The sequence below is a fragment of the Schistocerca piceifrons genome, chromosome 4 (genome assembly GCF_021461385.2).
Source record: "Schistocerca piceifrons isolate TAMUIC-IGC-003096 chromosome 4, iqSchPice1.1, whole genome shotgun sequence".
NCBI classification, from domain to species: Eukaryota; Metazoa; Arthropoda; class Insecta; order Orthoptera; family Acrididae; genus Schistocerca; species Schistocerca piceifrons.
In genome coordinates, this window is record NC_060141.1 from 745,599,417 (window position 1) to 745,671,505 (window position 72,089).

Consider the following 72,089-nt stretch of genomic DNA (forward strand, 5'->3'; position numbering starts at 1 on the left):
CAGAAACGAAACTTTGAGCAGCGGGCCAAGGGCACAGTCGGCCACGAAGTCACGGCGTTTACTGCAGTCGCTGTCAAACACACGGCTCGGCCGCCCCTGACTTCGAGGGCGCCTCCTGGCCGCGACAGCGCTTAAAGGCTGCCTCCCGACCAGCCCTCTGCAGGCGACAAATCTCTCGAAAAGCTATTGCGGCCTGAGAGGCTAATAACGAGCGGGAACTATCGATATCAAAACTTGGCCGCACTACACAAAGACATTGGAATGAACCATTTTCAAGTGACGTTTTGATTCCTCTAGTTTCAAGGAATCGTTCCTTAGAACGGTTGCGCATTTAAGATACTGTAGTTTTGTTTGTCCAGTACTTTGTGTCGAATAAAATCTGAATTTAGTGTAATTGGTGTCGTATTTTGTTTCTGAAAATAAAACAGAAATGTAATCGGGTACAATCGCAACAAGAAAATCGTGAAAATAACGTATTTTTCAACATAAAATAAATAAATAATATCATAATAATAAATAATTATATTTTTAGTGTCTGTAATTTGAACATTTTAAAGAACATAGTTCTTATATAGGAAAAAAGCGTTCTGTAATTATTATAAATAAACTGGAAGCAGCCTTTATCGCATAACTTTTTTAATGTGGTGACCGGTTAAGATCTTTTATAAGATCATCTTCAGACCTACAATAAACAGGAATTGATATGAACATATAAAGGACGAAATCATATATTCATAAAACAGTAAATAATGCTGATATACCATGGATGTCTGCCGGAGGCAGTGGGGCATGGCAACCCCCTTGCTTGTGCCCTGAGGTGTACTGCAACGCTAATTGAATACATGAAGCGGCTGTTGTTCTCCACGTAGCAGTTCGCCATCAGCCACAAGCAAGGGGGCTGCCATTCCACCTCCGTGTGACTTTTTTGTACCCAATGTTTTCTGTTTCTACGCTACAGCCAAATAGACTAGAAACTGTCTACATTCTAGAAAAACAGAAGCGATTCTTCCTCCCAACACCCCACAGTGTGAAGAATTTGGGGCGCACGCTATGTGCCGCTCTGATTGCGCTGTCTACATATGCACGTGAAAGCTTGAAATTTGGAAATTTATGGTAAGTTCCTATGGGACCAAACTGCTGAGTTCATCGGTCCCTAGGCTTATACGCTACTTGATCTAACTTAAACTAACTTACGCTGAGGACGACACACACATCCATGCCCGAAGGGGGACTCTAACCTCTGACAGGGGTAACGGCGAAACGTGGCAATACGCCTCAGATCGCACGGCTACCCCGCGCGACGTGAAAGCTTGGATACTGGAGAAAACTAATTGGTCTCAGCTGGCGCTAGTCCTTGTAGCGACGGCTGATCGCTAGAAATAGTAATCACGGTTACTTCAGAAGATAAACAAAATGACAGCACACCGAGCATCAGAAAAACAGGTGCTGTAAAACGAAGTACCTCTGGTGAAACGGCATCATCGGTAGCACCTTCAGATATATCGATTGCGGAAAATATCGCCGTAGTCGACGATATTCTCATGGAGCTTTAAAACGTACCGAGGCATAAAAGAACCTTACAGTTATACTAGCAACAGTGAAAAACAAAATGTGGGCGCTCGTCGTCACTCAAGCAAAATTAGAAAGGCAGAACAAGTACTTAAGTAGAGAAAATGAACGTTTCCTTAAGGAATTAGTTAACGCCAATGCACCAGATGCACTGGAACTATTTACTGTCTGGAATCAGACAGAACCTATCTCATATCAGAAAATCAAAGATTAAGAACACAAAGTAAGGCAACTCCACTGCCGTCTGCAGCAGTTGTGGCCGCTGGCTAAGCTTCAGAACCGAAGAGCAAAGTAGAAGAACACATGCAGCAAGCCAAGTCAAAACAGTCAAGTGTTCTTTAAATCGGAAAACAATCAAGACGCCAAGGTCGTGAAGTAATCACTAAAACAATCAATCACAGACAAGATAAAAATAAATGTAATCAGATCCGAAGCAAACACATTCATCTTAGAAACGGAAACACAAACACATAAACGAAAATCATAGAAAAGACAGCCGAACTGAAAGATATTAGATGTGAAGAACACAGGAATTTCCGGCCTCTCCTTGCGCTGCATCAAGTCGCAACTACCCTGCAGAAACGATATGAGACCAATTTAAGTGAACACATGAGGTAGAATGCTACGATGAAGTAAAAATTAAGTTCTATACAAGCCCAAAAAGTAAACGAACAGCTAATAACGACTTGGAAGTTACTCCAAGAGTTCGCTCTCTGCCGTTGTATAGGTGAATATGTTAATTTCGAGTCCTTATACATTAAAAATTTTGTGGCTCTTCAGAAACGATGCAGTTGCTGGGGTCTAGGTCGACCGCCAACACGTTGAGATAAAGAACCGGTATGTGGAAAATGTGCGAAGGCCGGGCAGAAGAAGGTAGAATCCCGACAATATGCCACAGTTGGACGTATACCACGCAAATATAGAAACAGGACATGTGATAAGCAGGGGTACCTGACTGCCCTACCTAGAAGCCGTTGTACGAGAGGCGAATAGAGCGCATCGATTATAACATTACTGACATCGTTCACTAAAGCGGAGTACAACTACAACAGCCAGACAGTAAGGCCCTCCGTAAATACAAGTGTAGATGTGCAAAAACAGTACATGCAAACGCAGAAATAAGTCTCCATCAACTAAAACGTGAGATCGGCGGCGTGGAGTCGTCTGAGGATATAGCACATTTGACAGATCTAGAAACAAAGCCGCACGGGATAGCCGCGCAGTCTTAGGCGCCTTACCACGGTTCGCGCGGATGTTCGAGTCCTCCCTCGGGCATGCGTGTGTGTCTTGTCCTTAGCATAAATTAGTTAGATTAAGTAGCGTGCAAGCCTATGGACCGATGACCTCAGCAGTGTAGTCCCATAGGAGCTTACCACAAATTTCCAGTTTTCTAGAAACTAACAATCTTACATCGCTGCAAACATGTGACATAATTCAACAAAGATATTTTAACATCACTGATTACGTAGATGACTTATATATGACCGGAGCCATTGAGCACTACGTAGGAAGACACGTAAAACACGAAATGTTCCAGAGGGCAATTTTCCACACTGGACTTCTGCTACGACTGGAGGAGCTGGGAGAAGACGTTTACTACCAATGTAGCGGAGAATGTAACAAAATAATCAGAAAACAAACACAACAGGATGCTTAGGGCACTCAAGTGGTAGCAATACTTTCATGTTTTAACACCGAAAAACAAGCAACAGATTGACATATTGACACACAAGTACAAGAAACTCAAAAAGATGCAACACCTGTTAACAGTTCATTAGGTCAAAACACATCATTTAAATTACATTCAGAGTATGACTCTAGCAAACGCAGTCCATACGTAAAGCTCGCATGTTTTACATATGATGGCAGTACACACAGCACAGACACACAGGGAAATAGCCACAAAGAAAACGCTCGGTTGCCAAGTAACCTCGAGATAGGCAAACAGTATTCCAAAAACAGTGATACTAAAAGTCCAATGCTCAATACAAGCAACCTACCCAAAAATACAGTTAAAAATACTTCATCCACACACAATTCCCAGTGTACGCAAACAATAGAGGAAAACATATGTCAGGATATTTCACAGAACTGTTACGGAAAACCCAAACAACAAAATAATAATGTAATTGATTATGATAATTTTGAGAGCATGTTACGCATAAGTAGGTTAGAAAATAGGAAAATTTTCCAGATTGCTCTGCGTATGGTGATACGTCTCAGTCACCTGGAAGAGGAAAAACTTGTTTCCTTACAACAGAGCATACCGACAGAATGATACTTGGCACAGAGAACCTGCCAGCCGACCATCGTAAGCTCTGTAGACTCTTAGGACAAGCATGCGCACAAAGTGTTGATGGTTTAAACTTAGATAAAGTTCATAAGGCTTTCATCAGGGAGCATAGGTGCGTTTATTACACCTTTACTAGATACCCCCACAGTGAAGACCTTACAAGTAAACTGCAGTAGGAGCACTTTGGCTGTAGTGGAACGGGACGGACTTCCGAACGAAGTACAGGCAGATATAATCTGTCACCAGGAGCCATATATGCGTGGTGGGAGACTTCTAGGCCCTCCCAAACATCTCATAACAATTGTCTGGACCCAAAACGCAATGGCCGCAATTGTATTAGCGAACATGAATTACACAATCACAAAAATAACACAAATTTGTTCTGAACATGTAGCCACAACTCAAATTACGCATGGACGAGAATCTTGGATTATGACATCCATGTATGCACAGTATTAATATGGCACTGAGCCTTTTAATGACCTAATAAGAGACACCACACAATTTTGTAGGGACAAAAGATTACTCTTACTTAGTGACATCAATGTACAGTCGACTCTATGGCACGCAGACAGAACAGAAGATAGAGGACAAATCGAAGTCCATAACATACGTCAACAAATGAGAAGTCTATGAAATGACACACACTGTGACCACAACGCCATACTCATCCACGCAAGCACATGTTACACAAGCACTAACACACAAACTTCTTCTAAACAAAGCTAACTGGCAAAACTTAAGCGACATGGTTGAAGAATTTTCCCCCGATGCAGTCGATGGTACCATAGACTATAAAGTTCACATCCTGACGGGCCTACCTCAAAAGCATTAGAATTAGCTCTCCTAAAGACCGACCGTGAACCGAAACAGAAACTCCTCTGGTCCACTAACAAAACTAATGAAAGACGCTAGAGACAAAAGGAAACAACACCAAAAAGCCAAAACAGCACAAGAGAGGGAGGTAGGATTGGAACTATACCGCGATGCAAAGCAAAAATATAAAAACAAATTATACAGGACCAGACAGGGTCACTGGAACAACTTTGTCAAAATTCGGCTACAAAACAATACTTTGGGTGGAACCATTTAAACTTTTAACATATAAAGTAACGACGCCGACAGTACTACCAACTCTTACGGGCACAGACGGCACTACAACAAGCGTTTCAGATAGTCAGGAGAGTACCTGCTGAACACGCTTCTCCCTGATGACTAAAAGGCGAATGATCAGCAACATCACAGATACCTACGAAGAGAGATGGAGGACACCTACACAAATGGACCCCCTACTGTCCCATTTGCCCAAGAAGAATACTGCCAGTCCAGATGGCATACACTCAGAAACACTAAAAAATACTGTTGCACATGCCACCGCTTTTCTTACAGAGTTACTGAATGAAGCACTGCTGCAAGGTAGGGTCCATGACATGTGGAAAATTGCGAACGTAGTAACCATCAAAAAATTCAGAAGATCGGGACCGAACGGCCAATCTGCCTCTTGAACACTTTGGTTAAGTTCCAGGATGGGCTCCCGTGTAATCGACTACAGTCACACAGGAAGCTCTTCGGCCTTAGTCCAAATCAGATAGGTTTTAGACTAAGAAGCTCGGTAGACGTTGCGGTTAACCGCGCCCTGGAAATAATACAGGACACACAAGAAAAACACGCGGGAGCAATAGCAATAGATATAGCAGATGTCTTCGACAGCCTCTGATGGTCTGCCTTGTTCGTTAAGACTGCGAGAGATGCAGACACCAATAGTCTTATGCAATAGCCTACTCGATTAGTGCAAAGATAGGGTGGCAGGAACAATTAAGATTATCATGGAACTAACAAAAGAATGCAGAAAAGGCTCAATTTGTGGGCCAATTTTCTGGGATATTGCCGTAGAACCGCTCCTAAAAAATCTGTACGGAGATTGTAGGGTGAAGGGTAGAGTAGCTTATGCTGACGACTTGCTGACTTGTCGAGTTACAGTTATTACTCAGCAAGTTGTCAGCCTAAGCTACACAACTTATTATAAAAATTAGTGACTGGTGCAGCCATCACAGGCTCACAACTTCGGCAAACAAGACAGCAGATTTACTGATCAAAGTGAAACCCCACCATTAACTGAACAACATTAGCATACAGAGGAATATAACAAGGTACCTAGGGATACACCTCCACGAACGACTGAGTTTCAACGAGTGCATAAAACTTACGACTGAAAAAGCGACAAGACTAATGAAAAAACTAGCCACGCTAAGCACGACTCACTACACTACCACTGCAGATACTGCGAATGTATCATACAGCCCCCTTTGAATCTAAAATATGTTTCCTCAAAGTATGTACCTTTCCTCCTGATTCACCGTGTAGAAACTGTTCTCTCTTCTAGCCCTAAGGCTGCAGGTCACTGAATTACCTAAACTGCAAGCTGTTTCAGAAACTGGATAGTCGCACAAAGAAGTTGTAAAACAATAAAATCACTGGGATGCCATGTTATTCTAGTGAATACATTCACAAAATTGGAAATGATGGATCCTATCACACAGTTTAACAACATAATAGTTTAACATGATAGAGTAACAATTCTGTAGGTATCATTATACCATTTATTCCCAAGTATGGAAATGCTATTGGTTAACGAATCTTTAATTTATCTTCTGCTCTCTATTCTCTAACAACATGCTAAGACAGTACGCATTTGTGAAAAACCACGTTCATACCAACCTCCTGAGAAGCCCATTAGGGTTAGATTACAACAGCGCTGGCCCAAATGAGTCTCTGCGGTTCAATTTGTATTTTAAATTCTGCGAGAATTAAAGGCCAAGCCTGTTAATTAAAAACTGTTGCTGGTATCTAGCAGTTTGGTGGCTAAATGAGTCGATAAAATACCAACACCTAACATTATTGCGCATGCAATTTCGATTAAAGTGGGTTGACGCTAATTCCTAGTACGTCTTTTGGATGCAATAATAAAATCGTTAAAATTCTTACGGTTAAGCTGGAACCAAAACATATCAAACAGTCCAAATTACTGTGAAATAAACGCCACTGTGGCATTCAAGGAAGATGTTGTTCATTACCATTACACGGAGTGTCTGATGTAATAGTTACATATTTAGCATGAATATGAAATGGCTAGCTCGACGTAAGATCCGTACTTAAGTAATGGCAAGCAGTGCAGATCACACCATAACACGAGAAAGGGAACAGAAGTAATCTGCTGAATGACAGACCCACGTTACTGGTATCAGTTTGCAGAAGGACCTTGGAACGTATGCTGCTTTATAACATAATGAAGCGAGCTAGTGACAAATAGTCAGAACGTATTAAGAAGTTATCGTTCTTGTGAAACATAACTGGCCATCATTCACACGAAGTTCAAATGGTTCAAATGGCTCTGAGCACTATGGGACTTAACATCTGAGGTCATCAGTCCCCTAGAACTTAGAACTAGAACGAGATTTTCTCTTTGCAGCGGAGAGTGCACTGATATGAAACTACCTGGCAGATTAAAACTGTGTGGCGGGCCGAGTATCGAACTCGGGAGCTTTGCCTTTCGCGAGCAAGTACTCTACCAACTGAGCTACCCAAGCATGACTCACGCCCCGTAGTCACAGCTTTACTTCTGCCAGTACCTTGTCTCCTACCTTCCAAACTTTACAGAAGCTCTCCTGGTTTGCAGGCAAAAGTACCGAGTTCGAGTCTCGGCCCGGCACACAATTTTAATCTGCCAGGAAGTTTCAACTTAGAACTACTTAAACCTAACTTACCTAAACACATCACACACATTCATGCCCGAGGTAGGATTCGAACCTGTGCCCGTAGCGGTCGCGCGGTTCCATACTGAAGCCACACGAAGTGATGAGTGCTATAGACAGAGGATCGCAAATTGTTTCCATATTTCTAAATTTCCAGAAGCGTTGTAAAAGAGGTGCCTTGCCCATTATCAGTCTATCAGTCCAACCTCGACACTGCCCTTGACACATAGTCCTATTCATCCACCTGTCCCTCACCCGATTTCATAGTCTGTTGCTCTATTCATGATCTGCCTTTACCAGTAACATATACTGCGTCCATGTGAATAACGTCCTGGCCCTACGTTTACATTGGAGTGCTACCATCATGGCTTAAACATCAGTTAAAAGTGTTGCCACAGGGTTCCCTGCACACATTTCACCTCCAAACAAGCTAAGCAACTAAAATTGCGAGTCTTCATTGATGACAAAGTTCTCGAACGTTCGAAAATTAGTTGCTTCCGTCACTACAGACACTAGAAACTTGTAATAAGGTTCATAAATTTCAATCTTCAAGTACTTTTTCATGTTGAAAACTAGCTCCAGTTACGTGAAAGTCTGTAGTCGCTAGAGAACAGCAAACCATTGATGACACAGCAGAAACAAAAGGCAGTTATAGTGTTCCTCCTCTACAAAATGTTAGTTCATTAAAGCTTGGCACTCGCCCATGTATAAGTTACACAACTCACCACTGCAAAGCGTCTCCAGGTGCGTAACACGATCTGAGTAGAATTCCTAGTTTTTACATGGGCGGGATACACAACTCATCGTTGCCAAACTTCCATCTGCTTGAAACAGGTTAGAGAAAGTTTAGAAATGACGAGCGATTCTGTCCGAAAAGTTTCATCTTCCCGCAGACAGTAGCATGCAGTGCCGTCAGGATACAACGCAAAGAAAACTACGACTACAATGGCACAAACGAAACATATCAATAAAGCTAACATAATTACAATGATGATGATGTTGGTGATGAGGTCCCATACTCAGAGGGGCGTACGGGACGATGCGGGAGACCCGCACCGCTGACTAGGCAACTTCCTAGCGGAGGTGGTTTGCCATTGCCTTCCTCCGACCGTAATGGGGATGCACGATGATGAAGACGACACAACACCCATTTATCTCGAGGCAGGGAAAATCCCTCACCCCGCCGGGAATCGAAACCGGGAACGCTACCGTAAGACCACGAGCTGCGGACATAATTACAATGGTCACAGAAAAAACAGACTAGGAGCATTGGATACTTTAGCTCTACATTTGCCCAGCTCGCTTGTGTAACTTACAATGAAGTGAGTCCTAATGCCATCACAATGACAGTAAAGAAAAATACGACTCCTATGACAGAAACGAAACATATCACTCACTGTCATAATTACAATGACGACAGAAAAAAAACAGACTAGAAGCTTGCGATACTCTAGCCTTTCATTTGCCCAACTCGCTTGTGCACTTTACAATGAATACAGACTTTACAATGTAACCCTCACAATAAATTATGTACAAAGTAAAATTCTCTACTATACCAATAGGGCGTCTCATCTTTGCATTTGTCACTTCACAGAGGGTCTTAACATCTACCTCCAGCCAAAATTCAGTTCGATAATACTAATCATTATTTAGCACAACTGAGAACGACTGTAACAGGGTTGATAGAAAACGATAACTGGGTTCCCCAACATGAAAAACATCCAGGTGGCATAACACGCAGTATATACTGTCACAACTGCGCAGTGTAATTTACAACCAGTTATTTGTATTCAGATTAAGCTGATAGTGAAGTACTATACTGCCTGGTTCACTTATTGTGCCAACATTTCAGTACCGTCTTACATTTAACATCAAATTACGCACTATATCTATTTGGGCCATCACCTCCAGCTGTTCCTTGGTTGCACACGCCACCGACATTCTTCGCGTCAATACAACATCCGTTAGCTTGATATTATGGGTCCCCCAAGTCCTTAAAGCGGTCAGTCTTACACAAACGTTCACATCTTTCATTTAAGGTTTTAACGCTTCTGAAACATACAAAGCAATCATAATAACAAGAACAAGGAAAGGTGTGCACTAATTTCCGCTGACTAATTAAAATAAAGGTACTGACGAAATAACACTATAGTGACGCTACTTGCTCTACTCATTGGTGTGCATACTTACACACTCTCGTTACCTTTCGTGTCTGGCTTCCTCTCTTCATTCGACAAATGCTACACTTAATTGTCTTCCTTGAAGCGTTCGCTCGGATAGTTACTAATTAATCAATTCCCTCTGAAAAAAAGAAAACAGCACGCCCATAGCGGTGTCAGGCCACAAAATCATACAGAGCACAGTGCGCCCAAACCCACACCTGGCTAATAAATCATGAGGGCAACGCATCCTGCAGTTGGCTTGTAATACCTACATCTCAAGCTTCCTCCTTTTAAGTCATGAGACAACTTTCACCAACTAAAAGGTAATCCACCCTAGAGACTTAGCACAGCAAATCCAATATCGAAATTCCACTCAGAATCAAGCAATTGAACATTTGGCCGGCCGGAGTGGCCGTGCGGTTCTAGGCGCTACAGTCTGGAACCGCGAGACCGCTACGGTCGCAGGTTCGAATTCTGCCTCGGGCATGGATGTGTGTGATGTCCTTAGGTTAGTTAGGTTTAAGTAGTTCTAAGTTGTAGGGGACTGATGACCTCAGCAGTTAAGTCCCATAGTGCTCAGTGCCATTTGAACCATTTTTTGAACATTTCACTTTCCCGCATAATCTCTAAACACTAAACGACTCCTTAAACCAGTGAACACAATTATACTATTTCTGAGCATGCTACTAAACTTCTGTCACTCACCTGATCTCCCTCCATTTACTTTAAACATGGTGCATCCCTCGTGAACGCTTACTACTCAAGGTCTCAATGTCAACTGCATTCGGGTGCAAGATTCTTTGGAATCTGAAGGGCCACAACACACTTTAAAGAATTTCTTGCGCAGGTATTCGTGCTTCTTAAATAGCCCGTGGGATTTTACCAATACTTTCCTCCCCAACGAATAAATTCATTTCTCTAATTGTCCCCTGCATGTCCCGCATTATATCTGGGATCAGGACCTCGAATCTCTACATCGTTCGCCGGTGGTGCGTCAGTTCGCACAGGTTCGTTATGCGCAAAACAGTGTCTCTCATCAAGGAGATTACGAGGGGCCCAGTTATTTCCGCGTGAATCTCGATTCCGACGTGGACCGTTGGGTCTTGACGGCCGCCGCCATGACCAACCGCCCCCGTTCCTGCCATACGGGCGCGCAGGCGGCGGCTGGCTACGTTCCGTCTGCGCACTGCTGCGCACTACACTACTCCTCTCGTACCCTAACTCTTGTAGCAGAAGCTGAAAAGACTTGATGTCGTTCAGACCTCGCCCTGCAATTGCTACGTCCCGCTGTAGTCGCTGAGGGAGCTTCGTTAGCCATATGCGAATCAGTTCGGGCGGGTCATACGCCGCATCTAAGAACTGATTTCGCTGCACTAACTCTTTGAAATAAACCGTCGGATGCTGATGACCAGCATGGACGAAAGGCTTAGTCATGAAAATGCCAAGCTTCGCTCGATCTTGAGTGCTCTTCGACCAAAACTGGTCGAGGAATGCTTCTCTAAACTCTCTGTATGACCGACAATCTCTCATTAAAATCCTCATTCTTGCCGTCGCTTCACTACGAAGAAACCCGCAGACGAAGTTAATTTTGAGAGCAGAGCTCCATGATGAAGAGAACGCATCGATCGATCCACAAGAGGGGGTGAATTTCACCAGATGGGACAGGAAAGACGATGTATTTTTGTACTGTGAGGAAGTGCCGCTTATTTTCGTCTTCCTCGGCCTTGCTAACCCCGTCTTGGTTCTGCGGCCTCTGTGACGCGTTCCTGTCCTGCAGGGCCGGCCGCTGTGGCCGAGCGGTTCTAGGCACTTCAGTCCGGAACCGCGCGACTGCTACGGTCGCAGGTTCGATTCCTGCCTCGGTCATGGAGGTGTGTGATGTCCTTAGGTTAGTTAGGTTTAAGTAGTTCTAAGTTCTAGGGGACTGATGACCTTAGATGTTAAGTCCCATAGTGCTCAGAGCAATTTGAGCCGTTCCGCAGGCAGATCTTGCAAAACGTTTGCACTGTCTCGCCTCTCCTCACATTCATCGTAGTGTTGTCTATTGTCGGCCGACGTTCTACACTCTACTGCGTCGCTACGCCCACTCATCTGGTGCAGTTCTTGTAACGCCCTTCGATTTGCTTTGTTACTTTCTTCTTGATCCTCCCTGAAGCGAAGCAGTGACTGAATTTCTGCGCTGACACCAGTTCCTACTGGCTGCGTCCGGTCGGAGTTGTCACTATTTTTTGTGGACAGGTTGTCTAATGTGGCTGAGATCGATTCTAATCGTTCATTGACCTTACTAATATCTTGTTCACTGCGCGAGACCTGTATTACCTCCTGCACTAATTCAGCTTGTGCCTTGCCTATTTCTACTGTCACTTCTAGAATTTTATAGGGAGCTACATCCGTCACTACTCCTGTACCGCCGCTTACATTACTTTCAATGGCAGTTATACGGCTCTCCAGCCGTAGGTTCACGCTAACTTGCCCATCTATTGCCTCACCAATGTGGCTCACCGCTTCTAAACCTTTCTTTACTTCGTCCAAATCAATTCTCAACTCGAATGTCACCCTTGTGGTCTCTGTTATAAACGAATCTATCTTTTCGAACTTCGAACACACGGCCTATACTTTCTCTCTCGCGGTCTCAATTTGTTCTTTCAGTGCATCCTGACCTTTCTTAATGGTTTTCAATCGTTCCTCTTATTCTTTCCTAGCATTTTCTTGTCCTTCCTGAATGGTTTTTGATCGTTCCTCCTGTTCCTTCATGATTTGCATTATTACCGCCAGCAGAGCCGTTAGGTCGAAAGCAGAGGCTGACGGCTGGTCTAAGGAATAAATACCTTGCCCCGGGTTTCCACGGGTTCAACACACTCTGTTACTACTTGCGAGCACTGTCTTCTAAGCTGTTAGCCGCGCTGGCCTGCGCTGGTGGAGGAGGTGTGACCGGCCACCGCCTCGAAACCTGCCTGCTCCATTCTACATCTCCGTCCATAGTCCGCAAGCCACCTGACGGTGTGTGGCGGAGGGTACTTTGAGTACCTCTATTGGTTCTCCCTTCTATTCCAGTCTCGTACTGTTCGTGGAAAGAAAGATTGTCGGTATGCCTCTGTGTGGGCTCTGATTTTATCCTCGTGGTCTATTCGCGAGATATACATAGGAGGGAGCAATATACTGCTTGACTCCTCGGTGAAGGTATGTTCTCGAAACTTCAACAAAAGCCCGTACCGAGCTACTGAGCGTCTCTCTTGCAGAGTCTTCCACTGGAGTCTATCTATCATCTCCGTAACGCTTTCGCGAATACGAAATGATCCTGTAACGAAGCGCGCTGCTCTCCGTCGGATCTTCTCTATCTCTTCTATCAACCCTATCTGGTGTGGATCCCACACCAATGAGCAGTATTCAAGCAATGGGCGAACAAGTGTACTGTAACCTGCTTCCTTTGTTTTCGGATTGCATTTCCTTAGGATTCTTCCAATGGATCTCAGTCTGGCATCTGTTTTACCGACGATTTTATGTGGTCATTCCATTTCAAATCACTCCTAATGCCTACTCCAAGATAATTTATGAAATTAACTGCTTCCAGTTGCTGATCTGCTATATTCTAGCTAAATGATAAAGGATCTTTCTTTCTATGTATTCGCAGGACATTACACTTGTCTACACTGAGATTCAATTGCCATTCCTAGCACCATGCGTCATTTCGTTGGAGATCCTCCTGAATTTCAGTACAATTTTCCATTGTTACAACCTCTCGATATACTACAACATCATCCGCAAAAAGCCTCAGTGAACATACGATGCTATCCACAAGGTCATTTATGTATATTGTGAATAGCAACGGTCCTACGACACTCCCCTGTGGCACACCTGAAATCACTCTTACTTCGGAGACTTCTCTCCATTGAGAATGACATGCTGCGTTCTGTTATCTAGGAACTCTTCAACCCAATCACACAACTGGTCTGATAGTCCATATGCTCTTACTTTGTTCATGAAACCACTGTGGGGAACTGTATCAAACACCTTGCGGAAGTCAAGAAACACGGCATCTACCTGGGAACCCGTGTCTATGGCCCCCTGGGACGAATAGCGCGAGCTGGATTTCACACTATCGTCTTTTTCGAAACCCATGTTGTTTCCTACAGAGGAGATTTATATTCTCCAGAAAAGTCATTATACTCGACCAAAATACGTGCTCCAAAATTCTACAAGTAATCGACGTTAGAGATATAGGTCTATAGTTCTGCACGTCTGCTTGACGTCCCTTCTTGAAAACAGAGATGACCTGTGCCCTTTTCCAATCCTTTGGAATGCTACGCTCTTCTGGAGACCTACGGTACACCGCTGTTAGAAGCTGGGCAAGTTCCTTCGTGTACTCTGTGTAAAATCGAACTGGAATCCCATCAGGTCCAGCGGCCTTTTCTCTTTTGAGCGATTTTAATTGTTTTTCTATCCCCCTGTCATCTATTTCGATCTCTACTATTTTGTCATCTGTGCGACAATCTAGAGAAGGAACTACAGTGCAGTCTTCCTCTGTGAAACAGCTTTGGAAAAAGACATTTAGTATTTCCGCCTTTAGTCTGTCATCCTCTGTTTCAGCTCCATTTTGGTTACAGAGTGTCTGGACATTTTGTTTTGATCCACCTATCACTTTGACATAAGACCAACATTTCTTAGGATTTCCTACCAAGTCAGTGCATAGAACTTTACTTTCGAATTCATTGAATGCCTCTCTCATAGCCCTCCTCCATTGTGGTGGATAAGGGTACCGTAACTTCCGCCACCCCGGACGTATACACAACGAGCCCGACTGTGGTTGCCAACGAGTCCGCCAAATCCAATAACTTTCTCGTACATGTACGGGTGGTAATACTCATGGTTAATTACCGGGGCCAGCAGTGGCTGTCTAATGACTGAATATCCGCTCGCTCCCACTAATTACAGACAGGCAGAAAAATTCAAGCACGCTCACCTGATCGAAATTTTCTAACAAAAATTAACCTTTCTCCAAAAATACATAGAAAAACATAAAAAAATGAGGGCAATGCTGTACTCAACGCAGCACAACAACACTGAAAGAAAAACAAGGCCAATATCTGTTGAAAAGAATGTTTAAATTAAAATTAATTACATTAAGATTATCGCTACTTATGGAGTATCTGAAGATCCTAGCAGAAGGATCTTGGCACAGGGTCGCCACGTAAAAGACGTACCTTGCCGATTAAACGGGATCGGAAATAGCAGGGCCTCCCCTTTCACCACATAACGTGGATTTTGCTCACAACTGCCCTATCAGTGTGACTTTCCCTTATCTGGAAGGGAGGACCGGTGTTGAATTTCATACACATAACCACATACGAAAGTCGTCGGCGCATCAGACAGAATTAGGACCTGCCGCAATCATTGTCTATCTGAAATGGCTCTGAGCACCATGGGACTAAACTGCTGTGGTCACCAGTCACCTAGAACTCAGAACTACTTAAACCTAACTAACCTAAGGACATCACACACATCCATGCCCGAGGCAGTATTCGAACCTGCGAACGTAGCGGTCGTGCGGTTCCAGACTGTAGCGCCTAGAACCACTCGGCCACCCCGCCGGCTGTCTATCTGATTGCATATAAAATAACCACCACGATCAAACAAAAACTGCTCATTGGCTTTACAGTTAATTTTATCATCTTAACAGGAGCATTTTCAGTAGGGAGCCTTGCAATGCTAGCATTTCCTCGATATCTCTGTAAATGGGGTTAACGCTTTTCATTGAAAGTTTGATTAAAAGCACAACAATTTATTATAAATCGAAATTACACTTGTACAAACGAAGTATATGTATTGACTACACATATTTTGTTACCTATGTACGTTAATACAAGACGGTGGGCCATAGTGGGTTACGGTCTAAATTCAGCAGTCATCCACAATATTGGCGTTCGAAATGGACAAGGAAAGATGGCAGCTGACCATTCAGAAAAGAGTTTACTCTAATAATTAATGAAAGGTAAGAGACGAGATCCAATATCTAATACGTAAATATATTGAAAAGGCAGACGTTGAACACCTTGTGGATGCACGTTATTAAAGCGGCCTCCCGTCTGTAAACTAATAAAATTACTAAAACTCATTCTGCAACACCTTGATTTACGAATGCGAATAAGAAACGCGGGTCATTCAACTTCAGGTTCAATTTAGTTATCGTGTGCAGAACTACTCGCCACGTGTTCACACGTGGGTGACAAAGAGGGGAAACCCAACACACAAAGGTCGTTATGAAATGTTCACTAATATCACGGAGTATTGGAGAAGGAAAGACATTCGCTGAAGGCGAAGTAGTTACGAGGTTGGGTTGAAATATATATTGAACGTGATGAATAAGAGTCCCACAATTACTTTGCATACTGCAACTGACCAAGCTCTGACGTCAAGTCCAAGAACAAAATTGCAGAATGGTCAGAGCGGAAAAAGTAAAGCCAACATGACTAGCTGATGGAGATCGCTAAATACGGAAATAAAATAAAGTACCTTGTTCTAATACTTTCTCCAGTATCATTATGCTGTCATACTGAAAAAAATCAGCAAAGTAGCAGGCATGCTATTGCCGTATTAGTGATGATAATAATATGACTACAATATCGTAAATCGTAAGTAAGTGAAAGAAGTGCAAGGTAGATGCACGTCTTCCACGTGTGACACCGTTCCTCAAAAGCGGCTTGTAATCTGCGTGCCTGTATTGTGTCGTATCACTTGTGATACAGGACTCGGGATTTCCTGTCACGAGGGTCACAGTTCGTTGTAACTGAAGGAAAGTCATCCAGTAAAACAAGAGTGATATTTCGCCATTGGTAAAGGAGCGTTATAGAGTTGCTGCTGTTCATAATTTGTATAAATGACTTAGGAGATATACTAAGCAGCCCTCTTAGATGCTTACATATGATGCTGTCATTTTCCGTGCATTAAAGTCACCGGAAGAACAAAACCAATTGCAAAATGGCTTAGACAAGGTATTTGTATAGTGCGAAAACTGGCAGTTAACTACAAACTAAAAAAAGTATGAGGGCCTACTAAAATCAATCCGCTAAATTTCGGTAACACGGTAAATCACACAAATTTAAAGGTTATCAATTCAAATAAAGACCTACAGATTACAATTACAAGCAGCTGAAGTTGGAAGCACCATCTTCAGGGTGAAGGTTAATAAAACTAACAAACGGTAAAGACGGATTTCCGACCGGAAATGGAGGAGAAAAGGTCCTATGAGCATGTGTCCGGAAATGCGTAGGTGGCACGGTAGGCGGCTCTGACGAATGAAAGCTCCTCTGGCCGCGTGCTTTGCGCTCCTTGTGTGTGTTGCGGGCTGTGTGATTGATGTAGCGCAATTAAGCAGCAAAATGATCCGATACTCATGTTGGGAACAAGCTGAGATTGTGTTTGTGTACGACCAAGCAGATGGAAATGGTTGAGAGGCAGCATGGCTATACCAAAACGAGTACCCTCAGACACCAACCATAACACACATATCAAGCCCTGTTCTAGGGTTTGTGTGATCATGGGTCATTTCAGGAAGTACCTCTTCTAGGGTACTGCTGCGTGGTACGATATCTTTAGTAGATAGGACTAACGGAGCATCGAAAAAGCTCAGATAAGGGGTTGGGTTTGGGTTGTTTGGGGGAAGAGACTAAACAGCGAGGTCATCGGTCTCATCGGATTAGGGAAGGACGGGAAAGGAAGTCAGCCGTGCCCTTTCAAAGGAACCATCCCAGCATTTGCCTGTAGCGAGCTCAGATAAGGGCAGAACGTTTTGTATTACTGCCAAATAGGACAGAGAGTGTCACCGATGTGATACACTACTTTGGGAGGCAGTCATTAAAACAAAGGTGTTTTTCGTAGTGGTGAGATCCTTTCACTACATTTCAATCTCCTGCTTTCTCCTCCGAATGAGAAATTACTTTACTAATGCCCACCTAAAAAGGAAGGAATTACCATAGTGATAAATCAGAGCTCGCATGGCAATGTTTACCTGCTCGTTTCTCTCACGTGCTATTCGAGAATGGACGGTAGGGAAATCTTCTGAAAGTGGTTTGACAAATCTACTGCCAACCACTTGAGAGTGAATTAATCTAGTACCTTCCGCCGCGGAAGTCGAACACGCACCAGAACAAATAGACGTGGTCAGCCCATAGAGGGCTCCACCTCCGCGGCGGCTATTCCGCGCAGCGAGGGCGTCACCGCTACGCCACGTGCAGACAGCGGCCAATAGCAGCTCCCTCCGGTTTCGGTTATAGGGACCCGCTCTGCCCTAATCCAGTCAGTCTGATACTCGCTCTGGATTTCGTTTCTATGTCGGCAGTACTGCGTTCTGGTCGTTGCTCGTTGTTGACATTTGCCTGGCTCTGGTTCTGAGTGGATTTACTGTTGGTGTTTGGTGTTGTGGTTTCCACAAGCCTCCGTTGTTTATCTCTTCCTTGTTGTGTCGGTTATAGTCGGTCGTGGTCGGTTGTTGTCAGTTGTCGTTCGTCTGTCGCCCGACTCGTCCTGTGTTTACCCGGTGGTGCGTGCTCCACCGCCGGTGGCTTCCCCGCCTGGCGGCTCCGATCGGCAACCCAAGGCGTTCCCGCAGTTGGTTTGGCTACTACATTGGCAACGAGGTAAACGGAACATAGGAGTATGGAAGAGAAATTGCTCAATCTCTTAGAGCAACAGCAATGGCTCATGCGACAGCAGCAGCAGCAGTTGGAGGTCTTACAGACGTCACTGCAGTTGCTCTCGGACAGGGTCAATAAGCGGGATTCCCTCCCACCTCTTCTCGCAGGTGCCCCGCTTTCAGACACGTTCCCACGTCCGCCGTCGTTCCCACCGTTCAACGACGCAAAAGAGGATTGGGAAACGTACCTGCATCGTCTGAAGCAACATTTCACGGCCTTTCAGGTGCCGGATGACTCTTTGCAGCAGTCGTTATTCATGTCTTGGGCCTCACCGGACCCATTTTTCTTGTTCCGCAAGTTGGCACCGTTGGCCGACCCCGTGGCTCTCTCCTTTCACGAGATCTGTGTGTTGCTAACTAACTATTATTCCCAGGGATGCCACATGGTTGCGCCTCGCTTGGAATTCCATCAATACCACAAGCAGCCGGGTCAGTCCTACCGTTCCTGGGTGACGAATTTGCAAGGCCTCAGCCGCAAATGCAAGTTCACGTGCACCAATCAGCAGTGCAAGGCGTCATATGTAGATTCCTTAGTTTGGGATGTGGTCGTTCAACTGGCGCCCGATCCAGAGGTCCGCACTGTGGCGTTAAAGTTGGACAACCCCTCGTTGGAAGACACTCTGCGTTTTGCCCATTCCTTCGAAATTGCTCAGGCGGCGAACGAACGTCTCATGGCACGGCCCCAGGTGGCAGCGGTCGAGTCCACTTCCCGATCCACGCCTTCCCGCCGTCGACGGGTCGCAGTCTCCGGAGGGCACCACCGTCGAGATTCCTCGCTGTCTGACGTCTCTATGGCGTCCGAACCGCCGGTCGCCCCACAACGTCGGCCGCGTGGCCCCCTCCCGTCGTGCCCCCAGTGCTTCTCGGCCCACACTCGAGCTGACTGCCCCATCGCTGGAAGACCGCTCTGTGAGAAAGAAGGCCACCTTCGATCAGTCTGTCGTAGCCGCTCGACCCGCCCCCGTCCCGCCCCTGCAGGCCAACAGGAAGCCGTCTGATGTGGACTGACAATGCAGCCAGTCCACAGTGACGAGTAGCCGAAAGAAAGGCACGCGTACACACACGCCGACTGACGTGAAGTCTGAAACAGGATAACTATTGAATGCTAATGAGAAAAGTATGCAGCTCCTCGAATACTTAACTTTATTCTTTGTTGGTTTACAACGTTCTTATTGAGACATTTATACGATAACTATCAAACTATGTAAGGCTAATGGCGCCTTGCTAGGTCGTAGCCATGGACTTAGCAGAAGGCTATTCTAACTGTCTCTCGGCAAATGAGAGGAAGGCTTCGTCCGTATAGTCGCTAGCAATGTCGTCGTACAACTGGGGCGAGTGCTCGTCCGTATCTCGAGACCAGCCTTGTGGTGGCGCTCGGTCTGCGATCACACAGTGGCGACACGCGGGTCCGACATGTACTAAATGGACCGCGGCCGATTTAAGCTACCACCTAGCAAGTGTGGTGTCTGGCGGTGACACCACACCGTCCATGCTTTACACGCAGTTGCCCCTCGGACCGACACATTGGCAAAAGTTATTCCTCACCATACGCATCTTTAACGAGGACGTCCGTTTCCAGGTCGATACGGGGGCCACAGTTTCTTTGGTCAATCTGACGACGTATGCATGTCTCGGGTCTCCAGAATTGTCCCCACCCTCTCGGAGGTTGCTCGCCTACGACGATGGTTCCATCCCTCTCCGTGGGCAGTTTTCTGTTATGGCCGTCTACAAAGACGTTCCCCGGCCCCTTACCCTATTTGTGATGGACCACCCGTCGGCTGCGGACATTTTTGGACTAGATGCGTTTGCACGGTTTGGCTTTTCCATTCAAGATGAAGTGCAGTTCGTTTCAACTACGGTTCCATTTCAGGACCTAGACGATCTGTGCGCGTCCTTTTGCTCCCTGTTTTCGGCAGACCTGGAATGCGCTTCCGATTTCGAGGCACACATCACTTTACTGCCGAACGCACGGCCTCGCTTTTGTCGGGCCGACCTATTCCGGTAGCTTTGCGTGCGGCCGTCAAGCAGGAACTCGATCGGCTCCAGGCTGCGGGGGTTATCGAGCCAGTACAATTGAGTGCCTGGTCAAAGCCCTTGGTGATCATCAAGAAACCCAATGGACAGCTTCATCTTTGTGGGGATTTTGGGGCTACGGTCAACGCTCAGTCTTTGGTCGAAATTTATCCCATTCCTCGACAGGAAGACCCTCTCGCTAAACTGGCAGGTGGCGAGTACTTTTCTAAGATCACCAATTGCCGTTGGATGAGGAATCGCAGGCCATCGTCGTCATCAACACGCCTTTCGGTCTCTATAAATACAAGCGTCTTCCATTTGGCATTTCCTCTGCTCCTGCGATTTTCCAACGGTATCATGGGCAACTTACGCAACCAATACCGGCTTGTGTCAATTACCTCTAAAGTATCTTAGTTAGGGGGCGCACGTGCCAGGAACATCTGGGCAACCTTGATACCTTATTTCACGCCCTGCAGGCTGCGGGTTTGCGTTGTCGGCTGAAGAAGTGCAGTTTTTTGCAACCGGAAGTGGAGTACTTAGGACATTGGCCCAGTAAAGATGGCGTTCGAACTTCGGACCGCAATGTCGCAGCCATCGCTGCCCTTCCAGGTCCACAAAACTTATCCGAACTCCAGGAAAGTCAATTATTACTTAAAGTTCTTACCCCAGGCCACCCATGTCGCGCATCCCCTAAACCATTTGCGTCGCAAAGGGGTACCTTACACGTGGACTTCTGCCTGCGATCAGGCTTTCACCCGCCTGAAGACGATGCTGAAATCTGCCCCTTGCCTTACGCCTTTCTCTCCGGATCGTGGTGGCGGCCGATGCCTCAGCGTACGGGATTGTGGCAGTCCTGGCACACAGGAATGAGGATGGGTAGGAACAACCTGTGGCATATGCATCCAAGACGTTAACCCCTGCGCAAAGGAATTACTCTCAGATGGAAAAGGAGGCTCTTGCCATTATTTTTGCAGTTCAGAAATTTCACATTTACCTGGTTGGGGCGAAGTTCACCCTCCTCACGGATCACAAGCCCTTAGTGTCGCTTTTAGGGCTCCATTCGCAGCCCCCAGAACGGACGGCTCAGCGTCTTCAGCGCTGGACCTTGTTCTTGCGTAATTACACCATCCGCTATAAGCCCACCAGTCAACACACTAACGCAGATGCCTTGTCACGTCTCCCAGCAGGACCCGATCCGGCGTTCGACCAGCAGGAAGTCCTGTGCTTCCACATCGACTCTGCCCGCCGAGAGACTCTCGATGGATTTCCTCTGATGGCTACGCAAATCGCCGCTTCCACGCGCAGGGACCCCATTGTGCGGCAAGTCCCCCGCTATGTGACCCATGGTTGGCCTCCCTACCTTACCCGACGTTTGAAAACTGACTTCAGCCCGTGGCGTCACGTCTCACACAGACTTTCGGTGATGGAGGACGTCCTCCTGTTGTCCACGGACTCCTACGCCCGTCAGGTGGTCATCCCTCCGGACTTAAGCCATTGCGTCCTGCACTTATTACACCGCAGACACTGGGGGATGTCTCGCATGAAGGCATTGGCTCAACGACATGTCTATTGGCCTGGGATCGATGGAGACATTGAGCACCTGGTCCGTGGTTGCACAGTGTGTGCACGTCATCAGGCTAGTCCTCCACAATCTTTCGCGCCCTGGCCAACACCCAGACAACCCTGGGACAGGATCCATCTCCATTTTGCAGGCCCCTTCTTAGGTTCCATGTGGCTCCTCATCATTGATGCCTATTCCAAATACCCATATGTGGTCCGCATGGCGTCCACAACCACTGACGCCACCCTCGCCGCCTTGACCCAGGTATTGGCCATTGAAGGCCTTCCTCAGACGTTTGTCACAGATAATGGGCAACAATTCACGGCTCCGCTAACGGTATCAAACACATTCGCTCTCCCCCCTTCCATCCTTCATCCAATGGCGCCGTTGAACGCCTGGTCCGCACTTTCAAACAGCAGCTGATGAAATCAGTGGAGCCGTCGGCCACCACCTCGGCCCTCACCTTGTTTCTCAGCACCTACCGCACTACGCCGTGGCCAGTCATAGTCCTGCCGAACTCCATCACGGGCGACAACCTCGGACCCTCCTCCACCTGCTGACACCATCCCCTTCTGGGCCCTGCTCTCGCCCTTCCCGGCACTACGCCCCGGGCATGGCCGTGTGGGCCCGCACCTTTGGCAGCACACCTGCGTGGACGCCCGCTACTGTGACGGCGGCTCATGGGAGGCGAGTGACGACCGTACAGACACACAGAGGGCTCGAGCGTCGCCACCATAACCAACTCCACCCTCGGGCCCCTGCCTTGATTCCTCCCCCACCGCCTTCCCTGCTTCCTGGTGCGGACACGTCCCTCGAGGTGGAGCCCTTCCCTTCAACCTCCATCTCCTCGCCGGCTCTGCAGACACCTCTTCCGCCTCGCCGGGATACAGAGACGTCCTCTGACCCCCTGCCCTCTGGTGATGCCTTGATGGATGCCGCAGACAGTCTGCCCTCTCCTCCCCCAGTGGTCCCTCCGGAGGTCTCACAACTCGTGCCCTCGTTCCGTCCGCCTCGGCATCGTCCGGGGCATTTCCGCCCCTATGCACCAATTTCGGGGGAGAGGGATATAGTACCTTCCGCCGCGGAAGTCGAACACGCGCCAGATCAAATGGACGTGGTCAGCCGCGGCGGCTATTCCGCGCAGCGAGGTTTCGTATATAGGGACCCGCTGTGCCCTAATCCAGTCAGTCTGGTACTCGCTCTGGATTTCGTTTTGGTACTCGGCGGTACTGCGTTCTGGTCGTTGCCCGTTGTTGACATTTGCCTGGCTCTGGTTCTGAGTGGATTTACTGTTGGTGTTTGGTGTTGTGGTTTCCACAAGCCTCCGTTGTTTATCTCTTCCTTGTTGTGTCGGTTATAGTCGGTCGTGGTCGGTTTGACTCAATGCCCAGGCGTATCAAGGCCGTTATTACGGCCAGTGGTTGTTGTTCTGCGTACTGATTTCTCAGGATCTATGCACCCAAATTGCGTGAAAATGGAATCATATGTCATTTCTAGTATAATATATTTGTTCAATGAATACCCGTTTATCATCTGCATTTCTTCTTGGTGTAGCAATTTTAATGGCCTTTAGTGTATTTCCAAAGTAAAAAGTCCTGCTATTAGCCACTTTATACATCGATTAAAATTGTGCTATATGTATTTCGTTGCACACTATAGAACTTAAAGTAGTCCACTTCTGTAGAAAGATGTTGCGGTTAGTGAAACTAGACTATCTCATGTCAGTGTGTAATGTTACGTTAGTAATCCTACATAGCACTGAAAAGAACTGAGAGATGTAAGTACCTTGGAGTAATCGTGTTGTTAAGACAGTGCTCCTGCTTACGAAAATTAGGAAGATAACTGCGCCTCTGTCCTCTTTCTGCCCTAGCAAGCCTCCGACAACACGATGTCCATCACGGAGGGACTTCAAAGGCAGTCAGCGGGAATGCTGACAGCGGCTGCCGCAGCGACAGCCGGACAGGAAAGGGACGAGTAGGAGCGAGCGTGGGAGGGATGGAGGGAGGGGGTGAGGCGAAGCAAACAAAGCGACCGACGAGCAGCGCGCGGCGTGTGCCTGCGCTCCCCAGCGCCTGTCACCGCCAGTGCGGCGCTGCGGAAGCGGCCCCTGCTCCGCGGCGTGACGCTACCCGCCACACAGGTCCAGCTCTCAACAACCCATCCGCAGACATATCGCGTTTCCTGGTAGCTCTCGCGTCCCTAAACGAATGATGACAGTCCAGTTGCTGCTGTGGTGGCGCCGTAATGTAGTTTGTAAACAAACACGTTATGTTTCTTTCAAACTCGATTTTCAGTTTTCGGAGGAGATAATTACGAATGTCAGAATATTTTCTGATTTTTTTCTTGCGTTGCATTTTACGTAAATTTCCCCAGTAGTCACTATTAGGTGGCAATAAGTTAGGCTTTCGAAGGTAAGGGCACCAGAGAGGGTGATCTAGTGTTGTGATTTATTTATTTATTTATGCATTTATTTTACCAGGCAAGATTAGTGTCTTCAGGCCCTCTCTTACACCTAACCAGGCATACTCAGATTGAACGAATTTCAGTTTGTACAGAACGTTAAGGACATGTAACGTGTTATACAGTATTAATGTTAAAGAAATAAAAGAGAGATTATAACAGTAGTACAATGATAATTATAACAATCAAAAAATAATTATAACAATCAATAATAATAATAGTAATGACTATGTATATGAGAGGAAACATATTTTTCTTTTATGAATGTCAGTTCTATTGCTAGTTGGGAATTTTCTCGTTATGTTCTTCTAAAACCGATAATACATCGTCATGACAGGTGACGGATTACCTCAAAACTCATAACACCCATGATAAATATCAGTCAGGCTTTCGAAAGCACCATAGCACAGCAACTTCATTAATCGAACAGAGACATAAGACGATAGAATGGGGTGAAAGAGATAGAGAAGAGGTAGCTAGGTTAGAGGAAGACAAATAGAATGGTAAAATTCGAAGCTATGATGGAGAGGAGAAAGAAAGAGATGAGAGGGGCACAACAATGGTGGCTATACCGTCACTAATATGTAAGTTTTGAGTTCCCTCTGGAATGTTGTGTGGGTTGGATAAGACGCAGATCACAGGGGAACGTGTTCCATAGTCTTATGGCTGAGATGGAGAATGACACGGAGAAAGATTTTGTGTTATGTAAAGGCACAGCCAAGATACTAAACGTATTAGATCTGGTATTGCGGTTGTGGAATGATGATGGGTGTTTAATGTGAGAAGATAAGTATTGGGGGCACCAGTGGCTAAGAAATCGATGAAGTAAGCACATCGTGTGGAGATCGCGTGCCTTAGGTGGGCGTATCCAACCTAGCTGGGAGTACGAAGGACTGATATGATCATACAAACGTATATTGCACACGTATCTAACGCAAGTATTCATCACTAGCTCGAGACATCTCGAATTTTCACTATTTGTGCCGTGTTGAACTACATCACAGTATTAAAGATTAGGCAAGAGTAGTGTTTGGACTAATTTTTATTTAACATGCGTTGGAAATATTTATCTAAGTTTTCGGATTGCATGTAGGGAGGAGAGCGATTTCCGGCAAGCTGAGACTGTTTGTTCTTCCTAGCTTAGGTGTTCATCCAAGATTATTCCAAGGTCTTTTACTGTTTTTTGGTATGGTAGTTGGATACCATTGAGGAGTATTTGAGGGACTGTTTCGCGAAAGTACCGGCTGATTAACTTTAGATGAGTTATAAGAATGACCTGGGATTTCTCGGGGTTCAGTTTCAGACCTAGGATCTGTGCACATCGACAAACAGAGCAAAGACCTGCGTTCATAGTCGCTACTGCGTCAGCAATGTTCTTGGGGCTTGCACTAATGTACAGTTGGATGTAGTCAGCATATAGATGGTAGTTGCAGGAGTGAATCACTGAAGAAATATCATTAATGTACACTGAGAAGAGTAATGGACCAAGGACGGAGCCTTGGGGAACTGCAGAGCGCACGTTTTCTCCATAATGATTTCTCCGACCCACAAATGACTTGTTGACTTCTGTTTTTGAGGTAACTGTCGAACCAGTGTATTGCGCTGCTTGAGAATTCAGCTGTTTAATTTTAATTAGTAATATATCAAAGTCAACTGTATCAAAAGCCTTGCTAAAGTCAAGCAGTGTTAGGACGGTAGCTTCACGTCTCTCCATAGCATGTTTAATGTCATCAGTTACTTTGATTAGTGAAGTTGCTGTGCTATGGTGCTTTCGAAAGCCTGACTGATATTTATCATGGGTGTTATGAGTTTTGAGGTAATCCGTCACATGTAATGACGATGTATTCTCGGTTTTAGATATTGCAGATAGTATGCTGATCGGCCTGTAGTCACCTGGGGACTTAGGGTTGTCAGTCTTGGGTATAGGTTGAATTAAACTTTGCTTCCACTCAGTAGGAATGTGCTACTGACAAGAGACAGGTTGAAGATGTCTGTGATAACTGGAATAATAGTGTCTACGACGTTCTTAATCATGCCAATGCTCACTCCAACATTTCCTACTGCCTCGGAAGAGCTTCCCATAATTGCATTGTGTACTGTGCCTGTAGTGACATGTTTTCGGAAAAACTTGTGTGTCGAGAGATTGATATCTTGGGGCTGGTAATTTGTCGCTGCGTGGCAGTTTACAGCTGTTGAGAAGAAATCGTTTAATTCTTCTGCAGACGCTTGACAAACAGCGTCAGATCTTCGCTTCCCTATACCGAAACTGCGCAGCTTTTTCCACAGTGTAGCAGGTTTCGATATGCCGCAAATGACAGAGCGGGCATGTCTGATTTTGGCATTCCTCACGCTTTGCTTGGTTCTGTTTCGGAGTTTCCTATAAGCTTCGTACGCCTCGGGAGTTATAATAAATCGTCGAGTCACATTAATGTGAGACCCTGTCAAAGCCTGAATATCCACCTTTTGCAGCAGAGACCACCACTATGAGACGTGCAGAAAGAGAATCAATGATGTTCCGCGTGGTACCGAGAGCATCCATGCCGACTCCAGCTACGCTAGGTATCTCGGCTGAGGATCCATTACGCAGGCAGCCCGCACGAGGTTGAATTTAAACTCGGAGAGTGTGCTGGCTAGGTGAGTACGGTCACCCTGGTGCTCTTCGCCCACTCACGTACACAGCAAGCTGTGTAACACATTGCACTGTCCTGTTGGTAGATACCATCGCCCTGAGTCCGCAGGCCAGATTGGGGATTTTTCTCTGCCCGGGAACACGGTGTTTGTGTTGTCCTCATCATTTCATCATCATCATTCCTGACAATGACTCGATTGGATTGCGTGAAAACTTGGAATGTGTAAAAATTGGTACTTTGTACAAGCAGTTCAGCGCCCCACAAACCAAACATCATCATCATCAATGCTCTGAGGAAAAACACTCGGCATTTGGTGGTGGAAAATACAAATCTTTGCAGGTCCGTCGTGCCTTGTAGAATATTCCAGGGATTCCGCCTGGACCTTCAAACGGTTGTTGCAGGGTGATTGCTTTCAGACGTCTCATGCTGTAAATGCTAACGGCGGTCTGTGCAATGGAGCACAAAATGTGATTCGTCTGAAAAGGTCACCGGTCGCCACTTAGCGGACGTACAGATGCGGTACTGGCGTGCAAATTCCAGCCTTCATAGCCGATGAGCAGCGAACAGCATGGATTTATTGTGGCGCCACCTGGAAACCTATCTAATGCATGACGCGATTTATTCAACTGATATGAATGAAATGTGACAAAAGAAAGTAATGTCTGTATGTTATAAGTCATGTTGTCGAGTCTGACAACATTTTGTGTGGCGCGAGGGGATTAGCCGAGCGGTCTATGGCGCTGCAGTCATGGACTGTGAAGCTGGTCCCGGCGGAGGTTCGAGTCCTCCCTCGGGCATGGGTGTGTGTGTTTGTCCTTTGGATAATTTAGGTTAAGTAGTGTGTAAGCTTAGGGACATGACTTTAGCAGTTAAGTCCCATAAGATTTCACACACATTTCAACATTTTGTGAAAAATATTGTAAATCGCAAAGATAAAGAGAACTATACTCCCATATGTTCCACGAAAGCATGGAATACACTAGAGCAATGTTGCTTGCCTCTGTTTCTTCTCTATTTATCACCTGTTTGTTCTTTCTCGCCTGTGGGTCCATGTATGAATAACTCGCTGTCTGTGCTTTAAGATTACAATATATTGTTAATTGAAAGTATGTTTCCTTTCAAAAATATCTCTCCCTCCACTAGGAATTTATTTAAAGATAATAGTTGTATTGCTCTCGATTGCCCATCTGGCTTCGACTCTTTCGATGGCGCTGAGTCCACCATTACGGCTACTAACTGTGTCTGTGTTTGCGAGCTTCATTCTCAAAGGAAAATAATTGTAGGTGCTTTTATGAACTTTTACAGTCAGTTTGCAATATTAAAGGTAGTTAATATTTCTGATTACGAAACTTATTCAGAGATTTAACTGAGACCTGGTAAGTAAGGAAGGCAGGACTGGGTTACGATTGTGGACGGGACCCGAATCAATTACTATTGGTTTGGCTTGCAATTTCACTCATTTATTTTAACAAGTAATTTTTGAAAACGAGGCAATGTGGTCGCAATCAGAATTTTAAAACAAGTAATCACAATCACGGCTGAAGGCCTTCAACGCCCAAAATGGCAATTATTAAAAAATTTAGCAAACATACATAAAATACAGACAGCAAATAATTTTGGAAAACAAGCCAATGTGGTCAGAATGAGATTTTCACTCTGCAGCGGAGAGTGCGCTGATATGAAACTTCCTGGAAGATTAAAACTGTGTGCCTGACCGAGCCTCGAATTCGGGACCTTTGACTTTCGCGGGCAAGTGCTCCATCATTTTTTTTTCATAAAAACATTTATTAAAAAAACAATGTCACACATTCCAAATACATACTAAGTTATACATACATGAAGTTATTTAAACAAAACGGTTTGATCATTTCAATTACGCTGACGTTAAGGAAAGACAACAGAAAATTGTGTTACAGACTAAATTACCAGAAAGAATTACGTTAAACATCAAGAAAAAATTTTTTAAAGGCATTCAAACTTCAACCTGAAGAAGTAAAATCTGCACTTTGAATTACATGAGCTGCAATCTTTACAGAATTATGGCCGGCCGAAGTGGCCGTGCGGTTAAAGGCGCTGCAGTCTGGAACCGCAAGACAGCTACGGTCGCAGGTTCGAATCCTGCCTCGGGCATGGATGTTTGTGATGTCCTTAGGTTAGTTAGGTTTAACTAGTTCTAAGTTCTAGGGGGCTAATGAACTCAGAAGTTGAGTCCCATAGTGCTCAGAGCCTTTACAGAAGTATAATTTCTTTATGATGGATATCAGCAAGTTCGTGGGATAATTTGAAATATAAAACAATTTAATAATCATATTAGGCAATTTCTGAAATACTTGAGAATGGCGGAAAGGAGATATATAATAAAGTTGACTAGCTTTCCAACTACACTTTCTGGACATTAATTGAATCTTAAGTATCTGAAGTGATCAGATCTATATAATCAGACTTTCACTGCGAAACTGACTTACACATCACAGTGCAAAAATGAACAGGGCAACGTGCCAGCCGTTGAATATTACATTTATCAGATAGAATCTTATGGTTTTAACCAATCGATAAGGACATTTCTATAAAAACTGTCTATTTCCAAATTTCTAGTATAAGCCAATAATGCACCTTCAATGTTTTGTGTTTTGACACTATTAGACACAATCTCAATGTCACATAAGTTCTGTACATTAGCTTATAAATTTCAAACACTACTCTCTGAAGTAGAAAAAACACACATCATAAATATACTGTAAAATCGTAAATAGTATCCTTAAGGTAACTACAATACATCATTGTCAACACAGCCTTCTTTTTTAAATTAACCAATGCCTATTCCTTCAAATACAGTTTTTAACATGTTACCGAACTTTTTCTTGTGATTCGAATAGCTTCTAATTTTGTGGAACTCACACAGCATGTATACATTGAACTCTATGATGCCATCGGATCCTAATTTGTTAAGGACGTAGTTAACAAAATTTCCCAGCAACCAGTACACAGCGTTATTTTTTGCTTCTGGGAAATAGCGTGCTTCAGGCCTGTGTATCAATGACAGCGATATATACTCAGGGGATGTTCTTGTAATCAGAGCTATTTGCTCCCGGATCCACTTCCAACTATTCATGTGACCACTGCAAGTATATCTATGAATTACTGTGTCAACTAGATGGCATTGTTGACATAAATTTGTTCCACAGAGTCCGATTGCATGCAGTCTTTCATTGGTGCAAACTATGTTGTTAACTGTCTTGTACCATGAGGTTTTTGTATTAGACGTGAGCACATTAGAATTAAAATCTCAGTCCACTCAATGTTTGGAAACTGTCGTTCTATTTTGTTCCTTCCTTCGCTTTTCTTTCGTTCACGCATTATGGCTCTCGATGTTAAGTGTCGGAACTGCCTGAGTTCGACACTGACATAACTAAACTCAATATAGAAAATCCTCACGTGCTGTAAGCGACTGTTGATATTCTGCACGTCAATCGGGTGAAGCAGGCTTGGAGGTTTAATGATCTCGAAAAGTTGGCTGGTTATGCTTTCTCGCGAGTCTCTTATTAAATTAACTTGCCTTTTGATAAAAAGAGCAGAGGCTTTATCCGTTATATCAGTTAATCCTAGTCCACCATTTTTAGGATCTAAAGTGGCTACTTTAGCAGGTACTCTGAACACTTCACCTCTCCACAAAATGTTGGTGATTTTAGACATTATTCTCCTCGCTATCGTTCTCGGTATTGGAAACAGCTGGGCAGTATAATAAGCCTTAGCAAGGATGCATGAGTTGATATACTGTGTTCTTTGAACTTGGTTCATATATCGAGTTAAATTCTCTGCAATGGCTCCTTGCACTTTATCTGCTGCAACTTTCCAATTTAAAGCCGTCATTTTCATAGGGCATGCTGTCAGGGTGATCCCAAGTGTTTTACGTTGTCGGACTAATTTTGCCCACTCGACGTTTATATTATCAAAACCTCTGAGATTTAACATCTTACTTTTTTTTCGTTTGCGTTGGCTCCAGAAGCTCTACAGTACGAATCAATCCCTGTTGCTAGCGTGTTTACCTCATCATTGTTCCTTATAATGACCGCTATATCGTCAGCATAGGCTCTTATAACGGTTTTATTTCCTGATAATGTTAAGCCTTTTAATCTAGCATGGACATGTCGGAGGAAAGGTTCCAGCGAAATGGCGAAGAGCGACATGGACAGGGGACTTCCTTGAGGAACACCTCGTTGTATTTGCATCGGCCTGGATTGTTGACAAATCAGCGCTATTTTAGCATTTATTCCAGTTGCTATGTTCTTAATCAACTGTATGACCCTATCGCTGAAACCTATTTTCTTCAATGTCTGTAGAAGATACTCATGATTTACTACATCGAACGCTTTATAAAAATCTAAAAACAAGAAAGCACACTTTATATTTGTTACCGAAGTTATTGCAATGATATCCCAGAATTCCGCTAGATTTTGAAAAATGGTTCTGCCTTGCGCACAGTTCTGATGTTGACTAATAATTTTATCTGTAAGGCATGAAATTCTCTTGTTTATTATTCTAGCTATTAATTTATAATCAGAATTCAGCAGTGAAATTGGACGAAAATTATTTAAATCTTTGTTTACATTATTTTTTGGCACCAGAACAATTTTACTCTCCTTAAACTCAGCCGGAATCATTTTACCCTGAATAACCTCATTTACAATGTCCACGATTTTCGCACCTACTATTGGCCAGTAACGGATGTAAAACTCTGCTGGCAGACCATCCGGTCCTGGGGATTTTTTTGGTGGTGAGGCGCACAGAATCTCAAACACGTCTTCTTCACTGACAACCTCGAGAAAATTTTCGTTTTCATCTTCTGTCAGCTGTGGGGCTAGGATGTCAAGGAATTCTTCCAAGGAAGCATCACTACTTTGATGTACAAAATATAGCTCGCAGTAATAGCGATAAATCTCGTCCATGATATCCTGCTAGGTTCTGAGAGTCGTACCGTATTTTCTTCGAATTTCATCAATAAAAGTCCTTCTCCCGTTTTTCGTATGCTTCACCAAATGATATAGGGAAGTAGTTTCATCTTCTGACACCGAATTTGCCTTCGATTTTATTTTCAACCCTTCCATTTGACTTCTCTTAATATTAAGTAACTTGGCTTTGACTTTTTTCATGTCTGCTATCCGAAGTGAGGAACCTGCTTAGACTTGATCATATAGATCTCTCAAAACGGAATAGTAATACTCTATAGTGCATTTCATTTCCCTTGCGCTCTGGGCACTGTATTGAATAAGAACTTTCTTCAACTTTGGCTTTGCCATTTTAACCCACCAGTCAATAGCAGTGGCATATCTACTACGGGCTCGCAGGCATATTGCCCATGTTTCTTTAATCAGATCTTCTAAATCATGGCTTATTAACAAGGAAGTGTTCAAATTCCACTGATTCTTGAATCAGCGAACCAGCTGTCTTTTTAGATTTATGCAAGCTAAGACACTTGAATGGTCTGAAAAGTACGTAGAAATGGTTTCTACTTTTGTCACGGAAGTTTCAAGATTTTTAGAAATATGTAGTCTATCAATCCTGCTACGTGATGTTGCCGTGACATAAATGAACTCAACAATGGAGGGGTATTTGATTTCCCATATATCCTTATATTCTAAACCAGTAACTATTAGTTCACTTGAGAAATTAAAATTAGGTAACTGATCTTTTCGATTTAAAACACAATTAAAATCACCTCCAAATAATAACTGTCTTGGCGATTTCCTTAACAAGTGTATCAGGTCATCCTTGAAGAAACGTGCCCTGTCAGCTCGATGAGAACTTCCTGAAGGGGCGTACAAGTTGATGATAGTCACATCATAGATATTTAGTCCTATTCCCCTTCCGGATTCCAGTCGTTCTACCTCGCTTACTGTAATCCCTTCCCTCACCAAAATAGCTGTTCCAGCACTTGTTTCGGGAGACACATTTATATAACTGACAAAGCCGGGAATTACCAAATCAGAAATTAGAACTTCTTGTAACAGGGCAATACCAGTCGCGGATTCGTACAAAAATTCCTTAAGGGCCGATAATTTCAAACCGGTCGTGATTTTATTTATGTTTATAGTGGTGACGGAATAAGATTGCGTCATTGTGGTTTCACTATGTAGTTGTTTTGATGAACTAATTTAGTTTCCTTTGGTTCAGGGCTCAGCTAAGCTGTAACAGTTTTCTCGGAAGGCTGAACATGGAATAACAGTTCCATCTGTTTATTAGTTACTGTCCCGTTTCTTTCTACTTCTGATGTTTTCTCTTGTAACGCAAGCAAAATGATTTCCTGGTAAACTTTCTGATTTTTCCTCCAGTGATTCGTGTACGACCGTTTCGGACTGAACATTCTTTGGGCTTGGGTCGCCCCTACCGGATTTTCCCTTCCCTTGGTTACGAGCTACATTTTCATTTGGTTGCGTCGGTATTTTACTTCGCGGCTTATCTGGAGCAGCAGCAGACGCTTTCGCAATTTCGGTTGCCGGCGCCTGCCCTGAGGTGTTGACCGTGATTTCAGTTTGGCCACCACTTCCTCGTTCTTTATTAATTTCACTCACTTTCTGATCGAGGGAAACAAATGGAGACTGTAGTTTTGCAATCTCTCCCTGAATTTGTTTATTATCAGATAGATTCTGATCTTTGCAATCGGCTACTGCACCTGTTGTTTCTTGCAAATTAATGATGTTTACACCCCCTTCATTTTCTGATACCGTATGTGTATTATCTTTCTGTTCATTAGTTTCCATTCGCATTTTGTCTTCAGGTTCCTCTGCTTCCTCATCGCACTGTTTTTGCTTGCGAAGTGAGGGAGTGGGACAAGACAGCTCGTCCTCTGAACAACTATCAGTTATCTCCAGAGGTCGTTTTTTCGGTTGCATTTCAGTTTCACGAGTAGTGGCAACAGGGTTTCCTTTTATTATTAACGGGGGAAATTGACTGTTATTGTGAAGGGACACATCAGTTTGGCCTGCTGCGTTAACATCCGCAACCAGTTGTTCCGGGCTATTCTTTGGTAACAGATCATTTAAGGTAAGCTTCTGACGCTGAATCAAATTACTGTTAAGAACAACAGTTCGCCGCGGACATTCCTGTCTGAAGTGACCGGTTTCGTTACATATGTGACATGTAGCTTCCTGACCTGTACAAACAATTTGTGCTTTATACCCACAAACAGTTATGTGAGACGGAATATTCGTCTTAACATCCATCTCTACACTGCGGACCCCGTTAAAACACTGCAGTTTAAAGCGAGGCGACCATCTTTCATTTGCAATTGATTTAACGTCTCCGTAGTTTGAAAGAGCTTCCTTAATCTTAACATTTTCATTTTCAATGGGAAGATTCAAGACACGAACGGTTTTGTAATGAATGTCCGCTCTATAGATAGAAACCTTACTTTTATAACCATTTCTATGCACAAAATCTACTTCACAGCCCCACTTTGGTAACACTTTATCAGCAGTCGAAGCACTGATTAATTTGACAAAAAAACAGTATTTTTCCTGATCCAGTTGCCAGGTATGAACGGTTTCAGAATTTAGTCCAATTACCTGTGTAATCCAGTCGTCTATTTCCAGGGATGTCGGCTGAACAGAACGGGATTCCTTGTCAAATGCAAATACCAGAGTATTCTTCCTGAGGTTTGAAGCCATGGTTAATCCAGCGGAGCAATTTCGGTTAAACAACCGAAATTCCATGCAGCAGCAGCAGCAAGACCAGAAAGAGCGATCAGATCACAAGGAACAGGAACGAACACGGAGATTAACGGACGGACGGCACTCGGCGAAGCACAAGTACAGCGATGTAAACACTGAAGTGCAGCGCAACAGTTAACAGCGGCCACTCGCGAGCGCGGCTGAAACGGAACTGAGCCTCCGAAGCACGACTCACGCCCGCTCCTCACAGCTTTACTTCTGCCAGTATCTCGTCTCCTACCTTCCAAACTTTACAGAAGCTCTCCTGTGAACCTTGCAGAACTAGCACTCCTGAAAGAAAGGATACTGCGGAGACATGGCTTAGCCACAGCCTGGGGGATGTTTCCAGAATGAGATTTTCACTCTGCAGCTGTGAGGACCGGTCGTGAGTCGTGCTTCGGTAGCTCAGATGGAAGTTCGCCGGCGGACGGCGTGGAGGCAGGACGTAGTGAGGTGTGCGCTGCGCCGTCTGTGCTTCCGCGTGGTAAGTCTTGCGCTTGCTGCGGCTTAAAACCCTGTTTATAGAAGACTTCGAGAAGTAATGAGTAGCATACAGTGATGGCTCAACCAAGTCGAAAAGATACGTTGAAACTTACCTTTGATCCTCGATTGCCAGACCCAAGTCGTTTGAAGTAGAAAATTGGTTAGAAGAAGTTATGAAGCTCTCCTTTAATGATGTAATTGAGATCCACCTGTCGATTGTAGCTTGTGTCGTGTTTGTTAAAATGCGTAGTTCCGAGTTGTGCGAGAACATAGTTGAGTCTTCCGGAGGTGTCATGAAATTTAAGCACTCAGATGGAAACGTTGGTGAAGTCACCGTTGCACATGCTGGTTTTGGCATTCGCACAATTCGAATCCTCGAGTTGCCTTTTGAGATTACAACAGACCAAATTAATGCTGTAATTTCACCCTTCGGGAAAGTGCTCAGCAACTTTGCCGAGAAATGGTCAAGCGCGCATAAATTCCCTGTACTAAATGGCGTCGGCAGCTTCGAGTAGAGTTACGAAACCACATCCCGTCGTACATAAATGTCTGCGGATATAGAGGGATTGTAATTTATGACGATCAACCGCGAACCTGTGCCGCCTGTAACAAGCCTGGGCACGTTCGCACAGAATGTATACAGCGGCGCGTTGCACTGCTGCCGGCAAGCGAGGCCACCAGGCCACCGCCGATGACAACACTGCCTGGAACTTACGCCGCCTTGGCACGCGAACGGCCGACTGCTTCCTCAGCCCCTGAATCGTGTGCAAATACAAATTCTTCAGACACTGAAATTCCGATGGACGTCAGTGCCGTCATAGCTGACGACCTACAAGAGTCCCGCCAATCTACGGAAACAGTTGAAGTTCCACCGAAACAGGCACCTGCAACTGTAAAGGCAGCAGATCCGCCGGAAGTTGAAGACCGACACACCTTGGATACTGAAGAAAGTCCGTCGAGAGGCAATTCTCCAAAGAAAAATAAGAAACGCCGGCTGGCGCGCAAAGGTGCAGAGGAGACAGCTCCCACAGTCCGACAAAAAGCGAAGAAAATAGGTAGTACCTTAAGCCAACAGATCTATAGCAACACGAAAGCGACACCAGTTTCTGGGGAGCGTTCCCCTTCTGCGCTGGAAAAACGAGACGTCCAAGGAAAGCCAACAAAGAAAGCATACAACCACCCCCAAGAAACGAGTCACTCTCATGAAGCTTCGCTCGTCCCACCCACGACGACAACCTCAACCAGCTGGGCAGACGAAAGCGACCATAACAATGCCGACGAAGAAATGACAGAAGTTTCAGAAACTAAGACAGACTGTAAGCTAGCCCCACAGGTGGCTGATTTCTTCAACGAAGACGTCTCCGCGAACGAACATTCTAAAGAACAAGGACACACCACTGAAACATTTGTTACCGGTGAATATTATTAAAATGCGTTTTAAAGCTGACGCTTGCGAGACAAAACAGAAGAATGTTTTTTAAAGTTAGATCAAGTAGAACGAAGAATGTCTGACAAACAAGCACACAAAATCGCGACAGTAAACTTTAATAAGATTCATAGTTCCTTTAAACTACAGAACTTAAAAGATTTTATATATGCTTCTGACAGTGACATTACACTTTTACAAGAAGTGACAGACATTGAGCTTGGTAACGTACCTGGCTTCAACACCATTACAAACCCAGGGCATGGAGCGGAAATGGGCACGGCTCTGCTCACAAAGGAGGGCATAGTAGTCCAAGATGTAGTAAAACTACCAAACAGTAAAGGCATAGCGGCCACAATAAACAAAATACTACTCATTAACGTGTATGCCCCTTCAGGATCCAGTAACAGGCACCGCAGGACGGAGTTATTTAAAGAAGTCCCACTATTTGGAACTCGATATGAACACCTTATCCTGGAGGAGATTTTAACTGTGTTTTACATGCCAAAGACCAAACTCCCAATTTCAACATGACTTGAGACTAATAGACTCATGGGAACATATGCACGGTGCAGCCCATGGCTTCACCCACGCCACAAGTCACTCGGCGATCCGTCTCGACAGGATATATGTAACGCACAATTTGAAACACCTTATTTTACAGTCCGAAGTATGGCCTACCGTTTTTTCGGATCATGCTGCATGCATATGCACAATCAATCCGATAAGACAAGGTACCTTCAGAGGTAGAGGCACATGGAAGCTCAACGTGTCACATCTGGAAGACCATGCTTGTCAAGAGGCATTTTACAAGGTATGGAGAGAGTGTGAAAGCAAATTTAGCTCGTACAACTCTGGCACTGACTGGAGGCTGAAACATGCCAAACCTAAAATACGGAGGTTTTTCATAAACTACGCCAAAGACCAAAACTTTTGGTACAAATCAACTATAGAATTTTACTTTCAATGTCTAAGGGATTTGTACAAGTCCGATGCAACAGTTGTTGACAACTACGAAAGAATTAACAAAATAAAGCAAAAATTTTAGCCCTACGGCGTAAACAACTGGAAGGCTACCAAATAAGGTCGCGTGCCCAGCACGAGGTCACTTCCATTTATCATGTCATTCGTGAAATAACAACTGATCACGGAAGGAAGCTGACGAAGCAAAGAGAGATTAAAGAGGCAATCGTACAGCATTTTGAATCCTTAATGTCTAGTCAACCGGTTGACGAACAGCTTCAAGACGAGTTAATGATCAACCTCCAGGGCAAAGTATGCCACGCGGAAGCACAAACTCTCATCTCGGAAGTGACTGAAGAAGATGTCGAAGAAGCTATATATGGAAGCACGAGAAATAGGGCTCCAGGGGCAGATGGAATTCCGGCAGAATTTTATCGCAGATTCAGTGGCCTCGTAAAAGGCAAGTTTCATCTGCAATGAACTGCTAAACTCTGAAAATGACATCCCGAAAGAATTTCGTGAGGGACTCGTAGTGTTAGTGCCAAAAACTACCAATACGAAATCTGTAAGCGCTATGAGGCCAATTACGCTTTTAAACAGCGATTACAAAATCTTTGGCCGCATCCTCGCTCGCAGGCCGAAAACCACAATGACCAGCGTCACTGGCCCTTATCAAACAAGTGTGGGCAAAGACAGAAGAATTCTCCAGACCCTCTGTGACTACAGGGACCTAATCTCAACGGCCGACGTGTGCAAAATAAAATGTGCACTCATCTCACTCGACTTTGATAAAGCCTTCGACAGAGTTAATCATAGTTTTCTCCTTCGCACCATGGGCGCAATGGGCTTCCCACCTCGATTCATTGCAGTAGTAAGAAATACATTAACAAACAACTCAGCCATATTTGTCATCAATGCACACATTAGCCGCTCGATTGACGTCACCAGCTCCATTAGGCAAGGGTGTCCAATGTCAATGGCACTCTTCGCCATCACCATCGAGCCCCTGCTTGCCTCCCTTATGAAACATCTACAAGGACTACAAATACATGGAGAAAAGATCGTGTGCAAGGCATACGCTGATGATGTTGGCTTCCTAGTCGTGAATGGCGCTGAAGTACAGAGCGCACTACGAATAGTAACAAAATATGAACAGGCATCTGGTGCAAAACTTAATAGAACAAAGTCGGGGATTTTCAACATCGGCCGTGGAATTGGGACGCAAATGCAGGATCTGTTACGTGAGCTTGTAACCATGAAATGTCTCGGCACAGATTTTAAAAGAAATTTCAAGCACACTATTGCTGCGAATTATCGAAAATTACTTAACAGCATACGCGCCTCTGTACAAGCACATAGTATTAGGCAACTCGATGAACTTCAAAAAGTAACAGTGGCAAATGTATACATCACATCAAAAGTTAATTATGTAGCACAAGTTCTGCCACCACCTGCGACTTTGTTGAAAAGCATCGCATCTGCCCTAGGACACTTCGTGAGCCGCGGACGTATTTTCAAAGTCAAATATGACATTCTGATGCTCCCTAAGAAATGTGGTGGGTTGAATCTCACCGATGTCAGCAAAAAAGCGCAAGCCTTATACCTTGCTACCACATACAAACAATGGATAGAGCCAAGTGGTACCCTTGCTGCACATTTGTTAGACGAAATAGCTCCTGCTGACGCCAGTGCACCTATAAATGTCCAACACATACCCAAAGGACTATACCACTTGAAATACTTTTTCGTAGAATACAGCTACATGCAGGCAAGGATTCCTGAAAAAGACATCATGAAAGTAAAAGAACTTTACAATAACTTGATGAAATACAAACCCAGAAACGACGTAGAACAAAAGTATCCTTGTTATAACTGGGAAACAATATGGGAAAATATTCACTGCCGGAACCTGCCAACGTATGTCAAATCGACCTGGTACTTTGCTGTAAACAGAAAAATTACGACGAACTCTAAACTTCATTCTATTCGATTGGCCGAGTCACCGCTGTGTACATTATGTAATATACCAGTTACCGAAGAGCATAGATTGCTGTGTGACAGGCTAAAAAAAATATGGCTCTACTTAAGACAAAAGATAGCGAGCGTCAGCAGAACTACGCCCAATGCCGTTACGACTGCTGAATTTTTAAACTCTGACGGTATACCTTACCCTAAAACAAAACGAAATGCAATTAACTGGTTGAAAGGCCAAACGGAGCATTACATCCTAACAAAAGAATCAAGCAATAGGGAGGACTTCTGGGTATACCTTACAACTGAGCACCACAAGATGATGTGTACTAAAAAATACAAAGAAAATTACGCAGATTTTTTAACTAAAACAATCCTGTAACCAATAGAAAGGCGTAATTTACAATACACATCCAAGCATTTCATATATTAGACGAATGATTTTTGGTTAAAGTTTGTAGTTCAGGTAGCAAGAGGAGGATTTCCAACAGAAAGTAATCAGAGAAGATCATCAGTACAGACCAGTTAAGCCTATGTGTATATATTACTTTGTTTTCGGGGAAGCACAGTGATGTAACTGGTATACACCCTTTATTTAGTTTCTGTCTTTCTTTCCTTTTCTTTTCACAAGAAGACACATTTATGTTAATTATGTGTAAAATCAAGCAGAAGAAGCCTATTTTACTTCATTACCTTCTGAAAACGGAAGTTTTACTTATCAGCAATAATGAGTTTGCTTCTTTCCGTTTTTCCACGCACGGAGAACGATATTTACAGATGTAGTTACATTTCCATAACAATTATGTGATTGCCTTCTCAATGGAATTTACATTTATTTTTATTCAAGCCATGTTGCAAACAAAGGCAACAGAAGGGGCATACTTCGTTTGTCGTTCAGAAGAAGCGCGTTTCCACATCACACATCATCTAGTTACCTTCATTCTTTAAAGGCGGAGAAGCTGGGCCGAGAAGGCAACACTTGGCGAGCGTAAAGGACGGGTTGAAAAAAAAAAAAAAAAAAAGATGGTAGAGCACTTGCCCGCGAAAGGCAAAGGTCCCGAGTTCGAGTCTCGGTGGGGCACACAGTTTTAATCCGCCAGGAAGTTTCATATCAGCGCACACTCCGCTGCAGAGTGAAAATCTCATTCTGGAAACATCCTCCAGGCTGTGGCTAAGCCATGTCTCCGCAATATAATTTCTTTCAGGAGTGCTAGTTCTGCAAGGTTCGCAGGAGAGCTTCTGTAAAGTTTGGAAGGTAGGAGATGAGATACTGGCAGAAGTAAAGCTGTGAGGACCGGGCGTCAGTCGTGCTCCGGTAGCTCAGATGGTTGAGCACTTGCCCGCGAAAGCAAAGGTCACGAGTTCGAGTCTCGGTCGGGCACACAGTTTTAATCTGCCAGGAAGTTTCAAGCCAATGTGGTCGCAACCAGAATTTTAAAGCAAGTAACCACAATTACGGCTGAAGGCCTTTAACGCCCAAAATGGCGATTATTAAAAAATTTTGCAAACATACATAAAATACAGACAGCAAATAATTTTTAAAAAAACCCATGTGGTCGCAATAAAAATTTTAAGACAAGTAACCACAATCACGGCTAAAGGCCTTTAACGCCATAATGGCAATTCTAAATAAAATTATGGAAACATACTGTCAAACGGCAAATGGCATAGTAAAAGTTAAAAAAAAAACAACAGATCACCAAACAGGTGAGACAAATGATGGTAACTTAATAACACAATAATAAAATAAACCACAAAGGCCAGTGACAGACGATGCTCCAGGAATCAACCTCTGAGTAGGTCACACAAAAAACACTTTCGCGAGTGAAGAGAATGGAAGCCAAGAGTTGCATTCAGATCACAAGATAGTAACTCGGACTTGTAGCAGTCTAACGAGTGACTAATGATTATCTTGGTGAGGCTTCCTGACATCCAACGAAACAAATGCTAGATGTAAAATTACGCCAAAGCTGGAACCGGTGGTCTGTGCTCCTCCCGCAGAATACTGTGCTTAGAGCGCCCGGAACAAGAAGGAATGACTACCACTAAGGTAGAAGAACGCCACCCAACCTACAGTCAAGAAGCTGTCAAATTTAAACGCCTCACCGGACAGCGGCGGCTGGGCGAGGAAATGTACACTGCCGTTACATACACTAACCCCCCAGGGCACGTAACTAGGGCGTTAGCGGCCACAAGACAGAAAAATACTGCTGGTTGAACTTAACAGTGTAACAAGCTTAAAAAATAAATAGTAATTAGAAGCTCAGGAAGGCTAATCAGACCTGCAAGTACTCGGTGCTTTTCGCCTCGGCCACACTACGAGCAGCAACACGAACCCAAGTCACAGGCAAATCGCGAGATTTCACGATGGTGGAGGTTTCTACGCGAATTGCAGTGCACTAAACTTAAACATGTAGGATCCGGTTTCGATTAGATCGTTCACCATCGTGACCACTGCCCTTCGATCCGGCCGTCCATACACGCCCCCAGCGGTCCCGACATGTTGTCATTCTGTGCGGACCTCGCTGCTCCTGCGTCCCAACCGAACGCTACACTAACACCGCCGGAAAAAGACGAGGTCGTCTCAAAGATAGGGCAGCAGAACTACATATCCATAAACGCCGCTGCTGCCACTAGCGGACAGGCAACACTTACGAAACCGAGTGGCGCCAGTGAACATGAGAAGAAGACAAACAACGAAACCAACTACATCTACATCTACACCCATACTCCGCAAGCCACCTGACGGTGTGTGGCGGAAGGTACCTTGAGTACCTCTATCGGTTCTCCCTTCTATTCCAGTCTCGTATTGTTCGTGGAAAGAAGGACTGTCGGTATGCTTCTGTGTGGGCTCTAATGTCTCTGATTTTAACCTCATGGTCTCTTCGCGAGATATATGTAGGAGGGAGCAATATACTACTTGACTCTTCGGTGAAGGTATGTTCTCGAAACTTTAACAAAAGCCCGTACCGAGCTACTGAGCGTCTCTCCTGCAGAGTCTTCCACTGGAGTTTATCTATCATCTCCGTAACGCTATAGCGATTACTAAATGATCCTGTAACTATGCGCGCTGCTCTCCGTTGGATCCTCTCTATCTCTTCTATGAACCCTGTCTTCTACGGATTCCACACTGCTGAGCAGTATTCAAGTAGTGAGCGAACAAGCGTACTGTAACCTAATTCCTTTTTTTTCGGATTGCATTTCCTTAGGATTCTTCCAATGAATCTCAGTCTGGCATCTGCTTTACCGACGATCAACTTTATATGATCATTCCATTTTAAATCACTCCTAATGCGTAATTCAAGATAATTTAAGGAATTAACTGCTTCTAGTTGCTGACCTGCTATTTTGTAGCTAAATGATAAGTGATCTATCTTTCTATGTATTTGCAGCGCATCGCACGTGTCTACATTGAGATTCAATTGCCATTCCCTGCACCATGCGTCAATTCGCTGCTGATCCTCCTGCATTTCAGTACAATTTTCCATAGTTACAACCTCTCGATACACCACAGCATCATCTGCAAAAAGCCTCAGTGAATTTCCGATGTCATCCACAAGGTCATTTATGTATATTGTGAATAGCAACGGTCCTAGGACAGTCCCCTGCGGCACACCTGAAACCACTCTTACTTCGGAAGACTTCTCTCCATTGAGAATGACATGCTGCGTTCTGTTATCTAGGAACTCTTCAATCCAATCACACAATTGGTCTGATAGTCCACATCCTCTTACTTTGATCATTAAACGACTGTGGGAACTGTATCGAACTCCTTGCGGAAGTCAAGAAACACGGCATCTACCTGGGAACCCGTGTCTATGGCCCTCTGAGTCTCGTGGACGAATAGCGCGAGCTGGGTTTCACACGACCGTCTTTTTCGAAACCCATGCTGATTCCTGCAGAGTAGATTTCTAATCTCCAGATAAGTCATTATACTCGAACATAATACGTGTTCCAAAATTCTACAACTGATAGACGTTAGAGATATAGGTCTATAGTTCTGCACATCTGTTCGACGTGCCTTCTTGAAAACGGGAATGACCTGTGCCCATTTCCAATCCTTTGGAACGCTACGCTCTTCTAGAGACCAACTAAACAATACGGTCTGGCAGAAACCTACACGCGGCGCCAACGCGAACTGCAGCATGGCTCATTAACACCGTTAGGCTTAGCTGGGTCTCATTAACAACGCTAGGCTTAGCTAGGGCTTCACCTCCGGCTTAAAATAGTTTCATTTAATTCAAAGGATTAAAAGTTAGCTCATTTCGTAAAGAGATAAAGTTAGTAAAATTGTTTGTAATTATTTCAGAAAATACGCAGGTGTTTGTACCATTCTTTCTTTCTTTCTGTGTAATATTGGATTAATTTGCTGGGAAAAGAAATCATTCCATGTTGTATATTGTCGCTGGGTTAGCTGCAGGTTACGTTACATTGTCATTCATTGAAAGACAGCTTAACATTTCCATTAATAATAAATAACTTTTTGACTGCGTATTGAGACTAAGTTACGCTACGTCTATTTAAGACGCATTTACTCGCGCTCAAAATACACGTGGCGTTCCCAAAAAAAGTATTCAAAATTTAAACTGCTACGTTACATTATCATCGCTGCAGGTTGCGACTGACGCCTGCGCGCGTATTTCAAACCGCAAGTAGCAGTCTGCACTGACGTAATCGAAATAACTAAATTAATTCAACACCACAACAGTTACGCAGACAGGAGGTAATGGTAAAGCATGAACCAGCGCCTGCTGCGGAGGCCGATACGCAGCAATGTTCGCTGAATGGTCGTTGGGGAGACACTGTTGGTAGTCCCATGGGTCACACGTCTATTCGCCCATACATATCTCCACCGCTATAGTTCACACCTACCATCTATGGCCCGTCGTTCATCACGGTTGCTTCTGCGTCGGTTTTGGACAGCGGAATTTTGCCATGCGCGGTATACTTTAACCAAGGCGGCACGCGAACAGTTTACATACTTAGCAGCTTTGGAAATTCTTCCAGCCTTGGCCCGAAAGTCTATAGTCATGCCCGTCTGGACGTCAGATGAATCGCTTCTTTTCCGCATTAAGACAACGGCTGCTCTGTTTTCCGCCTCCCCACGACACGCCTTTACACCCTTCACGGCTAGTGGTTCAAATGGCTCGGAGCACTATGGGATTTAAAATCTGAGGTCATCAGTCCCCTAGAACTTAGAACTACTTAAACCTAATTAACCTAAGGACATCACACACATCCATGCCCGAGGCAGAATTCCAACATGCGACCGTAGCGTTCGCGCGGCTCCAGACTGTAGCGCCTAGAGCCGCACGGCCACACCGGCCGTCTCACGGCTAGTGCCTGCGCCTGCCGTGTGCGAGTGATTTTGCACGTCGACGTCGAACATAGGGGATGGTCGGATTAATGTGACTCCAACCGTGTAGAATCAAGACTTAAAAAAATCAAAACAATTAGATAAATATGTTCGGTCTGGGAAAAGTGTTCAACAGTGTAAAAGGTGCAAAATGTCCCAAATTCTGGGAAAATAGGATTAATTTAAGGGAAAATTGGATACGTACAAGAAACAATTGGGAGGTATGAGAATGGAAGACCATCAAAGAAGCGTACTGATTAAATGGGGTGTAACACAGGCATTCGGTCTTTCCCCCCTGCTGTTCAAACTGTTCCTCGAAAAACGAATAAATAAAAGATGTGTTCCGGACTAGGAGTAAAATTCAGGGATTAAGGATATCAATAATTAGGTTTGCTGACGAGAATACTATTCACAGTCTAAGCGAGGAAGAACGGTAGGAAGTGCTGAGTGGAACGGACAGTACAATGAGCGGGGACAATTGACTGAGCGTAAACACAAGAATGACGAAGGATATGAGGAGCAGCAGAAATGAGGTTAACGATAAACCTTACATAGAAACTGATGATCGCGAAGTAGACAAAGTTACGGAGTTTTGCTAGGTTTGAAGCAAACTACACCATGATACGAAGGAAAAAGGACGTGAAATGCGGACTAGCTAAGGCGAAGGATGTATTCCTGACCAAAAGATGCCTACTAGCAACAAACACCGGTCGGTTTGATGAAGAAATTAATAAGAATGTATATTTGCAGCATAGAATTGTATGATAGCTAATCATGGACTGTGACAAAACCAGAAAACAAGAGAGCCTAAGCGTCTGAGGTGTGGTGTTGTAGAAAGTGTAATATGTGATGCACTAAAAATAAGTTTGTAGTAGGTGACGTGTTTAAAAGCAGAATATTTGATATAATATTTTCTTGCTCTATCTCACGACTTACAGCAGTGAGGCACGCCGCTTTATCTGTAAATCACAAGCGCGAAGTTGCAGGTTTGAGAAAGCGCCGAAAGAGAATGAGCTGTAAACGTGTCGATTGACTACATCACCAGACAGACGTGAAAATAACGTTATGTTTCATCTCGCAATTAATATTCACTGAGCTGGTGCAGTTTCTGGCACCAGTTTCCATCCATCGTCATTTGGATCTTTGAGTCGACTTCGATGCTTATTTGTCTTCTGCTCATGTTTGGCGGCGCGGATTTAACGGCAGCGCGTGCGCTCTGCTAGTGAGGTGTGTCGGGATAGGCGGTGAGCGAGAGTCACGTGGGACTGTGTACGTAGGCAGGACGGCAAGAGGTCGGACAACGAAGGAGCGGGGCTAGCTGATACGGCGTGCTGAGTCGTGAGGGAAGATCCACCGTTCATGGTGATTTGGGTTCCTAGAGGTCGGAAGGATAAGCTCCTTCGAGTCTGTTATAAGCTACGCCGTCCGATTGAATTGGAGTCGCCGAGTTGCTTCTGTGGGTTGGGTGCGGCTTAATTGAATATGCAAGTGTACTAAAAATCCTTTGGAATTGTTTTAGTTGTTTATCACCTACCTCGGTGTCGTGAATAACTATCTTGACGGCAGTTGAGGAAGTGTGGCTACGCCCAGCCAACCGACATGAAGTGTGGTTAAAGACGTAGCTAGAAATGCAACGGGTAGTGAGTAAGTCCGGCTGTGGCGCTTCGAGACACGCCGAGATACGTCCTCTATTCTACCTTGTAGTTCATTTGGTAGTTTGGCGTGTACATGTGCGCCGAGATAATTCTTGTCATCTTAACTTTAGGGACAGATTTTTACCGAACTTATTAATCGAAGTTTAAGGGCTGGCACTGGCCAAGTAACTCACGGAGGCTAATTTGTGCCGCCGACACGAACCTGAAGAAGCTGGAGACACTGCAGAATCGCATCCTTCGGCTGGCCTTACACCTGCCTTACGATTTCCCCACCGCTCATCTTCACGACATCGCGGAAGTACCTCTGCTCCGTGACCTCTTCCAGGCGACCGCCCGCATCTTTTACGAACGTGCTGGCCGGTCGCACAACGCCCAAATCCGGACGCTGGCCCGCAAACTGCCGCGCAGCGTCACCACCCGCTGGCCACACCTGCTCGCTGCATAGTGCTGAGGAGACAACCAAGACGCATGTGAAGACGCATTACTTCGGCATGCATGGGAGGCAAAGCAATAAATAACTTCTGCGAACTCCATCAAACATTGGAGGACAAGTTATCTCCGTGCAGATCCACGCGAGAGGCTTATTTGTTTCCATTCAGTTGTATTGATCACCTGCTGTCTAGGTACGATTGTGTAGTTTATGTCTCAGAATATTGTCTGCCGTTGATGTGTATTGTGTTACAGATAATTGGATTCGGTCCACGTGAGCATACTGGGAGCTGAGCATCACGGGGGCAGAGAGATATTTATGGCCCTGTCCTCTCCTTTACATCTTGGGTTATGTTGTCACTGTTGCTTGATTCCATGTGTCCGGTGGAGAATTATAGCCCCTGAAGTTCTGTTGCAGTGAAAAGTTGAGTACATTTCTATGTCATTTCCTGTCTCGTGGATCTCTCGTACTGATTTGAATCTTTCGTCTGCTCGCGTCAATCGCTAATTCACACGCAATATTGAAGCGACCTCACTTTAGGGGTAATGTCATATGGTCATGGTCTAGTTGTAATCATTCTAAGAATACTGTTGATTAATCAACTAAGTAAATTTGAAGATTGGCTTGGACAAAATTAAAGCACCTCCTCAATTGTTTTAGTCATTTGTATATAGTTTTATTTAGGAAAAAAGGTCTGTGTTCTACCCTTAATCTGTTCCTCAGCTGATTGGAAGTAATGAGAATTCTGATGGGAATTGTATGGACATTTGTACTATTTAAGTAAAACTTTACCTGGGTATATTTACCTAGTCATATTCAAATGTTTTATAGGTCTTGTTCCGATTAAAGAAATTTATTTGTTATTTGTCCAAGTGATCTGGCCTTCTAAGGCAGTCTCCTGTATTACTGTGGTTGTGATTTTATGGTCATTTGTTTGTAATAAAATGTGTAGCAACTACAACGGATTACTATCGTGATTTTGGTGTGTCATTACCATTTCCACTAATCATTCACCATAATTGTGTTAGAATTAATGTCTTAGTTGCTCGAAATTGACACCAAGTAACATAGAACTGAATTAAAATAATTATTATCGTAAGGTATCTCAACCACCTACCTAACTAACGAACAACGACAGAGAGAGGGATGTAAAGTGACCGATCCTGTTTGTACAGGGTGATTTCTTGATGATCTTACGGACTTGAAGGAATGATTGAGAACGGTAAATGCATCAATCTGAGGTAAGAGACCCTGGTCTAGAAACAGGGTCTGGAAACGACTGAGTCGACAGTTCTAAGGAAAAATCATCCTGTTCTCTCTGACAATGGTGCTCTTTGCTGCAAGATCTTTCCTTTCCATATTCTGGGAGGAGGTATCGATAGCACCGCATGGCTGTCGCGAGGTTAGTAACTGAGTGACAGGTTTCCGTTTGATATCGACAGCGGTCGCGTGGGGGTCAGGTGGACCCAATGGTGCGCTTCCGCTGAGCTACAGCTCCTGTAGCAATGTAAGGCGGCCAGCGGCAGCCACTCAGCCCCACTTTCACTTGGATCTGCTACGCTACAGCACCTTCGTCTTGCTTCACCCTTTTCGACATTGAGATGTTAGAACTCTGTTTCTTGCTTTGATATTTATGATGTCTTCGTACGCTTAGCGAAATACAAGTAAATCTTCTGTTTGTTGTGTTATCTTGTTCTCTAATGATTTCTGCTGCTGTTCAGCTCTCCTGCGAGGACAGTTGCCTCACCATTTTGTAGCACACCTCTCCAGGCCATTCTGTACGAGGTCGTACACAACAACTCATGGTGACGAGTACTTCTTAGCTACAGGTGGCTGTCTTCAAGTCTTCACATTGCTTTCTTCCTCTTCTGTCATCTTTTTCTTCTTCTGCTCTTTATGTTCTACATTGCTGAGTTGCTACTTTTGGATGCTCCTTTGTTTGTTTCCTCTATGCTATTTTTGCTTTTCGCTGATTGTAAAATGGTTCAAATGGCTCTGAGCACTATGGGACTTAACATCTGCGGTCAACAGTCCCCTTGAACTTAGAAATACTTAAACCTAACTAACCTAAGGACGTCACATACATCCATGCACGAGGCAGGATTTGAACCTGCGACCGTAGCAGTCCCCCGGTTACAGACTGAAGCGCCTAGAACCGCTCGGCCACAGCGGCCGGCGAGCTGAATGTATTTGTGCATTGCTTATTAGATAATGACTACTCCGCCATAATTACCTACTGCGCTGCCTTTAGTTGATCAAACTAATTTTATTCAGTTTCATAGTCAACACACGGCGCAACTGTTTGAAGTGACGAATCGCTTGATGACGGGGAGGGTGGTTTCATACAATACACCAGACGCAACGACAGCGCTACCTCCTGCACAGCCTGCGTATGTGCCACCATTTCTTGAGTTTCACAAGGCAAAGGAAGACTTGATAGGGGACCTCGCACAGTTCAATGTGCACATCTTAGCGCATCACATACGGGGTACTGACGAACATTCTTATTTCGTGGGCACAGCGGAGATGTTTATCATCAGGCTTTGCACCAAATATTTTCCTAGATCCCGCCCTGATATGTAGTACCGTAGGAGGACCTTACATAATACAAAGTATTATGAGGACAGGGTACATGTGGCGGTCGTCCGTTACCAGTTTCTTTGGTAGTGGGTGACCGAATTGCAGAGCCTCACTAGACAGTATAGATTCAAATGTCAAATATTACAGTCACACAGTGATTCGTGGCACTAACACACATTGTAGCTGGCTCTCGAATTCGGGAACAAATTCTTAAATGTTTCGACCTGTTTCGACCCTTTCTTGTAACAGGTCCTGCGGATTCTAAACAGTCTAGATTCATGCGAAAGTGCAGAAGACAGTTTTTTGGTAGCGCCTGTTTGTTCTGTAGACCACGAGCTGCGGAGAATAAATAGTTGCCACTATTTAAGTTTCAATCCTCGTATATGCGATACTACGGCCATCTGTATATCTTCTTACTGCCATCCCACGACGTTTCTCATCTCAGTGTATTAAGGTGTACTGAAGACTATAATCCTGACAAACACTTACTTTTATTGAAATAAAGAATTTAGGAAAGTGTCAATGTGTCACTCACAACAAATACTATCCATTGAGAGGCAGCGCTGTAGATCGGGAACTTGGGTAACTACTGCCGTTGGCCATCTCACCCGTATGGGCATCTATACCTGTTTAATCCTACTCCCTTACGTCGGATCTATAGCACTTTAACACATCTGTAAGACCCTCATGTTTGAACGTACTTTGTGCATGGGGGCTCGATTTTTTTAAAGCATCAAGGACGGTAGTGGAGTGGGGAGGGGGGTGGGGGAGGTTGCAGGAAAAAATATTTAGGAGTCATTTTCGTCTGGAAAATATCTATAGTTTCTCTAGGCCACAGAAAATAAATATTAGAGTTTTTTACTACAGTGTTGCGCTAGCATGGACTGTCGGGTTTAAATATTTGAAGAAGATCATCCATCCGCCTATTTTTACTGTCCTTATGTCATCTGTATTTACTCGCAACATAAAGTTCACGCTCTACCCTCATTCATCACTCATTATGGCCAAACTGCTGACATAGTATAACGTCGAACGAAGAGACCACAACTGTGACTCCTTGTTCCTTTTAGGTTCTCCGCGAATCGCCAAACTACGGGTGACAAGAGGAAGGGTCGCATTTTCCGCGGCACGTATGCCGCAGTGGTTGATGGGTGTCGCTGCAGTAGCAGTAGCAGTAGCTGCAGCAACAGCAGCGGTCAGCAAGGCCGGAAGAAAAAAGCCAGTGATTTATCACTGGGACAGCACCGCGCTTCTGCTCGGCGCACTTCCGCTGTCGGCGAGACAGCAGCGCCCTGCGCCAAACGATGAAGGATGGCGGCGGCGGCGCGAACTAACAAGCGGACGCGGCCTGCAAACCTGCAGCCCGCGCCCCGCTGCGGCCTTTACCGCCCTGTATCCTACTTTGCCAACTGGCACTCGATAATCCGCAAAGCCGATTAGCTGTGCAGGCACCGGCGGCGGCGGTGGCGCAGCTGTGAGCGCAACCTCTCCCAATTAGCACGGCGACGCACACACGCACACACACACACACACACACACACACACACACACGTAGACCAACATGTGGATAGCAGCACAAGAGCAGAGTATCAACCCCTCCCCCCCCCACCCCACCGCCCTCCCAGGGCGCAGTTCACACGTCTCTAAACTCGGCCAAAGACCACCTAAATTACTGCCTCCCCCATATCGCGAAGGATTACAAGTTGTGGACCGCACACCGAAAGAGAGATGCCTCTTACTGACTGTCTGCCACGCCAGGCGAGATATCTTAATGAGGGATCGCAGCTCTCACGCTGTTTTTTTTTAGTTCTGTATGTATACGGAAGCTGGAACCGCCGCGAACGTTTTGCTAATCCGGAGGACCTCGTTATGAAAATTTCTTAACGGTTCCCAAATGTTTTACGATCGTTATAGTTGCGCGCGACAGCCATTAAGGCAGTAATAGCAGGTAACAGAGCCACTGTGGCACCATACAGTTTTTAGCGTAGCAGATTACTCCGGGTTATTATCACCTGCAGCACCTGCAGTGACGTACCTGTCTCAGAGCGTGTCTCCTCTCGTAGCTCAGAAACAGCCTTCTTTGCTTCTGCTCTGGACTTGCGAGCAGCAGACGCCGTGCTCTTGTGCAGTCGCTAAGCGTACCGTACGATCGACTCGTATACTCACACTCACTATGAATCTGAAAAGGGATTATTTATTCCTATCCAGGTGGAAGGAGTATATAGAGTGCCTATACAAGGGCGATGTACTTGAGGACAATATTATGGAAATGGAAGAAGATGTAGATGAAGATGAAATGGGAGATATGATATTGCGTGAAGAGTTTGACAGAGCACTGAAAGACCCGAGTCGAAACAAGGTCCCCGGAGTAGACAACATTCCATTAGAACTACTGACAACCTTGGGAGAGCCAGTCCTGTCAAAACTCTACCATCTGGTGAGCAAGAGGTATGAGATAGGCGAAATACCCTCAGACTTCAAGAAGAATATAATAATCCCAATCCCAAAGAAAGCAGGTGTTGACAGATGTGAAAGTTACCGAACTATCAGTTTAATAAGTCACAGCTGCGAAATACTAACGCGAATTATTTACAGACGAATGGAAAAACTGATAGAAGCCGACCTCGGGGAAGATCAGATTGGATTCCGTAGAAATGTTGGAACACGTGAGGCAATACTGACCCTACGACTTATCTTAGAAGAAAGATTAAGGAAGGGCAAACCTACATTTCTAGCATTTGTAGACTTAGAGAAAGCTTTAGGCAATGTTGATTGGAATACTCTGTTTCAAATTCTGAAGATGGCAGGGATAAAATACAGAGAGCGAAAGGCTATTTACAATTTGTACAGAAACCAGATGGCAGTTATAAGAGTCGAGGGGTATGAAAGGGAAGCAGTGGATGAGAAGGGAGTGCGACAGGGTTGTAGCCTATCCCCGATGCTATTCAATCTGTATATTGAGCAAGCAATAAAGGAAACAAAAGAAAAGTTCGGAGTAGGTATTAAAATCCATGGAGAAGAAATAAAAACTTTGAGGTTCGCCGATGACATTGTAATTCTGTCAGAGACAGCAAAGAAGAGCAGTTGAACGGAATGGACGGTGTCTTGAAAGGAGGGTATATGATAAACATTCACAAAAGCAAAACGAGGATAATGGAATGTAGTCGAATTAAGTCGGGTGATGCTGAGGGAATTAGATTAGGAAATGAGACACTTAAAGTAGTAAAGGAGTTTTGCTATTTGGGGAGCAAAATAACTGATGATGGTCGAAGTAGAGAGGATATAAAATGTAGACTGGCAATGGCAAGGAAAGCGTTTCTTAAGAAGAAAAATTTGTTAACATCCAGTATTGATTTAAGTGTCAGGAAGTCGTTTCTCAAAGTATTTGTATGGAGTGTAGCCGTGTATGGAAGTGAAACGTGGACGATAAATAGCTTAGACAAGAAGAGAATAGAAGCTTTCGAAATGTGGTGCTACAGAAGAATGCTGAAGATTAGATGGGTTGATCACGTAACTAATGCGGAGGTATTGAATAGAATTGGGGAGAAGAGGAGCTTGTGGCACAACTTGACTAGAAGAAGGGATCGGTTGGTAGGACATGATCTGAGACATCGAGGGATCACCAATTTAGTATTGGAGGGCAGCGTGGAGGGTAAAAATCCTAGAGGGAGACCAAGAGATGAATACACTAAACTGATTCAGAAGGATATAGGTTGCAGTAGGTATTGGGAGATGAAGAAGCTTGCACATTATAGAGTAGCATGGAGAGCTGCATCAAACCAGTCTCAGGACTGAAGACCACAACAACAACATCCAGTTTACATTGTAACGAATACTGAAGCGAGCCTCAACTGTTTTAGAAATGATTTTACTGTAGCATTACTGGTTCTGGCCCTGAGCCCATCGTCAGACCGTAGCGCCTGGAAAAGATTTGACATTTGACTCACAAATCATAAACATTTCCTTGTTATGTAGTTCTCAAAAGATTTTACATTTATATAAGCTTCATAAATTCTACTTACTTCCTGAAAAGCTCTTATTTACGTGTTTTAAGAAAGAGGTCTGAGGCTCTTCTTCGATCTACGCTCATCCATAAACTAAACTAAATACATGCTGGAGGATACATTTGTTAACATAGTCTGCTATTTTAATGTGCCAAGGAACATGGTATGAGTACAAGTGTGACATACCTCAGGACTTGCTGCAAAGACAATTCTTCGCAGTGCCGATCATTTTAAAGCTGTACATTTATTTATCTAGGTTTGAAAGCTGCTGGTAGTGGCCAATGAAGAATATTCTCACTGTCAATTAACTATTATTTATACCATTTTGAATTAGAAGAGTAGTGTGAAATTTTCTGGGTACACTTGGTTTCATAATTCTAGCTGTTCATTCAGAATATGGTCAGGTTTACAGTGAATGTGGTTTTATATTTTTAACTCTTCTAACAAATTCATTGATATTCCTTTTTCCGTAAGTCGTAGTATTTCCAAGTTTTATTCAGTGATTAACTCTATGTCTTCTTGATGGGCCAAGTGAGCAGCAAAAGCTGATTTATTTGGGTTGTTGAGCCTGAGAGCATCCATGTATTTTTTGTATCGTACATTGAAACCGCTCACAGTTGGGCCAATGTAATTTTGGGGCCCACAAAACAATTTAGTTTATAAATGTCAGCCTCTAAATTTAAAAATTAACAATTTCTCCTTTCATTAGTGTCATACCTCTAGAGCGTTTTCTGTATTAAATTTTTAGATCCAACATTTTGTGCCGTTATCAGTTTTATACTTAACAGTAAATGTTACTTTTTGGCGCAGTTTGTTGAGCAGTATTGCGAACTAATCAATTTCTTCAACTGGTACATCAGGCAAGATAAGTGTGTCATCCACATAGCTTTTGCTGTCCACATTTTTGTACTTTATTGTCATATTGGTTCCTCTGAAAACAAAGATGTTTCTAAAAGATTTATGTAAATAAATAAGATTATGAAAATAAAGATTTGTGCATACACTTCAGCAGTTCTGTTGTATCCTTCTCCCAGTTGAATTTACTTTCAACCTAAAATCTCAAGAATTTAACACCATTACATTTTTCTCTCTGAATGTCATCATATTTTGCACTGGTGGGAAACATATTTCTTGTTCTTAACTGTATTTCATCGAAGTTTAGTGACAAAGAATTGGCTAGGAAACATGTATTAATGTCCATGAAAATTTTATCAATCAATCTGTCTAAAGCTGTATTTCATTTGCTATTTATTACAATGTTTGCATCATCTGCAAACAAAAAGATCTTGTCATATGGTAATGTTACTGATGAAAGATCAGTGATTTTCTTTTTTTTTTTTTTTTGGTCATCAATTTACTGACTGGTTTGATGCGGCCCGCCACGAATTCCTTTCCTGTGCTAACCTCTTCATCTCAGAGTAGCACTTGCAACCTACGTCCTCAATTATTTGCTTGACGTATTCCAATCTCTGTCTTCCTCTACAGTTTTTGCCGTCTACAGCTCCCTCTAGTACCATGGAAGTCATTCCCTCATGTCTTAGCAGATGTCCTATCATCCTGTCCCTTCTCCTTATCAGTGTTTTCCGCATATTCCTTTCCTCTCCGATTCTGCGTAGAACCTCCCCATTCCTTACCTTATCAGTCCATCTAATTTTCAACATTCGTCTATAGCACCACATCTCAAATGCTTCGATTCTCTTCTGTTCCTGTTTTCCCACAGTCCATGTTTCACTACCATACAATGCTGTACTCCAGACGTACATCCTCAGAAATTTCTTCCTCAAATTAAGGCCGGTATTTGATATTGGTAGACTTCTATTGTCCAGAAATGCCTTTTTTGCCAAGGCGAGTCTGCTTTTGATGTCCTCCTTGCTCCGTCCGTCGTTGGTTATTTTACTGCCTAGGTAGCAAAATTCCTTAACTTCATTGACTTCGTGACCATCAGTCCTGATGTTAAGTTTCTCGCTGTTCTTATTTCTACTACTTCTCATTACCTTCGTCTTTCTCCGATTTACTCTCAAACCATACTGTGTACTCATTTGCCTGTTCATTCCGTTCAGCAGATCATTTAATTCTTCTTCACTTTCACTCAGGATAGCAATGTCATCAGCGAATCGTATCATTGATATCTTTTCACCTTGTATTTTAATTCCACTCCTGAACCTTTCTTTTATTTTCATCATTGCTTCCTCGATGTACAGATTGAAGAGTAGAGGCGAAAGGCTACAGCCTTGTCTTACACCCTTCTTAATACGAGCACTTCGTTCTTGATCGTCCACTCTTATTATTCCCTTTTGGTTGTTGTACATATTGTATATGACCCGTCTCTCCCTATAGCTTACCCCTACTTTTTTCAGAATCTTGAACACCTTGCACCATTTTATATTGTCGAACGCTTTTTCCAGGTAGACAAATCCTATGAAAGTGTCCTGATTTTTCTTTAGCCTTGCTTCAATTATTAGCCGTATCGTCAGAATTGCCTCTCTCATCCCTTTACTTTTCCTAAAGCCAAACTGATCGTCACCTAGCGCATTCTCAATTTTATTTTCCATTCTTCTGTATATTATTCTTGTAAGCAGCTTCGATGCATGAGCTGTTAAGCTGATAGTGCGATAATTCTCGCACTTGCCAGCTCTTGTCGTCTTCGGAATTGTGTGGATGATGCTTTTCCGAAAGTCAGATGGTATGTCGCCAGACTCATATATTCTACACACTAACGTGAATAGTCGTTTTGTTGCCACTTCCCCCAATGATTTTAGAAATTCTGGTGGAATGTTATCTATCCCTTCTGCCTTATTTGACCGTAAGTCCTCCAAAGCTCTTTTAAATTCCGATTTTAATATTGGATCCCCTATCTCTTATAAATCGACTCCTGTTTCTTCTTCTATCACATCAGACAAATCTTCACCCTCATAGAGGCTTTCAATGTATTCTTTCCACCTATCTGCTCTCTCCTCTGCATTTAACAGTGGAATTCCCGTTGCACTCTTAATGTTACCACCGTTGCTTTTAATGTCAGCAAAGGCTGTTTTGACTTTCCTGTATGCTGAGTCTGTCCTTCCGACAATCATATCTTTTTCGATATCTTCACATTTTTCCTGCAGCCATTTCGTCTTAGCTTCCCTGCACTTCCTATTTATTTCATTCCTCAGCGACTTGTATTTCTGTATTCCTGATTTTCCCGGAACATATTTGTACTTCCTCCTTTCATCAATCAACTTAAGTATTTCTTCTGTTACCCATGGTTTCCTCGCAGCTACCTTCTTTGTATCTATGTTTTCCTTCCCAACTTCTGTGATGGCCCTTTTTAGAGATGTCCATTCCTCTTCAACTGTACTGCCTACTGCGCTATTCCTTATTGCTGTATCTATAGCGTTAGAGAACTTCAAACGTATCTCGTCATTTCTTAGTACTTCCGTATCCCACTTCTTTGCATATTGATTCTTCCTGACTAATGTCTTGAAGTTCAGCCTACTCTTCATCACTACTATATTGTGGTCTGAGTCTATATCTTCTCCTAGGTACGCCCTACAATCCATTATCTGATTTCGGAATCTCTGTCTGACCATGATGTAATCTAATTGAAATCTTCCTTTATCTCCCGGTCTTTTCCAAGTATACCTCCTCCTCTTGTGATTCTTGAACAGGGTATTCGCTAGTACTAGCTGAAACTTGTTACAGAACTCAATTAGTCTTTCTCCTCTTTCATTCCTTGTCCCAAGCCCATATTCTCCTGTAACCTTTTCTTCTAGTCCTTCCCCTACAACTGCATTCCAGTCGCCCATGACTATTAGATTTTCTTCCCCCTTTACATACTACATTACCCTCCCAATATCGTCATACACTTTCTCTATCTGTTCATCTTTAGCTTGCGACGTCGGCATGTATACCTGAACCACTGTAGTCGGTGTTGGTCTGCTGTCGATTCTGATTAGAACAACCCGGTCACTGACCTGTTCACAGTAACACACCCTCTGCCCTACATTCCTATTCATAACGAATCCTGCACCTGTTATTCCATTTTCTGTTGCTGTTGATATTACCCGATACTCATCTGACAAGAAATCCTTGTCTTCCTTCCACTTCACTTCACTGACCCATACTATATCTAGATTGAGCCTTTGCATTTCCCTTTTCAGATTTTCTAGTTTCCCTACCACGTTCAAGCTTCTGACATTTCACGCCCCGACTCGTAGAACGTTATCCTTTCGTTGATTATTCAATCTTTTTCTCATGGTAACCTCCCCCTTGGCAGTCCCCTCCCGGAAATCCGAATGGGGGACTATTCCGGAATCTTTTGCCAATGGAGAGATCATCATGACATTTCTTCAAGTACAGGCCACATGTCCTGTGGATACACGTTACGTTTCTTTAATGCAGTGGTTTCCATTGCCTTCTGCATCCTCATGTCGTTGATCATTGTTGATTCTTCCGCCTTTAGGGGCAATTTCCCACCCCTAGGACAAGAGAGTGCCCTGAACCTCTATCCGCTCCTCCACCCTCTTTGAAAAGGCTGTTGGCAGAATGAGGCTGACTTCTTATGCCGGAAGTCTTCAGCCGCCAATGCTGATTATTTATCAAAATTTAGGTAGTGGCGGGGATCGAACCCGGGACCGAAGACTTTTTGATTATGAATCAAAGACGCTACCCCTAGACCACGGGTGATAACAGTGATACAGATGATAAAAAAGTAAGTGTCCTACGATGGAACATTGTGGGACACTATATGTAATCAGTACCGAGTTGGATAACGTCTGATGGATTAACACAGGACGTCCTAGATAGCTTGCTAGCCAGGCAACTGCCTATTGAAATACCATCTTTCTGTTTATAAAATTTCTTGTTAAAACTTAAATAGTTATGTGACAGCACCAAGGAATTTAAACAAGCTCACAAATTTATTGTATTTAAGAATGTTATTTTAAATTATTGAGATTGTTTCATTTGCCAGAGTATAGTATAGTAGTTAACTGTATCAAATAATATGAATCTGGGTGTGTTTGATATGAGAAAGTCTTTGATGCTGTCATAAGTCTCATAGCTATTGTTAACACAAAAATTATCGTCAAATTTATAATGTTTGGTGTGAATCTCATGAAGTTTTGCCTGGTTTTGTAGAAAGTACTTTCATGCAAGTTCATGATTGGATATATAGGACACTTTTCTTTCTGAATCTTTGGTTCCTTTCGAAGTTTAGGAGCTGAACGTTTAATACTCTACACTCAGATTTTTCAAGATGACATAAACCGATATATCCACATCCTGAGTTTATCACATGGATCAGCATGGGTCGAAAAAGATAATATGTAAAGCAGAGCTTTGCACGAACTAATGTATAAAGCTTATACACGATGTAAAAATTTTGATCGTTCTGTAATCACAAATACTTTGTTAAAATTTGTGAATAAAATGCAAAATATTTTGGGAAATATGTAATTACAAAAAGTTTGTTATAATTTAGGACACAAACGTGCGACATGCCAAGAAATCAATGTTACTGTCTGATGAGGGCCACAATAGGATCATTTCTAAAAAAAAATTGTGGCTGGTTGTAGTATTTCCTGTAGCGTAATTGACGAAGACAGCTGCAGTGCTCTGTATCCATAATGAATAAAATATTACCCTTATCCAACTTATATCACCCTTCAGATACAGTCTTGTGTTGCTAATCAAACTATACTCTTAACATTTCATATCATTATTGATGATATTTGCAGAAATAGAAAGGTTTATTTAAAAACCATAATAATTTTTCTTGTAGTGAGAAACGAGTTTCGGATTGCGATGTACCTATTTGTATTTCATACGAAGCTGTGGTTAAAACATCAGGTGATAGAAATTACTTACCTGGGATTTTGTTTTAGTTTTGACTTCATTAACTTGCCGATGTAAAATAAATTATTTCAGAATTGTGATTTAATTAAATTTTGTTGTGTGAGTGTTTTAGTAAGAGTGAGAGAATACACAGAGAACATACTTGAAGGATCGATGCTAATTTAACTGGAATTAAGTAAAAGTACGCATGATAAAATTTTGTGCAATCATGAGTTATGTGTTACGTACGTTCTTTGTGAATGGCTTTGCACAAAAGCAGTGAGAATAAATGTAAGGAGGCAACTAATGTAATATTTTATTTCTGGGGATAATATGGACTTTTTGTATTTTTGTTTAGATTCAGCGTTATAAATTTAGATTTTTTCGTATTTATTTTTTCCTATATTAGTTGGCCTGGAGACGCCATTAGGATTTCAGAGCAGGCGCCTTTTTTGTTGGCCGTTCAGTTCATCAGCCAGTGAGAATTAAGAATTGCCCGTGCGTAGAGTCTGGCTCTGTGCTTGTAGTTAGTGAGTGGGAAAAGTCACTCGGTAGCCGGCTTACAGGCTAGTTGCGTAGAGAACTGCTCTACACGAAGTCCAGATAACGCGCACAGATTTAACTGTTGTATGTGTTGAGTTACCGTGAATGTGAATGGACAAAAGTTTGGTACAATTTCTTGAAATTATGGATTTCTTGTGTTGAGTAATTTGGAAGTTATTTGCGTGAGGATTTTCTTATCGGCTACCAACTATGTGCGGGATGTTAACTTAAATTTAAGAAACATTACGCCTAGGACTTTTTTATAAAAAGACTACTAAACATCTGGCTCTAGTAACTTGCGAATAGGTATGTGTTAGTAATTGTTTAGATCGAGGAATATATTCGGCTATAATGTGTAATTCTGGCTGTTTTTCACGTGTAAATTGTAACAAAAAAGTATAAATGTAGACTTGCATTGATAATAGTTTTCGTTGATAGCGGAGGACTTGGTAGCCATTTATTTTGTTTGAGGGGCAAAAAATCGGAATCAGCTAAACTTTAAATCTTTTTATGTAAGTAGACAGGTAGGCGAGCAGCCAATATTTTCTTATGAACTTGCTGCACCAAGATGGGAGTTACGTATGAGGACTATGTTTGGTATGTATTAATCGGCGTTTCCTCAACGCTGCCGTTCATCGACTTAAATGGTATCTGTCTTTACAGAGTGAAGGAAATGGACTTCAAGAAGCCCGCCGAGGTGGACTGATTTTTCTGCACCGAACTTAAAGCGTGGACTTTTCTGGCCAAACTGTTTTATGAAATATGTGCAGCGTTCTTCGAGAAACGAACCCTTGCCTCCATAAGCAGATTCCAGATAAACAACGGTATTGCGTACGTTGGGGGATAGATGCTCATCTAGCCAGTGGACTTCAGAGAACAGTCGTAGTTTGTAGCAATGAGCGACGTACTCTTCTGTTCTGCACTGGAAATTAAGGTGATCGCTCATGAGTACTCTGTGACAATGTATGTTTAATGAAGGACAACAACAAAAGTCGAGGTCACTTCCTTTATGTTCATCAAATGAAATCCAAGCCCTTTCAAAATCGTCTTCAGATGAGTCATGCAGAAGTTTAATAATCACACGTCGAGCCTGAAGCTACCTCCAGTGCCCAGCAGGATTTGTAAGTACGAAGATGTAATCTTCTGAATGCCTCATCTGAAGATGATCCTGAAAATGCTTGAAATTACAACATCGTGGCACACTGGTGTGGCCAGCCTTCAAAAGCCAGAATAACCATGTCTGCAGTGCGGACTGCTGCAAGACGAGTAAGAAGAAAGTCAAAGTTAGCGACAGCAATATGGCGGCACGGTGGCTCCAGTGCCGCTGATAGCTGCGATTTGTTTACCCTGTTGAGGATCATGGCGCGGACAGCCCAATAAGGATGGTGCGATAGACTCTTGAGTGGGTTTAAATCCGGGGAATTTGGTGGCCGTTGGAGAAGAGTGAACTCATCGTGGTGCTCTTAGAACTAGACACGTACACTAGGAACTGTGTGCCATGTTGCGTTGTCCTGCTGCCAGATGCCATCGTGCAGAGGAAGAGCATACTTTACGTAGCGGTGGACATTGTCCCAAAGAACAAATACATGTGTTGACACATTATTCCATCCACAATGACGTGTTCAACCAGGAAATGCCACGAAAACGTTCACCAGAGTATAATCGTAGCAGGTTTTTACTTCCAGATATCACACGCGATTCACACGAATAGCTTTCTCTCAGAAGGAGCATAAAACGTGGTTTATCCGAAAAGGCCACCTGTCCCCACCATTTAGTGGACGACCAGTTGGGGTACTGGGGCGAAAACTCCAGCTCTCATCGCCAATGAACTGTGAGATACCCTGCTGAACCCGCACGAGAGGACAGATAGAATAAATTGTGGAAAGGGACCAAAATAAGGGGCTGTCAGCTACATTCGAACATACAACTTTATTATTTGATCAAACATTGCAAGAGCCCAAAAATGTTTTTAAACACACAGCTATAATCTTTGAGACATAATTACCAGCTGAAAGCCACTTTAATTTGAAAATGGCTGGAGGCCGATAACTTAAAACGCAAGCATAATCAGAAATTTAAAAGGCAAACCTTATCTTAAAACAGTTCTTTAGTTAGGCTGAAGTAAACAAGGCAAGTTCAAATTGGCTGAAGGCCGAACACTTAAAACTTCAAAACATTAATTTTTTTTAAATACCAAAGTTTTTACGTGAAACAGTACGAATTTCTATCTTACATCTGTTATTTAAAGTATAGAGATGTTACTAAATTAAGAGTTGCACATCACACTCATTCACACAACATATAAAAAAAGCAAATCATCTAACCACAGGCAAACGAAGTGCCAAGCAAACTATATTACATATCTTTAAGAAATATTACCATAAATCCAACTGCACACAAAGAAATGTCGAAAACACAGAAAAGTAAGTTGTCATAGCACATGCAACAATGTATAACATCCTCGCAAAAATTGGTTTAATTAATGCAAAATGTATTGTATGCCGATAAAAATCAATCTGCCATTCAAATGAAGAAAGATTACATTGAAGCATAAAGCAAGACTAAATGTATGATTATCTACAGCAGATTACCTAGACCGGTGTACCTTGAAAATGCTTATCCTAAATATATGTTATATCGCTAAAACTGTTTTCTGAGAAAGACTGTCACTAATTATTGTAATGTCACTCTTCTGTCTTTCTAACAGACTTGCTCTCTAATTTCTTACAGTTTTTGTGTAAGTCCCCCCCCCCCCCAATGATTTTTCAGAATGTAAACAGTTTTCAAAAAAAATTTCTCGTCATGAACTTTCAAGAAGTCTGCTGAACAGAAAAGGTTTAAAATTAGTACAAATATGTCTAAAGAAAATTTGCGAGGTATATTGCTGTCACACACAGAAAATATCATCCACATGAAATGCTGTACTGGTGGTCAGTAAAAACAACTAAGAGGCAAACTGTTTACTAACTCATACATCAGCTCTCTCAGGTCTTCAAGCAAAAATTTTCGTATGGAGCCACTTGAAACCACCCCTTAGAAAAATTAGTGAATTACTGTATTGGTGAACCTCTTACGTTATTTGATTTTCAAACAGCTGAGCAGAACTGAATGTACTCAGACATTTCTCTCTTTACTTATTATGATCAACACGAAACTGACATGACTGACACAGCTGGGTGCCCACAATGCATTACGCCAAGGTCACTTAGCTTTCTTACCGAAATATTTACGACAGCAGTTTGTGCTACAGTGACAGTCCCATATAAAAAAATTTCACAGGTCAAGAATTTGCGTTACAAATGTGTAGAAACAAAATCCTATAAATATATGTGCCCCAAAAATTTTTGCTGGCATGTGATACATTCACACATGCACACACATTTCATAACTCTTGAAGTATGATTCTTGGTTTCCAACATCCTTTTTCACAAATCAGAGTCCCTAACCACTACTCATTATTCCTTACCTTATTACACATATACATATTGGTCAACACTTGTTCAACATTTCATCATAATAAATATGTAGCATAAACAAATCCCTCATATAGCATCAGCTTATTGATAATAAACATACCTCAACAGCATAATACACATCGTCATCGTAATAATATCATAAAACCTCAGCCAAATCTCAAAAACGTTGTAGCTTTCCGCAATAATTTCAAAAACAAAAAAAATTCTCTGCTCACTTCAGTAGTGTCATCTACCTTAAATGTAGTTTAAAAATCATGATCCCATACCAAATACATCATTCAAAGCTCTCATAGTATCACAATGACTCTGAAAAAATCTGAAGAGTTCACAAAGCACAGATAAAATGCAATTTCATAAGTGTGAAATTATCCAGCTGTGTAATTGCATAAACATGTGTCACTGACGTAGTAAAGAAAATGTTTATCTCTCTCAGTTAAATGATCAGATAGCTGTGTAATTCTGTGTTACAGAAATATAGTACCGATGTGTAAAGTAGTATAAGCAAATACCATGTTAGCTAGGGCTCCTTGTGCTTGACACACGCAAGGTGCACAAAGTAAACGTGTACCCCCCTGAGGATTAATGTAATTATACCCTCAGGTGTTACACATTACAGCAATGGTATGAAATGTATCATGGAAAACGTCTGTATCTTTGTAATTCAAAAATCCTTAAAAATATATGTTTTAAGTACAAAATTAATCACTCAAATACATGTACTGTAGCACTAAACTGTGCGTGTTGTTGTAAGATAATCTCTGTCATTACTTAAGGGTAAAAAATGTGCCAAGTGTCGCAATTATCGTCGTCCGTAAGCAAAGTTCTGTAGAAGTCAATGTACTTACCTCGTTATAAACAAAAGCTAAATGCTATGTGTATAGATATCGTAGTTATTACGTAAAGTACCATGATCAAGAAAGTACTATACTGTAATGTATTGTTGTGCTACGAAAAGGATCGTCTCATTGTAGCTATACCACAAAAGTTACTACTAAAACATGTTTTACTTCACAGAAGAATTCAGAAAAACTGTGCAGATACAAAACAGATACAGCGCAAAAGCAGTAATATAAATTATGTCACTCATTAGTAGCATCGTGATATAATCGTGTAGCTGTCAAATAAACTAACCACTGTGTCATCTGGTATTTCTCAGAAAGTACTTTAAATCCAGAATGCATTTTCAAGTAAATCAAAATGTTGCATTAAAATCTCATTAGCAGTACCGGTATATGTTCTAAGTATGTGAGCCTTATATTCGTCGCGAAATCGTGCAACTACAAGCAAGAATGTACACACAGAATAACACTGTTCACTATAACAATGCATTCGCAATTACTGTCTAAATATGTTCCGTAGGTTCTAGACTGGATAGTTAACTTCAAAACATTGTTGTGTGTTAACAGTCTCTAAGTGTCACAAAGAGTACTAGTAACGTTAAGTGAAAAATTTTATGGCAAAGACTAAGTTAAAAAGCAGATTATCTCTCAATAAACAGTTTTCCATGTGAAATGTGGTGTAATCTTTTACACTCTCTAGTGCGCAGAGTTTCAACTTCAAAGCAATTATCATGTTGTATGCATCGGTACAGAATGCAAAAATTTTTCTTAAGGTTAGCGTCTGTGTTAGTTTTCTTTGAGCCAGCCGGCGCACGTGGCTGCCTGCGGTGCGAGTCATTGTCTGTCTCTTTGTTGGCGTGCGTCGTTATTGGGATTTGTAGATCTAACTTCTACAAATTCACCTTGTCGAGAGGGCCCTGCCCTGTTTGAACCCGCCATTTCTAATGAAATTCAGGTCTGTCGTTACGATTAAATCGTCTGTCGTCATGTCGGTAGATTCCATAGATTCTTTCTTGTCGGTCACCTGGTGGAGAATTTCTCCCTGAATCGTGACTGCGCGCTGAACTGTTGCGTCTGAAGTTATTCTGTTTCCCTTGATAATAATTATTTTGGTTCCCATATTGTCTGTTTCTCCGATTGTTTCTGTCATAGTCATTATCGTGGAGAGGTGATCTTCCCCTGTAATTATTATTACTCTGCCAACGGTTGTCATACGGGTGGTGTCTGTCTTAGTCACTATTTGCGTTGTAATAATAGCCTTGTTGTGTCCAGTTGTTCTTTCTGTCTTCACAGAATTGTGACGCATGTGACCTGTAATGATTTTTTTCCTGTTTTCGCATCCCGCGACTGTCTGTGTCAATTTCTATTTCTTGTTAGAGTCCCTGAAAAACTTCAATGTCGTCTTTTCGACGTCTTGCCAAAATAATATGTCTTAAATGATCAGGCAATTTGATTAAGCAAATGCGGATGAGTTCTGAGGGGCTGTATGGGTTTGGCAGGTACTGGTTCTTGTTTAACATGTGTTCAAAATGTTTGACAAGACTGTAAAATTTAGATTGTTCAAAGTGTTTCATCATAACGATGCTATGTTTTACACGATCCTGAGTCACTTGAGATCAATATGCTGAGAGCAAGGCATGATAAAATTCTCCTTGACTGTGACAATTGTTAATGACCGATCGCATTCTTACAGCTGGTTCATTCTCTAAGTAGCCACACATAAATTCTGGTCTGTGCTCCAATGACCGGTTGGGAGGAAAACAATGAGAGAATTGATGAAGCCACGCTTGTGGATGAATGTCGTTGCCAGAATTCTTAAATGTTTTGAATTTACGTGTAGTAATGAACAGCTTATAGTTAAAGTCATCGTGTCGGCGAGTCGCATATCGGTCATTGTTACGTCGTTTCGGCGGTTCCATCTCGAAATTCGGTGTACCTTGCCAATTTCTTTCATAATTTCCGAAGTGCCTTGTGTTATTATTTTGTGGCTTTTCGGTATTTCTAAGTCCCTCTTTCTGTGTTGGAGCGCGAGTCTCCTCTGAAATATGTAATTCTTGTATTACCTGTCTCAACTGATGTTGTACTTCACGGATTTCTTTTCTGTACTGTGTATTGATTTGAGTCTGATTTTGTTTGAATTTTCTAGTTTGTTCATACTCATCTGTGTCAGTAAAGGCTACTGGTGTTGTATCACTCAGATCATCATCTACCTTTATAGGTAAGTTAGTGAATTGATCCGAAAGTTCGGCTACTTTCTCCGATAATGAACTGATTTCCTCAGTGTTTTTATGAACCAAGTTTCAGAGTGTCTATTTGTGTTGAAAGCGTATCTACTGTGTCCTGTAAGTTTTCCTGAGTTTTTGCAAGTTGCGTACCCGAATCGGTAGATGCAACTGCTTGGCACTTTTTTCCCCCTGCTCTTGAAATCTCTACCCTCACTCGCGTTTCGTCCACTACCTATTACCTGATGGACCGTGTTAATGCGTAGCCTTACCCAGACGCACAGATAACATCACAGCCCAGCACACTGTGATACACTTACTAGATAACTAACATGTTGATGGAGGTGACAGTAGAACTTTTGGTTTGCTCACCACGTTGGTGCGGGCCCCATCTCTTTTTTAAAAGTCAATTTTAGCTTGCAAGGTGACGTGGTTTTCATGAACAGTAGTTTGCAGATTTTTATGGCTGCTTCGTGATTCTGTAAACCATTTTCATGACGCGAAATAATAGGTTGAAAATGCTCACAAATTTGTGTTTTTACGTCGTTACAGACTTTTTGACATTTAGATTCAATTTTAAGTAACTCTGCAGTTAAATCTTCACGTGTTTGTTCAAGCGTTTGCTCCATAGAGTCTAACTTTTGAAGCTGTTGCTGTGTTTGTCTCTGATTTTGTTCCATTGTGTCTAACTTTTGAAGCTGTTGTCCAATTTGTTTCCGATTTGGTCAAGCATTGTGTCCAACTTTTGAAGCCTTTGTCCCATTTGTTGCATTAATTGTAATAACAATGCACTGGTGTTTGAAACATGTTCCTCAGTGCTATTCGACACTGCATTTGAACCGGCAATATTCGCATTTTGAAAAGCAGAGATGTGTCTTGACTTATTTGAGAAAACGGCGAGGACGCAAAACCTGAATCTACAGCTTTTGCAAGATTGTGTCCTGTCATTTCGGAATCCTGAGGCAAGCTGTTGCCGACCGATCGATCGATAATGCTTCCCTGTTCACTAATTGTTTCACTGTCTACACCATTATTAGCCGCCCGCTCCATTTCCCTATGCACAGTTACCAAATTACTACGTTGAATGTCTGTTAATTCATTACACAGTAGTGCTGATAAACTACACTCGTCGTCACTATCATTTCTCAATTTACTTTGGAGCCTAGTGTTACATTTTTCACACTCCATAATTATCACGTATTTCACACGATAACAAGAAAAGCTCAATTTGAAGAGCAAAAATAAGAAAACACATTAACATAGCACTGAAAATAATATCTAGTTAATTGCAAGCGCAGCTGCGAAATACTTGGTGCAAATCTACAATCATGCCGTAACTGTTTTACAGTACAACAATGAAAAACTACAACTACAAAGAAGATTCCCTCTACAATTACGCGCTAACAATAAACCAAAGCTACACTAATTACACAAAATACAAGAAAAAATCAAACAATGTATTTACCTTAATAATATTCAAAAGTCATATATATATATATATATATATATATATATATATATATATATATATATATATAAGTTCATGATATACAGTGTTACAAATTTACTCCTCTTTCTGATTTACACACGTCCAGATAGTCCACTCTCAAAATTCTGTCATCTCTCTCCCCACATCCACCACTGCTGGCGGCTCACCTCCAACTGCGCAACGCTATGCGCTGTTCACATCCAACTGCCCAACACTACACTAGCAAATATTCCAACAATGCAAACCAGCCACAGACTTCACACAGCACAGTCAGTGATTTTCATGTAGAGTGCCACGTGGCGTTACCAATAGAAAAACCTAAACAGCCTACTTACACCCTGTGTAAAATCATTCCCTATTATTCAAGCATAGCTAGCGGTTAAAATATCAACACTTACTCACTTCTTAGCTTGAAACCTGCTAAATGTTTCGTTCTTCTAACAACATGTATCAACAGGAAAAAGTCCCTAACCAGTTCCTAGTCATCATTACCTCATATATCATCAACATAGATCATCCTCTCATCATACAGTTCATTATACGTCATCATCAAAATATAGCACCAATGGCCTCAACGCTCAAATAATCTCATATCTTATGAAACTTCATACAACGCTTGTTCTCTGCTTAAGCTTCACAAACTGGCAGATCAGGAAAACTACATCGTTAGCTGCATCTGAAGAAAATCACTTATAGTGCTACATCCACTCTTCACTCGGAACCAAGAAACTTTAATAATGTTTACCACTGTAACCTTACATATTTCATATAACTACATTCAACACTCCCAACATACTTGTTTATCACGTGCTAACTTAGTGGAAAACAAAATTTCATTGCACGTCTAATGAGTTACAGATAACCACCTGTATATCACTGTCTATATTATCAGGTATTGCCAGTATAGTATTTACTCAACAAATAGCTTTATGAGTGATATGTGGTGCATTCCTTTGGATTTCCATGTACATAGCGTTTAAACTTCCATTGCATTCAGGTGTGCTATTCATTTAATTCTGTAGGGTCCATTGTAGAGAAGGGAGCATTTCTGGCTAATAGACTCATCTTTACTTGATATCAGGTGATATTTGACAAATACTTTCTTTCCCTTCATGGAATTTAATCACTTGTCTCTTCATATTACGAGATTTCTACTTTTTTAACTGTATTTGCAATATTTGTTAAGACTAGTTGAGTGAGATATGTTTGCCGTAAATTTCTGGTGTGAGAAAACTTTACACGTGCATTTATATCTACACAGATACTTCGAAAGCCACCGTACGGTGCGAGGCGGAGGGTATCATGTACCACTAATTTTCATTTTCCCTCCTGTTCAACTTGCAAATAGAGTGAGGAGAAAACGACTCTGTATATGTCTCCATATAAGCCATAATTTCTAGTGTCTTATCTTCGTTATCCTTACGCGCAATGTACGTTAGTGGTAGTACAGTCGTTTGGCAGTCGGCCTCAAATGCGGGTTCTCTAAATTTTCTCAGTAGCGTTTCTCGAAAAGAACGTCGTCTTTCCTACGGAGATTACTATTTCAAGTCCCGAAGCATCTCCGTAACGCTTACATGTTGTTCGAACTTTCCGGTAACAAATCTAGCAACCCGCCTCTGAATTGCTTCCATGACTTCCGCCAATCTGACCTGGTACGGATACCAAACACTCGAGCAGTACTCAAGAATATGTCGCACCAGCGCCCTATATGCGGTCTCCACTCTTTCCTAAAATTCTCCCAATAAACCGAAGTCGACAATTCGCCTTCCTTACCACTTTTCTCACATACTCGTTCCACCTCATCTCACTTTGCCACGTTACGTCCAGATATTTAAATGACTTGACTGTGCCAAGCAGGACACTAGTATACTGTATCCGCACATAACAGGTTAGATCTTCCTATTCATCTCTCTTAACTTACATTTTTCCCCATTTAGAGCTAGCTGCCATTCTTCATACCAACTGGAAATTTTGTCTAAGTCTTCTTGTATCTTCATACACTTCAAAACCTTATTGTACACAACGGCATTATCAGCAAACAACCGCAAGTTGCTGCCCACCCTGTCCTCCAAATCATTTATGTATATAGAAACCAACAGCCGTCCTGTCACACTTCCCTGGGGCACTCCTCACGATACTTTTGCCTCTGATGAACACTCGCCGTCGAGGACAACATACTGGGTTCTATTATTTAAGAAGTCTTCGAGCCACTCAAATATCTGTGATCTTATTCTATATGCTCTTATCTTCATTAACAGCCTTCGGTGGGGCGCCGTGTCAAGTACTTCCGAAATCTAGAAATATGGAATCTGTCTGTAACCCTTCATCTGTAGTTCTAAGTGTATCATGTGAGAAAAAGCAAGCTGAGTTTCGCACGAGCGATGCTTTCTAAAACCATGCTGATTGATGGATATAAGCTTCCCAGTCTCAATAAGGTTTATTATATTTAGGTTCAAGGTTTTTGCAGCAATCAGAAAGTAGGGATATTGGTGTGCAATTTTGCGGGTCCGTTCTTTTACCCTTCTTATATACTTGAATCATCTGCGCTTATTTCCATGCGCTTGGCACTTCGTGATGGGCGAGAGATTCACGATAAATACAAGCTAGGTAAAGGGCTAATGCTGTAGAGAACTCGTAAAATCGAACTGGAATTCCATCGGGACCTGATGATTTATTGACTTTCAAATCTTTCAGTTGTTTCTCTACGCCAAGTATGTTTATTACTATCTCGTCCATACGGGAGTCAGTACGATGGTCAAATGACAGTATGTTCGTACGAGTCTCGTGTGTGAACGATTTCTTGAACGTGAAATTCAAAACATGGCTTTCGTTTTTCTCTCCAGCTGCCATACCATTCTGGTCAACAAGGGACTGAATGGAAGCCTTAAACCTGTTTAGCAGTCTTGCATAGGACCGGGATTTTCTCTGGTTCTCTGCCAGATCTTTTGGTAACGTGTGACGGTGTTAGTTGTTCTACGGTTCGCGCACAGATCTTTCCACAGACGCACGAATCTCTACTAACCTTCGCTTGTCGTCATTTGTGCGTTCTCTTTGGAACCGAGAGTGCAACAGCCTGTGATTCCCCAGCATCCGCCGAATTTCGTTATTAAACAACTGGAGGTAGTTTCCATCCTTTATCCTCTCCAGGCCATAATTTACAATCTGCTGAAGCTTTGCATATAACTCTTCTGTATCCATCTTACTGGAAATACGTGATGGCAATGCACTATCTAAGTGAGATGCTAATAATTGCTTATATGCTGTCTAGCAGAAACACTCTCCCAGCCTTCTTGAGTGATTTCTTAGCTTTCATAATCATAGTTGCTGTAATAACATCATGATCGCTAATCCCCGTTTCTATACTGACATTGTCGATAAGATGCGGCCTATTTATAGCTACAAGGTCTGAGATAATTCCATCATGTGTGGGCTGCCGAGCTAACTGCTCAAGACAATGTTCAGAATATGTGTCCAGAAGTATTTCTCATGACTGTCTGTCTGTACGCCCCGCACTTAATCCACAGACATGCTCGTCTATAGTCTCCAGGTTAAAGCCGCCTCCAAGTAGTGTAGCATGATCTGAGTACTTACATGCTATTGACTTTAGACTTTCTCTGAATGACTCTAGAACTATCACCCTGTTTTTAACGTACTTCCACCTCACTACGTTAATTTAAATTACTACTGTCACTGAGTTACTGCTCTGCCAGACCGCGAGGGGCGATAGCATCGCGTATCTCTCGTAGTATCTTTGCTTGACTGCTATTACTTCCCTGTGTTTGTCTGTCGTAAGTCAGTTCGGAGAAAAGTTCGCGTCGGGACTTCGGGTCTGCTAGTCAGTTGGAACGGGCCTGGGGCGTAGTCCGAACCTGCCCGTCGGGGAGTTGCAGTGCGGCACTAGTGCAGTCGGGCTGAGCAGCAGTGAAGTCTGCGTCGACATGGGTCGCCCGACCATTGCCGCCACGCATCATTTGAGCAGGGCCATAGTCTTGGTGGATCGTCA